The sequence below is a fragment of the Ananas comosus genome, linkage group 17, assembly GCF_001540865.1.
Source record: "Ananas comosus cultivar F153 linkage group 17, ASM154086v1, whole genome shotgun sequence".
NCBI lineage: Eukaryota > Viridiplantae > Streptophyta > Magnoliopsida > Poales > Bromeliaceae > Ananas > Ananas comosus.
In genome coordinates, this window is record NC_033637.1 from 4,318,704 (window position 1) to 4,389,406 (window position 70,703).

Consider the following 70,703-nt stretch of genomic DNA (forward strand, 5'->3'; position numbering starts at 1 on the left):
AAACACCAAAATTTTTCTATTACTTTTGAGTGGGTAAATTGCAACATAGTCCCTAAAATTTCTCCTAAACTTATTTTGATCCTCAAGCTTTCAACTTTAACATTAGAAATCTCAAATTTTTACAAAGTTTCACTTTAGTTTCTGTGCACGTTTACTATTCATCAATATATATTCCAAATATTTATCAGGTTTTATTTTTTTTATTAATCTTACTATCCATATAAAAAATGAATTATTAACTGACATTATGAGTGGACGAACGACAGATTAACAGATCTATGATATACAGATAGACGAATGAACTAGGTGTACATGATATAATTTTAAGTCGAAAATAATAATGAAAATAAAATAATTTTGAAAGTTTGGAATCTAGAACGCGTAAAAATTTGAAGATTAAAATGAAAGTTGTCTTGTAGTTCAGGAATTAGCAGTGCAATTTAACATCTCCCATCCAAAGGCTATAAATATCACGCTATCATTTTTTGGATTGGAACAGTTCATCAACTTTATTTGTAGTGATTTCTAATTTAATTTTTGTAAAATATTATAATCAAGTCTTTCAATTCAATTTAATTGACTAAATATTAATGTGTTGTTAACGTGAAAGTAAGATAACAATTAGGTTATAATGACGTGATAATAATTAAAATGTCATATTATTTTTTACATCAGCCCGATGATAGTGATCCTAAAAATTGGTTGTAATAGTTTATAAAGTGTGGTTTTATAAATTATTACCAAAATCGTAATTATTATTATTATTATTATGAGTGAGGCTACTATGCTATCGAAAGCACGGAGCCTTCCGTGCTTCCAGCTCGTTTTCGATGTTGCGACTTTCAAATCGTCGATCGACTCCGTTAAACTTGATCTAGAGTATTTGAAGTACCTAGAAAATAAATTTTATAATTTTACGATATCATTTGCCTAGTGAACGAAGGGGCTCAAAATCAACGGCTGAAAATAAAAATCTTACAAAATGTAATAATATGACATTAAAATTTTAAATCAAAGATATTGATCTTGTTTTATATAGTATAAAGAATTTTCTATCAAAATTTCACGTGATTTGGATATTTCTACACCGTTAAACTTGCAAACGGCTCACTAACGCAATTGAATTATTGATTTTGAGCCCATTTCGATCACTAGCAAATGATATCGAAAATAATAAAATTTATTTTCTATGTACTCCAAATAGTCTAAATCAAATTAACGGAGCCGATCGACGATTCGAAAGTCACAATATCGAAACGAGCTGGAAGCACGGAAGGCTCCGTGCTTTCGATAGTACATAGCCTCACTCTATATTATTATTATTATTATTATTATTTTTATTTTTTTTTTTTTTGGGTGAGATTTGATTTGGTACAAGGCGTACGTATAAATAGTGTTTGTTTACTCGGCTCCTGCTCCATCCCCTCTCCCCCACGCCCCGCGCCCTCGCCATGTGAGCTCCCCTCGGGAACAGCGAAGGATCTCCCATGGCGACTCCCCCACTTAGATCTCCTCCCCATCCCCCTCCTCGTCCCCCCTCATTCCCATCTCTCGTACGTCCCTCTCTCTCTCTCTCTCTCTCTCTCTCTCTCTCTCTCTCTAGGGCGAAATCGGATTCAAATTTGGGGGGCGATTCGATCTGATTTGGTCCCCTAATTAGGCCATTTGCGGCTGTAAAAATACCCAATCTTTCTAATCATCTTGCGGGTAGAAGAAGTGGATTTCGCGATTGCTCTTGATTTATCTGTATCTTAGGGTTTGTTTGTTTGTTTGATTTTTTTTTTTTCCCTTTTTTTGGGGTGGTATCCTTATCCTTGCCCCCAAATTTCCCGTGTTTCTTACTGAAGTTGCAAATTTTTACTACTATTCGTAATCTCTGGGTTAATCGGGCAATTTGCTAGTGCGAAAAGTTTCACCTTTTCGTTGATTTCTATTCGTTTTGTTGTTCTCATCTTTCTCACTTAGTCCCTTTTTATGTCTACATCTCATGGTGTTCTGCTAAAATTGCTAAGTTTTGCCACTTTTTTTTTTGATCCGCTGGGCTAATCGGGAAATTTGCAAACGTGAAAATTTTCACCTTTTTGTTGATTTTTATTGATTTTATTGTTCTTATCTCTTGTACCATTTTGTCCCTAAAGAGTCTTCTTTCGATGATCTTTTCGTAAATCTTGGGTTTTGTTTCTTCTCACTCTATGCAGTTGTAAAAAAAAATCAAAAATTTCGATAATTTTTACTTTATACTGTTATATACTTATACTCTCTTCTGTTGCTATCACTATGCAAATATATATATTTTTCCTTTCTGCAGTTAATAATAATAATAGAAGAATATAATCTTTCACCTCTTTCTCTTTAACTACATATATGTGTGTATCTACATGAATTTTGATGGCTCTAGCTAATATTTAGGCTTTCATTCTATTTTCCGACAATTAGGATGTTTGGCAAGAGAAATCACTGGATCATGTAGAAAGATGGGATGCGCTTCATCCATCCCGAAGCGATACAATGCAGGTAGGCGGCGGCGGAGGAAGAAACAGAGCATACTTAATGAGGTGGCCGTGTACGTGCCGGCCCTCTGGGTCCCGTTGGCCTCCGATGTCGTCCGCCCTCTCAGAGGACTTGTATCGCGGGATGTCTTAGACCGGCTCTCTGCACTCCGTGGCAGGATTGTGTCGTTGGCCGAAGAGAATTGTATGTAATGTTATGCTGTAAATGTGCTCTATTTGTTTGTCGATTCAATTTCATGTGTTTGATTTGTTATGTTTATTAAATCATGCGTCATTGATATTGTTCTTGTATACTTATTAGATCTTGCCACTGTGCCTACTGTTTCGGAGCTCCTGCATGCGCTTGAAGAGTACTTGCCTATTCTTCTTGGTTTGGCCAAAAAAGGTTTGATCTTTTTTTCACGTGCATTTTATGTACTTATTCCAAACGAGTATCTTGTAATTAGATGCATTGTTTTCATAGATAACCGTCTCGAAGCATTGGTAGAATTCAAATGGAAAAATTTAGGAGATGATCAAGTAAGAATCTGACCTCATTATTTCTTCGTCCATATGCTATTTTTTGTTCTTCATATATGTCGGATATTGTTGCACTAATAGATTGCTTCAAAAGCAGGAATGTTGTTTTTCCAGTGCTTGGTATGAAGTACTATCGGTTGTTCACATGATTGCAATGCTTTCATTGATGGAAGCAAACTTGATGCTGGTTCCAAGAAATGGTCAAGATGCATGTGAAATGAAAGTATCTGAAGGTCCGTGGTTTCCTCGTTGATGAAATTTGGGGCATTCGGTCCAAAAAATTAAGGGATCTGACTGAAATTACACATAATTTTTTCATTTTAGTTTTTTTTCCCTTGGAGGGAGCGTGTTTATAGGGGGTGGTCCATACATTTTTTACTACTAATTCTTAAAAGTTATTGGCTACTATTTTTGGGCAGATTCCAAGAAAGATGTCATTGATTTGTTGATCAAGGCATCAGGATGCTTGGATTATTGTGCTCATCACATAATTGTTCACATTCCTTCACAGATTAGGTATGCAATAGACATCTTTATGAGCTTTTTTGATGATTGATTTATCTTGGCAAATTATATGGGTTGCTGTGCTTCTGAACTGCAATATTATTAGTATGCTGGGGCCGTCTGTTTAAATGTGAGATGAATCTTCTTTCATGAATTATTAATTTCTAGGAAGAATTTACCAAACACCTTTCAAGAGGGCACGCTGGAAGCTGCTTCAATTCAGGCATTGGCACAGGTACTTCTTTCACTAAATAATTTTTGAGTGTCATTTATTGTCAACAATGAAATATTGTTTCAGTCTGGGTCGTTAGCCGTCTAGGTTGTTAATCCTAGATGGTTGTTTTTATGATGCAACATTTTTTTTTTTATAGACAACATTTTCTTCACATTACATTAAGTTGGGTACAAAGCAATGCTGTTCTCAAAAAAGTTGTTCAATTGTACAAATCTTTAAGGTGTGCCATCTAAGTTTTCACTCATGTGATTTAATGAATGCGTTAGTTAGAACATTGTGTCTAATTTCACATTACATAGTAACTTTTTCCTTTTCTATCCATCTCACAAACATTTTCGCCACTACTTTTCTTCAATATTCAATGCAGGGTGTAGAAATGCAGCTTGGGTTGGCTATTGAATCTGAAAAGGCCACCTTATCTGTAAAGAGGAGGTTGGCATGTGAGGAGGTCAGCTATTTTTCACAGGTCAGTGATTGAAAAGCCAAAGTTGAATGCTAAGGATGCTGCTATTGTGCATTTTCTTTGTTGATGAGGTTACTGTACATATTGAGTATTATTAATAAGGAATATGTATTCTTATTGCTCTTTAATTCCATAGTGGCCTTTTTTTGGTTGGTTAAAATAAGATCTGATCTATCCCTTATCTTAGTGATTAATCACTAACTATGACTGCTATTGTATATTCATACGATCACATCTTGGACTAATATCATCGTAGTTGGAAATATTAAACCTCTCAGATGCTAATTTTATCAAACTCAATCTGCATTCCCAAAAGAAATAGTAAAAAAAAAAATCTTCCCTACATGCACTCAAGAAGAAAGACAAATGGACTCTGGAGCACATTCTCAACAGATACAGCTGTTGGCCATGTTGTCAGAAAGATACACTTCTTGTTTATTGTCAATTTCCTTTTCTCTTCACCAGGCCCATTACTGCTTATCAGGATGCGACACCAGTGATGCGTACGGAAAGAAGCTTCTCTTGTTCATTAAATGGAAGTACTTAGAGGCAAAGGTGCCACAAATTACTCATGCCATGAACCAGATTTCTTGAAGCCTAGTTTGGGAACGCAATTTCTGAATGCAGAAACCCTGCTGGTTTGATGCGATAGAGCTCGAAAGAAAATCTAAAGCGCATTAGAGCTCTCCTCTTGCAATGCTATGATATAGTGCGGGAACCTGCACCATCATTTCATAGCATCGTAGGACCAAAGCTTTAAGTTTTTCCAAATTTTCTTTGGGATGGCAAGTATGAAATTGTTGTGTTTGGAGAATGGATTCCCAAACTAGGCCTGAGTCTCTTATTAAGGGTCTGTTTGGCCTGCCTGAGCTTCTGCACGAGTGCAGTTTACTTGAGCTGTTCAAGAAGCACTGGCGACTGTTTTAGTAAAATATCCTCAACTGCTTCTCGATACAGCAAAGCAGAAACTTGAAAATATTCTACTTTTTGGGTCTGCAGCAAAAGCTCCAAACTATAATTAGCCAAATCCTTGGCGACACTGACTATAATTGGTATATCTGACTATAATTGGTATATCTAATGCTCAAATATCCCATCAGGCTGCGGCATATTACTATCATGGTCTTGTTCTTGACAAGGGCAGTGAACCGAGCAATCACATCAGTGCAGTTTGCTGCCTTTGTGCTGCAGACGAACTCCTCATTGATAGCAAGAGGGCTTGCTTAAGTTTTTGCTTGGCTTCTCCGGTAACCAGGTTAGACATATTTATAGTTGGAGGCGCATACCAATTTTGATATGTGTTTACATGGTAACTCTGGAAATTTGTCACCTAATACATATGTAAATGGATGATGTTGCAGGCGTATTACGTGTAAAAATCCCTTTTTAGTTTATCAGATGTATTACACAATCTGAACCTTGGTTTTTGGGTGATTTTCTTTCTCACAGGGTACCTCCCGCATGGGGTGTTATGAAAAATTTGCATAAGAAAGTTCCTGATGTAGCACGCAAGAAGTTTCAGACATATTCATACCTTATCGAACAAGATAAGAATGCGTATGCCCCTCTATACTCTCGAGTTTCCATTACCTTTGATATTTCTCTTTCATTTCTCGAAAATAAAGAAATAGTAGAGGTATTATTTGCAACTCTCAATCTTACTCTTTTTCCCGAAAACTTCAGATACCCTTACCCTTCCTGTGTTGCATAGCGTGAATCTATTTGAAGCTTAGAATGTGACATTTAAGTACTTAACCCAACCTGAGGTTGCTGTTCTGGTTGCCAATTAGGAGTTCCCGTTAGTCATTAGAACTTAGTGCATGATAATCACACCATTTGTTAATAGTGGTATTTATAAAATGGTAAAAACATATGGAACTTATCTGAACTATGGACTATTTTCAATCGGCTAACCCAATCTTTCAAAATTTTAATTTTATTGCGGAACTCTTAATTTGTTTGATTTGAGTTAGCCAGCCAACCACACTTTTAACGTCAAAGATTAAGCTAATTACTTTATTAATATATAGCTGCGAGAATTGCATGAAGTATACTAACTAAACATGTAAAGTTAAACAATACATTCAAATTTTGAAGTGAAAATCAAAATGCTCTTGAATGCTCAAATCAAACAAATTGAAATTTTGGATAGTAAAATCAAATTTTGAAATATTGGGTTGCCAACTCAAAATGGCTCATAATTCAGATAAATTTTGTACGTCTCTACCTTACAAAATTTAACTTATTACGTGGTCACAGAATCCACTCTCTCTCTCTCTCTCTCTCTCATTTGCTGGTTTCTTTTCCTTTCTGTAGGCTACTCCATTCTTTACCCGACCTTCCAGAGTTCCCGCTGTCACTGAGATCCGACGCGTACGAGTTGCCACAAATCGATGCATCATGGGACAGTGAGGATTGCCAACCTCAGATTCAAAGCCTCAAGGAGCATCTCAAAGACGACGAAGATGAAATAGAAGCCGAACAATAATGCATAAACCTCGATACTTCATTCTAAATCCAGGCAACTTAAATATCTCCTCCTTTTAAGGCATGTTTTCGGTGTTTTGCTATTTGCCAGCGAAAGGGAATGATAAATGAACATTCAACTTTCTCATATAGTTAAAGATTTTTGAGTGGAAATTCGTAATGTCGAAGAACTACTTTTGTTTTGAACTCTTCAATGGAAAGTTTGTGGCAATTTGTTTAGATGGAAATCTCATATGGAGAAGGCTTTGTCCATGCAGATATTACATGTGCATGTAACAACATATCTTGTTTGCCAAACATTGATTGTTGCATATACAGCATGCCGGGTGTGAATTATGGCAGTACCAAACGAACCCTTGAAGGCGCAAAACTACACAAAAGCCACATATATCAGATTGTGTGTGAATTACACCACCTATTACAAATCAGATCAGTTGGGATCTTACTTATGGGCATTAAATGTAACGGGCTGAAAAATTCAGCTCGTGTAATACTGAATGCTAGCCGGCTCACAAACAATAAGTTAAAAAAATTAGAATATACATATATATATATATATATATATATATATATATATATATATATATATATATATATATATANTATATATATATATATATATATATAAGAAATAAATTCTTTAGATCTTATCTATTAGATTTTGATGTAATGGTTAAAATTTTACATACAAATGAGCCTTTTTATAATTGAATTGGACTTTATATTTAGATTAGGCTAAAAATCAAATAATAAAAATTTATATTTTATTAATATAATTATTTATTTCTATATATGAATGTAAAATATACAAATTATATAAATGTAAAATATATGTATTCGAGCTGTTATCAGAACCGAATACGAGCAAGCTGATCCTAGCTCGTATTCGGCTCGTTTATTAAATAAGCATTCAATTCCGAGTCAAGATGAGCTGGCTTGCGAACAGTGAACTGGATTGCCGCCCCTACCTACAATGCAAAAGAAACAGCAGGGTCTTTTTAAAATTTGTGTAAATTGCACTCCTAGTCCCTGATTTTTCAAATAGTTTTATTTTGGTCCTTAGAGCGCCACAGTGGAAATAAGCTGAACCGTAGGGGGCAGTTTGAAGTTTACCCTTGCTAATTTCATTAGCTTGCACGTGCATCGCACGTGTTTTAATGCTTAGTACAAATCGGGGTAACCCGGGTTGGTCCCGGACTCCCGGGGAGCCACAGAATAGTAGTCTTTTGAGATAACGTTAACGGGCCGTCGATTTTGGTGGGCCCATTTCATCGGACGGCCCAAATTTAATCCTTCCCCCTTAATTATTTTTATTCTTTTTATTGGCAAAAGTGTTCGGAGACCCCTCAACTATCGCTTTATGCTCTTGAATGCTCAACTTTAATTTTCTCTGTTTCGCAACCCTTTCAAACTTTCTTTTGAAATTTACTGATTAGTTAAATTAAAAATTTTATTCATATATATATATATATAATTTACTACAATTAGCAATAAATTTTATAAATATTTATATATATTTGGTTAAAATCACTTAATTTTTTTTAAAGACAAAACGTTAGAGCGTGTCCATCAGAAAACGAAAAAGTCAGGGGTTTTAATGCAACTTTCACTTTTTTTAACTCCGCTCGAGAAAAAGAAAAGAAAAAAGAAAAAGAAAAAGGGTACGCGCCTCTCCTTCCTCGTCGCGTGGGGGAGAAGACGACGAACGAGGTGCGAATAACTCGTCTTCGAAACCCTAACCCTAGAGATTACAAGATTCCTCGATCCCTTTCACAACTTTTTTTTTTTTTTTTTTTGATATTCTCTCCCTTCTCCTTTTGGTTCTGTTTCTGTGGTATCTGTTTGATCCGTGTACATGATAACATATATCTCTTTCGGTTTTTGATCCATAAAGTTGATCTAGTAATGGCCGCTTATAAGTGTTTGATTTGAAGCTTAAATTGGAGCTACATTTCGAGAGTAACTGTGGCCAAGAAATTTGTATGTGGTGATAATGTCGTGATCTACGAATTAGGGTTTAACGTGTCCATTTTCACTTGATTTCTCCTTATTTTGCTTACTATTTTTGTATGTATCCGTGCAAGATCTTAAATATACGTATTGCTCCTCAGAGATTGATGTTATTTATGAGCTTATTAATCCTCATAAACGTTTAAAAAGTAGTTACATCTATATCTAAATGACTATTGTATCCCTTTTAAATATGGCGCTTTTTCAAAAAAAACAATTGGGTAGAAAATTGCTCGAAGAAGGGGTGAAATATTTGAAAGGGTAAAGAGGTTTTTTTTTTTTGTTTTTTACTTTTCTTTTAAGTAGCTAATATGCAATTTAAAAGGTCAACTAGCGCCAGTAATAACAGAGGGATAAATATTTAAATTTTTAATTTTTGTGCGAATAATTATCCTCTCATTAGATAAGATTTAAAAAATAAATAAGTAAATGTACAATTTTGCGTATATGCTGCATTAGTTTTAGTTGTGTTTGGTTCTATCTGATTTATCAAACATTATTGATTTTCAAGTTGGTTTGCTACAGGTTGCATCCTATCCTCTTATTATTCCATGACTTTGTGAGATCTGAGAAGCTGTTTCAGTTTTTAAATGGGGGATTGCGCTGCTGTGCCATTATGTGCTCAGTATCAAATACAAAGGCTTACTTTCAATGATAATCGTTTCATACCCAGGAATGTGTCTATTAGACTGCTGAGAAGGTCAAAAACAGCAAACAAAGTTTTGTCTTGGTTCTTATGCAAATATCCTTCGGAAATTTTTAATCATTTGAAATTCATGGGCCATTTTATTTGTTCAGGAACTGCAATTTGAGAGAAGGTCAACTCATCTATGGGTTAAAATCATCAAAGGTACATGTGATGAAAATTCCTCTTCCTGCATCAAATGGACTTGGTTCTAGAAAAGAGCATTCCTTGAAGTGTCATTGCACTTGGTCATTCATGGACTCAGAGGGTGTAGTTCCGTTGAATTGGATGCTTGTTGATCAAACGCTTCTAACAGTTAGCATAATATTTACATACATGGCTGGTGTGATACCTCAAAGAAGGAACTTTCCAAGTTTTACAAGTAGCAGTAGAAGGAAATATAAAGATGCTGCAGATTCTACCAATTATGGTAGGTAAGAGTAGGATGCTAAAAGTTTTGCTGGTGCAAGTTTATAAATCTATTTGTCCTTCTTACTTGGCTAAAATTTGGGCTATATTCCAACGTGATTCAGTGGAAGTGATTCCTGGGGCGAAGTGAGAGCAAAACTCCTAGAAGCTTTGAAAGCACATGAACAGAATGGTGATTCAGATGATGTAGCAATCAAATTTGAGAACTGCAGCAAAAGTTATCCTTTGAATATGTTTGCTATAAATGAAGGCCCCAGGTTGCGACTCTTGTGGGCTGCTTTCCAACAACTGCAACAAGAGGCAAGCATTCTTTTCTATGTTTGTAGTGCTGGATTGTTTTTAGTTCTTTTAAATTTTCTCAGGTTTCTTCATGTAATGTAGCAAAAAAAATAACTTTGGAATGACTATGTTTTATTTTCTGACTAGTACGTAAGCGCTGGCTCCTTAGATTCTATTGCTCTTTGCTGTTGCCTTCTTCAATGTAGAGTTCCTTTTTATCCCGTTTATTTTTCACATTTTAGTTGTCTTTCATAACTGCAACTCATTCTGTGATTGCTGATACTAATAATTGAGGAATTATCTATTTCTTTGACTAGCTTAATATTCAAACCATTACCGTAGTGGTTGGTCACTATTTCTGCTAAAGTGTATTTCCAAACAAATATAGTGTAGCCTATGGAATCTTATACAAGTGACAGTAGACTGGAACGTCCACTTTTTATTGGTTTATGGACATCTCGGAAGGTTCTGTTAATTTTGGTGTAATCCCTTTCTTTAAGAACCTGTTTCCGATGAGTAGTTACTGTTGAGTTTGGTTATCAAAATCGTGTTCAAGCTGGTCAATAGAATTCATTCCGACCATCACCAAAAAACCCATAAAAGGACATTTTAGAAGGTAATCTAATTTAGTCTATACTATCTTTCTCCAGAACGACTCAGTGTTTGCTTCTTGTGCAAAATATATTATGCTGTTGTGTCTGCTCTGAAGATGCTATAACTAACTGCAGGTCATTAATATCTCACGAGCTGGAAGGGAAAATTGGATGGTAATTGTCACAGATGTTATAAAGGGGTCTATTGAGGCAATATACATAAAATGGCTTGAAGATGAGCTGAGGCTGAAAATTGGGGAGCCCAATACAGTATGGCAAAATTTCAGAATGTTCATTTTCTTTTCTCTGGTTGCTTTATTTTGTATTGAGATGTGCATTTCTGTCTCAGAAGTTACTTACTAGTACCATTGGGAAGTTGAAAGGAGATGATAGAATCTTACAGAACTTCAATAGATCAGGGAAGGGTGAACTATATTCAGACTTACTGTTCTTTCTCAGATTTGGGTCTCTCAGGTATGGTATTAAATATTTGTATATCTTACTACTATCTTTTTTTTTAATACTCCTTATTCTTTGTTTAGATAATCTGTTTTTCAGTTAGCTTAGAATTAGCTTGATACTACACTAATTTAGATTTGTAGAAATACTCATAAAAGTTGAGTTTCTTGTTTTGTGCTATAGGTGTTTTCAAGCTTTCACTCATCAGGATAACTGTTAAATATGTTGATCCTTTGATCGTTTTCATTCAAATCCGCTATACTCTTTGGACTTTTTTTTTTTCCTTGGAAGGTTCATTAAGGGGCTGTTTGGTTCGATTCTTCCGACTATATAATTATTATAAGAGGCGTAGAGAAGAATGTAGGGTCTTGTCGTACGTATGGATCCTGAACTCTACCTGTACCGTTTAAGGTTCTCATAAAATGTTTGGATATTGAAATTTATATGTACTGTTTAATTGTAATGTGCCAAATGGTCTATGTACTTTCTGGTTTGTTCTGCAGAATGGTACATAAACTTTTCCTTTTTTTTTTTTATTTGTCTCATGGCAGAAATGGTTGCTGTTATGATACTAAATTTCTGACTGAGAATGGAGTTATTATTTTGGAAGATCTGGTGATCTGGTTGGCAGATGTAACAGCCAGTTTTTATCTAGAGCTTGTCTCCATTGATGGTGACACACCTAGTGAGATAAGTGTTTTGGGCCTGTCTCTTTGTTCTCTCTCTACCAGATCGCTTCAAAGACTACGCAATGAGGTAAGTTGAGAAAGCTCAATATTTGTTCAATGGCAAACTTCACTTATCTATTCTTTCGAGCCGTCATATGGCAATTAAACTTCTTAAATATGTCTGTTTTAGTGACACTCCTATTGTGTTTCCATGGATTTCGTGGTCATATTCTACTGTACAATCAACCTGGTGCTTCCTAGTGGATGACATCTTTCATTCTTGTATACAATTATCAGGAAATGTGTGCTACTCTTCTAGAGCTGTCTGACATAGCAGTTCCAGTTGGGTAGCTTAGAATTAAGATAGGAGGTTATACCGCCTAAAATTGTTGTAAGATAGGAAGCATTTTTTAGGATTATATGCAACAATAAAAGTTTTGTTTGGCAACTTCTGCAAGAAAGGAGGGTTTATATGTGAAAAAGATTCAAAGCACTTGCCCATTTCTTTTGCTTACTGAAATTGATGGCAATTGAATTTTGGACATTTTTGCAAGGACTTGTGTCATTCTGCAATCGGTATGATGTTTTCACTAAACCTGTAAACTATGGGTATAGATACAAAATATTTTTATGCGCAGGCTGGCAATCAGGCCTTGGTAGCAGCCAATTGAATTAATCATCTCTAGAGTCTAGACTCGACTTATTTTTAATAGGTTTCTAGTCCAAGGTAATCTCCAGGCTGGTGTGGACAAGTTTAGAGGAAAATAGAGTAGATTACTTTCTCAATGACTTTATTTACAATCTATGCTAGTGTACTATGTATGGTTTCATTAAGTTGTAGCAGTATGCCAGTTCTACTGTTGATTACCTTTGATTAGGCATTTTCTGCATAGAAGAGATAGCATAACACCGGCGCGCATGAATAAACTCATGTAGGATTCATATCTAATTAAATAACTTCAGCAGGACAGTTAGGAAAAGTTTGTGGCCGGCTTTCTTGTTCTGATGCACAAGCATCTGCTCTCGAATCTTGATCTCCAGGTGGCACTGAACCGTTGGCTGCAGCAAAATTTTGAGTCAGTTGTTGCAATGTTTGACGACAGGTATGAATTGTATGTTCTCTCCAGGCAGCAAAGAGAGATGCCGGAGAATCATAAAAGGGCCATTTGGTGGAAAAGGTTTGCTTTTAGAAACTCTGAGGCGCCATCTGTTGAAAATTTTGTTCAGATCAGCCCATTTTCCTTGCCTGCTAAACGGACTAAGGAGTTGAGAGCCTTGACTGGATGGTATTGTCACACTCTTGTATAGTTTTTGCTACACATAAAAAATTGGTCTATAAGTATCTCTTTTAGCTTGTGCTATTATCTGAATACTTGCGAATTCTATATGTAAGGCTTCTATGAAAACGAAAAACAAAAAATTAGCGTTTCTTTGATCTAAAAAAAGGTTATGTTTTTAAATTAGTCAGTAACAGCAAAAACAAAGAAGTCTGCCCTAAGCGCCTTCAAGATTTTGAGGGAAACGAGATCACGATGTCAAACTCTTGACCTTTGTTTTGCTACAAGTTGTGTTTCCGGAGTTGTATCAGAAACTTTGAATATCTGCTGAACTAATTTAACCATAGTAGAATTTGTCGCTTAATCTAAAACTAATAATGGATGTCTAGAAAATCATTAAAAAAAGTGGTATTCTTGGTTGTGCTTGTAGGAGGTATTACTTCAGCTTGGTTTTGGAGTTCTCGGATATCACAATGCCTTTCCTTAGAGCTGTTTGCACCAAGATCAGCAATGCGGTGTCCTTCTTCCTTGTCTGTATGATTGGGAGATCAGTCGGACTTATTTTTACCGGAATTAGGCAATCCCTTGGCTGGAGGTAAGAAAATGTTGTTTTCTTTCTTTCTTTCTTTTGTTATTACCTTCTCTACAATTTTTCTATATCATTTGGAATAGTTCTTGAAGATGATGCACGCTTCTTTTTAACAAAGGAGTTCCTATTAATGGTTATTCCTGTTGTTCCAAGAGTTTTGAACAAGATACAAGAGGGAAATGAAAGTTTTGATGAAAATCTTTTGCTGTAAATTCTGTTTTTTTTTTCTTTGTTTTTTCATCTTCCTGATTGAGGTTCAGAGTGTTCATTGTCGCATTTGAACGCAACTGACATTTATCATTTCGACACAAAATCTGTTCTTATGATGATGCTTTTATTGTGAAATACTTCAATTCTGAATTACTAGTTCGATTGAGCATTTCATATTATCAGCCCAAAACTATGTGAGGTTTTTGCTTGGAGTAACCGTCTCTCATTATCATTCTTTCCAGTTATCTGGAGATAAAACCTGTTATATTACCTGCCTGTTAATGGCTTGGAAGAAAAATACTTGGACCTTCAGAAAACATATAGTTTTAAGGCATTTTGTATGTCCTAAATGTTTCATGAAACCGTAAATATGTGTATTAACCTTTCATACGGCGAGAAACTCCGAACCGCATCAAGCTTTTGTGTGTTTAGAAACCCCTTTTTTTTATAGTTTTATTTCAAAGTTATTTGCTCTTGTTGATGCTTTTATACAGTGGTGCTGTTTGAGTAGAGTTAGATTATAAGTATGCTTATATTGTTTAAAATAAAATCTGCCAATATTTTTGAGCATCCCGTTTGGATTGGATACAAGAGGGAAATAAGGTCGGGGATAAGGTCTTATCCCCTTTTGTACCTAAACGCGAATGCTAAGGGAACTACTTGTTCCCGCCCTTAGCGGAATGGATTCCCACTAAGGGTGGGAACAAGTAGGTGGAATAGGGATGGGAACAAGCAGTTTCCACCCCTATTTTTTAATAAATTTTAAAAATTTATAATTTGTAATTTTAAAATTAAAGTTTATAATTTTAAATTCTAAATTTTAAATTGTAAATTTTAATTTTATATTTTATATTTTTCAAAATTTAAATTTTGATATTTTATATTTTTTAAATTTAAATTTGATCTTAAATTTTAAAACTTAAAATTTTAAAATTTTGAAATTTAAAATTTAAAATTTGGGAGTTTAATTTTAAATTTTAATTTCAGATTTGAAAATTTAAAAGTTAAAATTTTAAATTTAAAGATAAAAATTTAAAATTTAAAAATTCAAATTCAAATATAATAAGAGTGATAATATTATTTTTCTATTTCTAACTACTCACTTCTTCTTATAACGCAAAATTAGTTTAGTTCTCGCTTATACCTAAACTTGTATTTATTTCTGAAATAAGTCGTTCTTATTTATATCTGAATTTCTTATTTATATCTGAACCAAACGAAGCCTAGCTTTGTTTGTCTTCCGAATATGTGCCTATAATAAAATGCTTGTTTGAAATACCTACTACTTAGGTATCATTATTATCTAGTAATTTTATTATCGTTTTCTAGGTGGAAATTTTTGCAGTTGTCAAATATTAGTTATAGTTTATTCTTTGTGGTTATTGGACTTAATTATACTATAGTGTACTATACTATATGTTAGTGTTTTTTTTGTTTTTCTAAGACACCATTAAACTTTTTTTTTCTTTCTTTTTCAGTTCCTCGACCACAAACAATGAATTTATAATTTTAGACAAACACTACCATTTCTCTTAGAAAACATAAATAGCAGAACATATATTCAACCTATTAATAAAAAATGCATAGAAATAGCTTAAAAATTAGTTGTAAATATTTTCACAGAAGCTTTTAATGAATTAATTTTCTATCTAATTAGCGTCTCTTACTAAAATGGTTAGATTCTATCTAAAATAGTAGATTTGTTGACACTAGTAAAGAGAGATTGGCGAAAAAAAAAGAAGATAAATTAGTAATATTTTTTTAAAAAAAAATAGTACAAGGTAGCAAGTGAAAACAAATCTAAAGTATTATGTATAGATCAATGAGCAAATAAAAGTTCAACTATGTTTTTGAGAACAAAAGTAAGTACAATAGTGTGGTAGAGGGTAATTAAGCCTCATTATTATACTTATTATTATTATTATTTACTTTTTTAATTCTTTACGAACTCTTGAGTATTAAGCAATAATAAGTAACTTGGTTGGGAACTTGGTTTATAGTCTCCATCCACCAATTAATGCATTGTCTATGAACAAATAAATGAATTTCGTTGAGTAAGAAGCTAATGCATCCAAAATAGTTCCCACAAAAATTTAATTTAATGCGGGAGTTAGCATTAATGAGCCGAGTTTTTTCTTCTTCTTTTTTTCCCCAAACATTTATAGAGTCCACACTACTAGTATGAAAATGGAACTAATAAGAGTAAAGAGAACTTAAATTAGAATATATATATATATATATATATATATATATATAGAGAGAGAGAGAGAGAGAGAGAGAGAGAGAGAGAGAGAGAGAGAGAGAGAGAACTAGGTTACTATACTATCGGTAGCACGGAGCGCTACGTACTACCAAGTTATTTTCGATGATGCGGCTTCCAAATCGACGATCGGCTCCGTTAGACTTGATCTACACTATTGAAAGTATTTAGAAACTAAATTTCATAATTTTTCGATATCATTTACCTATCAAACAAGTAGTCTAAAATTGAACGGCTGAAAATAAAAATCTCATGAAAAATAATGATAAAAGATTTAAATTCAAGATCAGATATACTGAACTTACTCTAAATAGTGAAAAAAAATTTCTATAAAATTTTCATCGCATTTTGATTATTTTACACCGTTAAACTCACAAACACATCACATCGGCCATTAAAATTGTCAATTTTGAGATCTTTTGATCACTAGTCAAATGATGTCGAAAGAATCTGAAATTTAGTTTCCAAATACTTTCAATAGTGTAGATCAAGTCTAACGGAGCCGATCGTCGATTTGGAAACCGCATCATCGAAAACAACTTGGTAGCACAGAGCGCTCCGTGCTACCGATAGCATAGTAGCCGGACTATATATATATATATATATATATATATATATATATATTCTACTAATTGCTGATAGAGAAATATTTGGTGCAGTTGTCCCCACAAATCAAAAACTCTCAAACAAATTACAGATTCAGTAACATGAACATGAAACTAAACATGAAAAATAAATAAATATGAATAAAACTGCAGATATTCATCGCTGTGAGTTGAGTTCCTCGGTAATGTGCAGAAAGTTTTTACCCACTAAAATAATAAAAAAGTTCTCTCTTTTATCCCCGGTGTTCAAAAAATTTGCACCTTTCTACCAATGCGATTATTTGATCATTTCAGGGTTGCATAGTTAGATGTAATTATCAATACAGTATAGTTCGAGATTTATACAGTCAAAAATACAACAATTATAATTATATAGATTTTATTTGGCTGGATGTAATAGAAAATGCGATAACTATAACGCGGTTGACAAGTACAATTATAAAATTTTATACTTTATATATGGAACGGAGAGATTATTTTTTATATAGAAAGAAAATTATTTTCTATTGGAAAGATTCTACAGAGGTAAGCTTCTTTTATTTAATGTTACTTTTATTACTGCAGCTGGAACTGTAGTCAATTTTAGCATAATTTTAATTACTGTATTTGAATCTCCTCGTACAGTTTCAACAACAAAAAATGAAGTTAAATGCATAAAATCAGATAGTAAATTTAATTTGCATACAGTTATAATTAGTTTACAATTGTAACTACATGTAATCAAATAATCTCCTAGTGCGCACTAAATTTGTGCATATCACATTACCCATTGAGTTCGATAATAAAACTTATTTATTTATTTATTTACTTATTATTGGAAAAACAGGATTGGTCAAGAACACAGTGCCCAATAAGAAGAAGACACGTACGCAGGTCGTACGAGAAATGTACAACCGTTAATGCAAAGGATCCTCTGCCACGATGGCCGGTGTGGGCTGGTGGGGGCAATTAATGAGAGCGTCAGGGGCATTTAAGGCAGTGGAGATGTGTCACTTGCAGAGGGGCATTTTCGGAAGAAAATTTACTCCTATTTTTAGAACAGATTCTCAGTTGTTGGTTCGCGTTGACCCTTTCGCTGTCCCGGGCGGGAATGGAATTACGCTTCCAGCGGGGATTCATTAAAGCCCCGAGTTCTTGTGGAAACTTCGAAATTGCCCCTCCCCTTCTTCTTCTCCTATGATCTATAATTCTTTTTATTTTATTTTTATTTTTTTGCCTGAATATTACTAAGACACTGCGTACCAAGAATTAAAGTATCCATAGACATAGACAGTATCCATCGTGTCGTATCGTGCCAGCAAAATATCGATACGATATACTTTTTGTGCTGATAGTACAACTCAAAATTATCTATTTTTAAAATTAATAAGACTTATTTTGGTATTGAAGTCTATCTAACGCGAGTTGAGAAAAAATATATAGGGATATATTTCTGCGTTCTACGATGGAACCGCAGAAAATATATCATAACCGACTAACCGCAATAAATAGAATGCAATATTACGTACAAAAATAAATAAGGTATTTTTCCGTCGTCGTTTCTCATCGCAGGTAACGTAATTTTTCTGTAATCCCAAATAAAGCCTAAGTAATTTTCACAATAAAGTTCAAAAAAATTGATAAAAATATATAATAAATAATTTACATATTTTGCATCTAAGAAAAATAAATATTTAATGTCATTACGTGTCGGCACACATATATTTTTTATATGACCGACACGCATCGGTACGGTCCGACACGTACCATGCCATACTATGCCGACAAGTTTTCGGCACGATTCCGTGTCACAACACTTAAATTCTTATTGTGTACGAAACCGAAAACTCTATATAGAGATTTATGTTATTATATTAAATTTTTTAACATGATAAATTCTTTATATGATATAGTGGTGGAACAGAGTACTACTATGAAAAGTTTATTGTATATATTTTGAACTAAAATTGTAACTCGAATAGCTAGAAATTTTTTTTTTCTTCGTAATAGTACTAAATTGAAAGCTCTTATGAAATTTTTAACTTCTAGAATATAAAATAAAACTTTTAATCATCATATTACTCTTTAATTCAAAGCATGGAGTGCTACTGGAGTATATGTAATAGGTAAAAACGTACTAAATTTATAAACGCTGTCGACGATATTGATTTGATTATTTAATTTTTTAAAATTTTAATTTTACTATCTAACATTTCAATTTATTTGATTTGAATTATTTAACGGCATATTAACTTTAATATTTAAATGTATTATTTATTTTACAGGTGTAGCTAGTATATATTTATATGATTATTGTAAATATAAATTTGTTAAAGTAAGTAATTAATCTAAATTTGGATGTCAACATAACATTGGCTGAACTCAAATCAAAAAAATAGAACGGACTGATAGTAAAAGCAAAATTTTAAAAGCCTGGGTAACCAAATTAAAATAGTTTATTATTCAGATAAGTTATTTATATTTTTACCTATAAAATATAAAAAAAAAGCTAGAACACTTTGCTTTCGAAAGTATAAAAGTTTTCGTACTTTCAAATTATTTTTGATGATGAGACTTTCAATTCAGCGATTGGTCGTGTCAGACATAATCTATAATATTGAAACTATTTAGAAACCAGATTTTATAATTTTTTTTTATTTCGTTTTCTTACTGAACGAGTAACCTCAAAATAAACAGGTGAAAATAAAAATCTTAAAAAATAATAATAAAATTCAAAATAAATTATATCTCTTTACACTAATTATATCTCTTTACAATATTTCAAAATATATTACATTAAATTTAAATTTTTAAAGCATAAGTTTAAATTCAATATCAAACACTTATATAATATTGGCTAGTATACTATCGGTAGCACGGAGGCCTTACCAAGTTGTTTTCAATGATGTGACTTTCAAATTGACAATCGGTTCCGTTAGACTTGATCTGCACTATTAAAAGTATTTGGAAACTAAATTTTATAATTTTTCGATATCATTTGGCTAGTGATCAAAATATCTCAAAATTAACAATTTTAATGGCCAATGTGATGCGTTTGTGAATTAACGGTGTAAAACAATTCAAATCTAATAATTTTTTTTTCACTATTTAAAATAAGATTAGTATATCTGATTTTAAATTTAAATTTTTTTTATCATTTTTTATGAGATTTTTATTTTCAGTCATTCATTTTTAGACTACTCGTTTGATAGGTAAATAATGTCGAAAATTATGAAATTTAGTTTCTAAATATTTTCAAAAGTGTAGATCAAGTTTAACGGAACCGATCGTCGATTTGGAAACTATTTCATTGAAAAAAACTTGGTAGCACAGAAGTCTCCGTACTACCAATAATATACCAGCCTAACTATATATATATATATATATATAGAGTGAGGCTACTATGCTATCGGAAGCACGGAGCCTTCCGTGCTTCCAGCTCGTTTTCGATGTTGCGACTTTCGAATCGTCGATCGGCACTTTCGAATCGTCGATCGGCTCCGTTAAATTTTATATATATATATATATATATATATATATATATAATTGAGCTAGAATATTTTTAGAAGCACCAACGCTTTGGTGCTTCTAAATTTCTAGCCCTTGAATCTACTCCTTAATTACTAATACTCATTGGATCAAACACTATTCCCCCTACCACTATCTACCACCATCATCTCAACTCTGCATCTCTCAATCTAATAGTTAAAAACTCGAAAGCACCACTCCGTAAGTGCTTTTGAGAGTATTCTAGCTCAACTCTGTGTGTGTAATGCAGAATAATTTTGGGTTCGGTTTGGATCGAATACAATCAAAATTTATACCCAAATTTAAATTCAAATTCGTTGAGGGATGTCTGTATGGACGGACCGACGTTGCTGTCGGCGAAGAATCCTGTGGTGCTGCTGCTGGAGCAGCAGAAAGCACAGTGGCAATTCTGCAAAAAGACGGCAACTCCGGCCCCCTTTTCCAACTCTCTGCTGTCTGCTCTCCCCGCTTACGCAACTGTCCGCCACTCGGCCGACGACGTCTCTCCCCTCTCCCAGCCAGCACCACTACACACCGAAGACGCAGGGGACACTGCACAAGTACAACTGCACGGCACTATTTTCTTTTTTCTTAAAAAAAAAAAAAACAAAAAAACAAAAAACACTTCCGAGCCCGAAAACGACGGTCGCGCGCGCGGAAGTGCGACCGGAAACTCCACTTCCGCGTAACTCGATCGATGCCGAACTGATGGGCTGCGTCCTCAGCACCGCCGCCGACCGCCGCCGCGGCCCCTCCGCCTCCGCCGCCGCCGGAGCAGCCGCCGATCGCCGGCTCAGCCCGGGGACGCTCCGGCCGTCGCCGGCCGACGCCGGCGGGTGGCCGGCGTGGCTCGTCGCCGTCGCCGGCGACGCGCTCCGCGGGTGGGCCCCGCGCCGCGCCGACTCCTTCCAGAAGCTCGCCAAGGTTCTAGAACCCTCCGCCTCTTATAATTCCTCTCTCTCTCTCTCTCCTCCTAAGTCGTCTCCTCTCTCTAATCCTCGGAAGCTTGTTTTTTGAATGCACCAACGTGCATCTTCTTCTTCTTCTTCGGTGGTTTTCTTTTTTTTTCTTTTTTTTCTTTTTTTCTTTTGATCAGAAGTTTTTGTTCCATTGTGTGAAACAATAATTCTTTCGCATTATTTGATATGATATTAAAATAAGTGGTTTCGAGTTCGAATTACGTCGTGTTCCTAACTTTATTTTACATCCTTTTATTTACTTTATATTGATATTTAGGGCTTACTTCTGAATATAAATTTGAAATATTATTTTTTAAAATATTATTTGGTTATTAGAGAACAAGTTATTTTTATTTATTTTTGAGATAGATATAACTTGTGTGATAGTTAGGAATTAATTTAATTTTGTGTTTGGACGAGAATCGAGATATTTAGAGAAATAAAAAAAAATTAAGTTTGGTTGAGTGGGTTGGAATAGTAAAAATAAGAGTAATTATGGTCGAAAATAAAAATAATTTATCTAAATAATACACATCTTAGTATTAGTAAAATAATATTTTAATAAATTAATAAATAAATAAATTAAAATTATTATATGAGATGACGAAGATTACAAAAATAACTGTATAAACTTTGATGATAACAATCTTTCATTTCATTTAACAATTTTCAGGAGCTTATTTTATATTCGGTCCTTAATCGCTTCGTTGGTAAAATACGTTTTTTATTTTAATAGATTAATCACTAAGCCTATCTTGTGATTATTAAAAAAATATCGAGTAAATTATATTTTTGGTCCTCATAGTTCTTGATGCATTTTAGTCATCGAACTTTAATTAGTTATAATAATTTTTGGCTCGAACTATAAGCCATATGATACATTAATTCTCAAAAATTCTAAATTATTGCAATCAAGTCCCACAATCCTATTTTTTAAATTAATATTGATTAATTACTAATATCGAAGTAAGGCATTGTTACATCATCAAATAGAATATTGTTATCATTAAGAAATTTTGAGAACAAAAATGCTATATATCTCATAGTTCTAGTAAATTGCAATTAATTAAAATTTGAGGACTAAAGTATCACATATTTCATAGTTCGAGTCAGAAATTATAGCGAATTAAACTTCGAGAACTAAATGTCACGCGCCTCATAGTTTGAGAACCAAAAGTGCAATTTACCCAAAAGTATTCTTACAAGTTGTAATTAACTAACAAATACCTGCACTAAGGTCTTATCTGGATGCATAAATATTTTATTTTGTATATATTTTTCTAATTTATTATAAAAGTTTATAGTATTTGCTAGATGATAAGTACGATCACATTCTAGGATGATGTAACCTATTAAATTATGAATATTTAAAAATTTTTAAAGATTAAACGAAATTTCATGTCGAATTATTAAATTATCATTGAATAACTTATTTCCCTTCCATCAGTATGCATGGCATGGTTTATCTGATTTTTATTATTCACAAAGTGTAGAGAGTTTTTACAGTGCATCGTTTCTTATTATATCGATCTTTTACGTAACAATGTCGACGTTCCGAGTGTTTGATGTTTTGCTCCTGTGAATGTGCATGCATGCATAGATTGGGACCGGGACGTACAGTAACGTGTACAAGGCGCGGGAGGTGGGGAGCGGCAGGGTGGTGGCGCTGAAGAAGGTGCGGTGCGAGGCCGCGGAGGCGGAGAGCGTGCGCTTCATGGCGCGGGAGATCGCCGCTCTCCGTCGGGTGGGCTCCCACCCGAATGTGGTGCGCCTCGAGGGGATCGTGGTGTCGCGCGTCTCGCACTCGCTCTACCTCGTCTTCGAGTACATGGAGCATGACCTCGCCGGCCTCGCCGCCACCCCCGCTGTCGCCTTCTCCGAGCCCCAGGTGATCAGTGGGTCTCACACTCTCTCTCTCTTTCAATCTACATATCACTGGGGCAAGAACACCATTGATCGAACACCTCGTGAACATTGTTAGAATTTTTTACATCCATCTTATCAACTATATGCTGTTTTGAAATAGGCCCCTCAATTTTATTATTTCGATTATGTTAACGATTTCGTTCAATTACTGATTTGCTAGCATACGTCATGCGCGAGAACTTTGATTGATTCATGCACGCACAATGTAATTTGGCAGGTGAAGTGCTACATGAGGCAGCTGCTCTCGGGGATGGCACACTGCCACGCCCGCGGAGTCCTGCACCGCGACGTCAAGTGCTCCAACCTCCTCCTCAACAACGAGGGGGTGCTCAAGATTGCCGACTTCGGCCTCGCCGCCACGTTCGACCCGCGCCGCCCGCGGCCGATGACCAGCCGGGTGGTCACGCTGTGGTACCGCGCGCCAGAGCTCCTCCTTGGCGCTACGCACTATGGTGTCGGCGTCGACCTCTGGAGTGCCGGGTGCATCCTTGCCGAGCTGCTCGCCGGCAAGCCCATCTTGCCTGGCCGCACCGAGGTGCTTCTCTCTCTCTTCATTTTTTTTTCAACTCAACTTGCATTACTAGTAGTATCTGAATTTTAAGTCTAGTTTTACTTTGAACTTAATTTTAAGATGACATTTTAAGGCGAACATTTAGTCACCGTCCTCCTAAATCGATCTTCTTGGTAACATTGTAATAAAAAAAAGGGTCCTAAGTCCCCTTTATTTCGTGCGGACACGGTTTATCTGATATATACGGAGTGTTAAGACTGATTCTGAGCTATTTCCTACCATATCAATCTTTTGGATAGCATAGGCAATAATTTTTCTCGAATATTTTGTAGCATGAACTGAAACCTTTCAAAATTTTGTGATGTTAACTATCGAGCTCAGTTTTTTTCGTGCCAAAGTGAAACAAGAATTTAAGGTCAATAATAGTACAATTTCCCCTGTTTTTCTCCATCAGTTCTTACTGAGTTGCCGATTTTCCATGCATGGTCTTTTCAATTTTGATTTCATTTACAGTTTAAACAAGCTCATTGTTCTAAAAGCTCAAACTTCTGTACAATGCGCAACTACCTTAAACTTTACTCCCTATGTGGGAGGGGATTTGAGTGCAAACTCATTTTGCGGACTCAAAATTGTATGAAAACTTAGGATCATGAAATGATCTTATGATTTCGTACTCTGATATCATATAAAATAAATCATCCAGGTTGAGCAGTTGCATAGAATCTTCAAGCTATGCGGGTCCCCGTCAGAGAAGTACTGGAAGAAGTCGAAGCTGCCGCACGCGACCATCGTCAAGCCGCAGCAGCCCTACAAATGCTGCATCGCGGAAACCTTTAAAGATTTTCCTCAGTCTTCTATTTCCCTCATCAAGAAGCTTCTCTCAATCGACCCCTCAGAGCGCGGTACAGCCGCCGATGCCCTCAACTGCGAAGTGAGCACACTCCATTTGAATCTTTTCTTCCTTATTCTTGAAGATATTAACATGGCTTTTTTGTCATAACTGTCGCTGAAGTTTTGACCTTTATTTCATCCTCGTGTTCATAGATTTAATCATAACAGTTTACTTTTTGAAGTTGTCTTAACCTTTTCCTTGTTTTATTACGAACTCTTGGGTTGTAATTGAAAGGCCGATTTGAAATCAAACGAAATTTCAGGGCCTAGTACTTTTCAATTGAAACTTTAAACACAAAATTGAAATCAAGGTCAAAACTTCAAGGATTAAATTTGTAATAGTATTATATATCCAATCAAAATTAAATGCCTCCTTTCATGTTTGATTCTCAATTCTTTTAGTTCTTTACGACAATGCCTTATGCCTGCGAGCCATCGAGCTTGCCGCGGTATCCGCCCAGCAAGGAGATGGATGCAAGACTACGGGAAGAGAAGGCGAGAAGGTAAATTTGCACCTTAGTCTCTGAACTTATAGCTAAGTTTTGCTTAAGCCATCAACAATCAACAATTGTATTTGGAATATTCGACTCCAATGCTCCTTAACAATCCTTTTGTCACCTATCTCGGCGGGACTAATGGAAATGCCAATGTGATTATCTTATATTCCACTCGGAAGCGAAGTTTTTCCTCTTGCAAAATGCGAACATGTTTTTGGGACCAATTGTTTGATTGTAAGCGAGATTATGGGTGGAACACTGCTTCCAAATATGTTGTAGATGATAGTTATATTGATTTTCCTCTTAATATGTCCCGCTAATGTAATTGACATGGACTATGGTCTATGCGTAAATCAAAAGGTTGAGGATTAGAAGGGCAAATAAGCAGTGTGCAGGAATCAACTTGTGAGTTTTACTTGTGAAATATCCATCATTTCGAGTTATGATGATTCTGAATTTGTCTGGAGTATGCAGGCAAAGAAGGATGGACGGCAAAGGAAATGTCGAAGCTGCAAAAAGGTCGCGAATGCATAATCAACGAAGCAGAGCAATCCCGGCCCCAGAAGCGAATGCCGAGCTACAAGTTAACTTGAATGTATGTGTTCTAAACCATTTATACCATTCAACTCTCATTCATACCAAACTTTTGCTATTCAATTTTAGGACTAAATAACTCTTCGCTAAATTTAAGGATCGAGGGAAGATAACCTTTGTTATCTCTTTAGTCGCGGAAACCAAATTCTGATAATGAGAAGCATGTGAAGTACTGTATACTAAATAGGCTCTGTATCAGAACAAAGGTAAAAGTTTGAAATGAGAATCATATCAAAATTTTGAAACAATGAATACCTGAGTGTTCACTGTAATCAAACTTAATTGATCATAGAATTACGGTGAAAAATAGATGAATTCCATTCAAGCAATAGAGTGTAATAAAAGCACAAAGAGTATAATTCGCGAACACGACAATGAACTTAGATGATCAATAATATATCATTATCGAATTACCGAAACACTTACATATCTTTCTACTTGTAATGTTGTTTTAAACTTAGCAGAGGCACAGGCTGATGGCTCGAGTTAGCGCGGCGAGCAAGAGCGAGAAGTTCCCGCCGCCCCACCAGGACGGTGCAGTCGGTTCCGATGATCCGTACAAAGCGCGGCTCTCTTTCATCGCCGTCGATCGGTCTTTTGCTTCGTCGATCTTTCAAACGAAGGAAGAGCCTGTCGGCTTGTCGCCAACTTCTTCAGAAAGTGCTTCTAGGAAAAGCCATGCAGCAAGGAAGAGTGCAGGTAGAGGTTGGCCTCTGTCAGCTGCTAAGCCATCTTCAATAGGGATACTTACGGAGTTTGGAGAAAATTAGCAAAATTAGTGGGAGTAAAGGGAAAGAATCTAAGATATACCAAGGGGGGGAAATGAGAAATTTCTAGTGTTTGAGATGCTTTTATGTTAATTTCCTGGTGCAAAATATGTACAGCTAAACCAGTGTTTTACCTATATACATTATAAATCTTGTGATTATCATCTTTGAGAAAGAAAAGAAGAGAGAACAAAAAGGAGAAAATTTAGTAGAATTTTTGAGTTGTCGATGAATTTTCCCCTTTGATAGTGTTAGATCAAATGCATTGACCCCCCTCGACTAAGGCTTATTTAGAAATAGAGCCCTCAGCTATTTTTATTTTGATTGAAATTTCCTCAACTTTTAATTTTTTTTATTAGTTAAGTTAAAATAAATTTAATGATTCTATTAGTTATTTACTAAAAGTGTTTAAAGTCTGAAATCACTTTGAAACTTCAAACAAATTCACAAGTCGAAGGGTCTCAATGACGATTAATTGCTGTTTGAAAAAGAAAAAAAAAAGTTGAGACGCAATTTCAGAATATTCTGTAGTTGAGGGGCTCTGTATACATTTCCATGTTTCCAATGCGAAAAGCCTCCTCTCCCCGCCGCGCGAAACCCTAATTCTCCGACACACCCTCCACCTCCTCCTCGACGCTCCTACTATTACTACTCTCATTACGCGGTGGAGATCGATCGATCGATCGATCGAGAGAGAGAGAGAGAGAGAGAGGGGGGCGAGAGAGATGAGCGGGGGGTTGTTGGGTGCGTTTTGGGGGACGCGGGCGCTGGAGGTGGTGAAGCGGAACAACTCGCCGGGGCTCCTGTGGAAGCGCATCAAGCTCACCACCACCCGAAAGAACAATGCCAAGAAGCGCCTCCGCCGCGTTTGGCAGGTTCCTTCTCCTCCCCCCCCAAATTCCCCAGCTTCTCTAGGGTTTTGATTCCGGTTACCTAAGAAATTTTGTGTGCGTGTGTGATGCTCAATCGGGTTTTATGGCGCCTCATCGGATCAAAGCCGACTCTTGATTCGCATTTCTGATGAAATGGAGGTATCCAATTTCCGATTTCCCTCTTAAATGTGCGTAAAACCCTAAACCCTAATATACCCCACGTTTCCTTCAATTCGCAAACTTTTTTGGGGTTTCGATCCAGTAGTCCGAAAGTTTGGTGTTTTCTTTGGTCTTTAGTGATGCTAAATTTGGATTTATGGCACTTCACCGATCAAAATCGGATCTTGATAACTAGTTCCGATGAAATGAACGATGCCCAATTCCATTTCCCTCTCAAATGCACATATAACTCTAAAACCCCTAAATTCTAATGTAACCCCCCCTCCCTGTTTCTCCCGATTAGCAAACACTTCAAGGGTTTTGGTCATGGTAATCCCAAATTTTGATGTTTTATTTGGTCTTTTGGTGATGCTTAATTGGTATAACTGATAAAAATCGAATCGTGATAACGAGTTTTGATGAAATGAAGAATACCCAATTTCTCCTTTCCCTCGTACATGTGCATGAAACTCTAAAACTCTAAACCCTACTGTAACCCGCCTTTTTTTTACCTATTCTCAAATTCTTACCGAGTTTCGATATGGCTATCCCAAAATTTTGATTTCTTTTTTATGGTTGTTTACCGATGCTAAACCGGTAATTGTGTCATTTCATCAATCAAAATCGAATCTTGAACTAGTTCCAATCGAAAGGAGTACCCGATTTCCTATTTCCCTTTTTGAAGTGCATAAAACCCTAAATCCTACTATAATATGAGTGAAGATTTGAGCATGGCAGGTCCTTCTCCTTCTACCACAACTCTCACCTTTTCACCCCATTCTTGGATTGTTCTAGGGGTTTGATCCATTAATCCAAAATTTTGATTTTTTTTTTCAACTATGTCAATAGTGGTTAATCGGGATTTGCAGCATTTAGCCGATCAAAACCAAACCTCGATAACAAGTTCCAGAGAAAGGCTCCTGTTAACCCTTTCCCTCTAAGAAGTGCGTAAAACCCTAGAAGCTGTAAACCCTACTATCTATCCACACTACAAGTCAAGATTCGATTTTTCTGATCAGTTCTCAGAATCATCAATTTGATGGAACTCACCATTGTCAACCCTGTGATTGATGCTGTAAAATTCCTGATACTTTTGCGTTCTGTTATTTGGCAATAAGGAAATAAAGGGAATGGTGAAGCAGAAGGGAGATGGATAATTTTTCTTCATGGTTTGAAATGTATTTGATATAGACAAGATTGACCTGGTCAAATGAGGGGAAGTTTAATACTTAGGGTTGTTTGCAACTAGAATAGATTGCTTGATGTATTGGTTGCTCACTATATGAAGTTCTTGCTTTATTGGATGGGAACTTACATTCATCATGTCTCTTTATCCCAGGCTTTTGGCTCGTTTACTGCTATAGCTGGAACATCTATTGATTATATTACAAATCAGTTCTAAATTTTGGCGATAGTGAATTTGTAATTACCAAGTCTATTTACTGAACAAAGTTTTGTTAATATCCATGTTGTTGCTTCTCTGAATTTTACTTAATACTCCATTCATTTATTGAAATTAATTAGATTTTATATCTAAATTAGATAGATTTGCAGACCATTTTGCTCTGTGGTATTTTTTACCAGAATTCACTGAGTTTCCTCTTTATCCCTTCCTGCAGTGTTGTTAGGCGTGTTGAAGCTGGATAGTAATTTCTTTATTTTTACTGTAGTAGCTCTGCCTGTCGATCATATTGACAGTTTTCTTAGTCAAGTCCTCAAATTGTAAACTGTTCTTATAATTGAAGAGTTTCTAACTGCCCATTATCTAGAACCATAGAACTATGTTGGTCTTGTGGTCACCTTGTGAGCTCTTCCATTTAAAGGTTATGTCATGAATACATTAGACAAGCACTTTGTCATTCTGATTGCTATGTCCATTCTTCATATATAATATCATCCCCAATGCTTGATTCTGGTTGTGGTTTACTGATACCATTTTAATTTTCTAACTCTTTTTTGCTTCTAGTAAAATGATTTGTTGCGTAACTTTTACTGAAGCTGCATTTAATCAGTTGTAATGGAACTACTAAGCTTCCACGAGTGATAACTCCAGAGCTCTACAAATGGACGCTCTTTCCATTTTGCAAAGGGAGAGGAAATGATTTAGTTGAAGCCAGTACACTTATTGTCAGCTGGAGGAGCCTTATTATCTCCACCAACTATTTGTTACATGTTAATTAGTACAGTATACAGGTTGGTGGCAAGTACTAGAAAAGAGGTCAAGAAACCAAGCCATATAATCATCACGTTACTTAATAAGTCACAAATTAACAATCGCTGATGCCCATTTACTTTGGGTAGGTATGCGACTAAAGTTAGGTGCAAGACATTAAGGAATAGAATAGAATATCACCAATTGAATTTGACAACCTCGTAACCAACTACAAATTGCCTACTAACAGAGCTGCCTCCTACTTTTTTTCTCTCTGTTCCTTTTACATTTTTTGACCACTTTTCGTTGTGCAGCAGTGATTTCATGATGTGTAATTTTGGAAAATTGTCTTCAAATTATAATAATCTATGAACTTAAATGTGCAACAAACTATTGCAGAATGAGGCGGTATTGAGGGCTTGCGCTGAATCAGAAGCACCAAAAACATCGGCGACGACTGCTTCTGCAGTTGAAGGTGAGCAGTAGCCTGGGAACTGACAATTATGCGCTTTAACAACTTCGACAAGCCTTTGGAAGGTCTAATTTTTATTACCTCTTCTTTAATGTGGGCGAAAATATCGTTCTTTGTTAATTCCCCGAAATGAAAAACAACGTGTTATGTTCTCGTTTCGAACGACGGAATACAGAATGATTGTTCATCATGCCGGATTTGACTCTTTGCTTCTCTAACCTCTGTTGTTTCGTCAGCATCATGCGGTTCTCACGTATAAATTTTTGCATGACAATTCGTGGAGAACTTCACTTCAGTTCTCACTGTATGTACTCAAGTGATCTAGTCTCTGAACTTGTAGAAAGTTTTCATTTCAGCCATTTGTTCCAACTTAGTTTGTTTTCGTGTCGAAGCTCCATTTTTAAGGCAGGTTAAGATTAGGATCTCAGCAGACTTGAGCACGAGCTAGTTGGGCTACTTGGCTCAGCCCACTCTGGTCCGGTTCGTCGGGCCGTTTGATACTAAGAATCTGTTGTTGTCCCTGTATAGAATCTGCTGAAACTTGTGGTTTTTAGGTGTATTTTTCGTCGAAATGTATTTAGTGTTACTTCAGAAATTATTTATACATTCATTTTGCCTTTTTTTTTTTAGTGAGCTGGCAATGTGGGCCAAACGTTTTTCCGAGTGAAAAATAGAGAGAAAATGAATGGTAGCATACTACCACTTCGTTTATCTTTTTTAATAATTAATTTAGCTGAAAATATAAAGCAATTAAGTTTTGGATTTGGAACTTCGAGTGTCAATCACCAAATACGTTGTCATTTGCACTAGAGACGATCCGTGCGATAACGCTGTTAAAAAAAAAAAAAAATTGAAGTCGTAGAAAGTGCCGTGTTTAAGAATACCTGCATTCGTGCTTTGAATGATTCTGAAAAATCTTAAAGCATTTTGGATCCCTTCTCCTTCAATGCTATTGTTTCCTATCACTTTCTTATAGCATTAGAGGACTCGAGCTTCGAAACACTTAAATTTTTTCTTATTGTTTGCAGTATGAAAGCAAATCTTTTTGGCAAAGTAGAATCTCAAAGTAGGCCTTAGTCGTACCAAGCAAGTACAGGAACAAACTATTTTTTAATAATTTTATTTTCAATTATATTTTAATAATTTTATTTTCAACACTTCTTCTTACGTTTGGACTTTAGAACAGACGTGTGATAGAATTAAATGCGAATATATTAAACAAAAGTCAGACCCAAAACCTTCTGTTCTAATATTATTTATATATATATTTTTAAAATAATAATTTATCAGAGAATAATATTTTTAAGAAGAATATATTTTGGCGGAGCATTTTTAAATTAAGCCTCTCTGGTACCAAGTACGAACCAGGTCTGAAGAGATATGGCTGGAATATTGAGTCATGCTGACCAATTTTTTAATAATTATTAGGGAATATATATCTTGTTTTAAGACTCCAAAAAATAAATTCCCCCCCTTTTATTCTCCCTTCGCTTGTTCACACACTGCACAAACCCTAGTAACTGTCCTTTTAAAACTGAACCCAAACCAACCATCCATTATTATTATTATTATCATCATCAATCCTTATTATTATTATTATTATTATTATCATTACGCTTACTTATATAAATAGAAAAAAAAAATTAGATACCCTTTTGTAATTTACCTTTTCTTTTTTCTTCATGTACTCTTTGATTTTAACTGTCATCTTTTTCATGGATGTCAGCATGTGCATCGTAGATTGTCATTTTTTTTTACGTTCAAATATAATTTATAAGAGACTAAAATAAAATAATAATTTTTATAATAATAATAATGATAAATATTATTTTATTGTTGTTACATGATGATAGATAGATCATAGATGATGTACTTGTTTCTTGTTCCTCTCAAACTCTATGGCATGGTGGTTAGTGGGGAAGTGTCCCGAAGCTTTTATTAGCTTCTATGCAATTTTAGGGTTGAGTGGTCGCCCACGCCGGCCGTGGGGCCCACGTGATCGCGGGTGACGACGACCGCCACGTCAGCAATCCAACACCACACTCTTGTCGGGTGATCTCGGGTCGGGTCGGATCCCTCCCGACCGTTGTTTCTTATTGGTTAGGATCCGCTACTACTACTACACTAGAAATAAATAGAGTATATGATGAATAAGAAGATAACAAAAAATCAAAAACTTCTGCTGCTGCGCAGCTGTAAGCAGAAGCAAGAGCAAGTTAACATTAGACAGCACTATGTATTACAATAACATACCAAAAAGTTATAGTGCTTGCGTGATTTCGCTGTAGTTTTTTTAACTGAAAGACTGTTTACGGTAAAAATTATTTAAAAAAATATTTGTTAACTTTTTTTTTTCTAAGAAATTATAAGCTTAATTAGTTTGTCTTTCTAAATAAAATTTAATTTGATTATTATTATTTTAATTACTATGTGTGTAATGTACCATATCGATTCTTTTTAAAATATAATAATTATTTCAGAAGACAAATCAAGCAAAAAAAAAAAAACTTACTTGGTATATATTTCTCTTTTCACTTTTCTATTATATTAAATTATTTTAGATATTCAAACTACTGCTTCTCGTAACGGAGAAGTTGTTGTAAAAGTCAAATCAAACAGGTTCTTCTATACGGGTCTCGGATTACCGGGTTATCGGGTGTGCGCGAGGCACGTGAACAACCCGGAAAAGGACATTAAGGGTGGTCAAAGAGGAGAGAAAATGGCGCTTTCATTGAATTTATAGAGGGGGACTATTAATTAAAATATATTAAAAACTTTTTTTTAAAAAAAAGGGCGAAAAAAAGGAAACATAAAAACGGTGTCGTGAACGAAGTTCCCAAGCTTTATTTAGTTGGGTGATGATCCGAAACCCACACTCACAAGAAACATCGGTCGGCTCCTCACCTTTTTCTCTTATTTTTTAATTAATTTAATTTATGTCACGGCTCGCACGTAACGCTCCCACCATTTGATCTCATCAAACTCTCCCATTTTCATTTTTTAATAAGATAATAATTAATTTCAAGTGCTTCTTCCGTTCCATGCTCTACTAAATTTTCACAACTTATTATAGAGAATATATATTAATTTACTACGCTATCTTTTTCTGTGCTCTGTTCCAATCTCACGCGCTACGAGTTTTTTTATTCGCATATGTGTACTAAAGCCTACGTTGATTGACTCTGCAGGAGATAGTATATAATTGCTGTTTGAATATAACTATTTGTTTCGAGGCTATAATTTAGGACGTGTTTTGCCCTACCTATTAATTCTTCTACTTTTCTGCTTGTAATTTTTAATACTATTACCCAAATAATACTTCGTCGATCAGTACCGCACCCTACAGTATGTAGTACAAAAATTTCACACAATAAATATTTTGAACATTTTTATTTGTCAAACAGCTGAACACCGCCGCTTTTTCGAGCAGAAAAATTAACTTACTCTTGAGAAAAACAAAGACCATGGAATAGATACAACAAAATACATAGAGTAGAGTAATAAGCTACACAAAACACAAGGCAACCACAACTTCACCATCCAAAGTATAAAATTTGGGTTTAGAGGCAAAGGAAACTAATTAATTAATTAATTAATTGATATAATAAATGCTTGACGATGTGTTAACGATGGCCAAAAAGGCATAAACCTAACCTGATGTTTCATAGTGCCGTCCACAAGTAAAATAACTCTTTTATTAAACATTACATAATAGGATTCATTTTTATTTATGCACATTAAATGAACCCATCATTGTCATAGTTAATTTTTTTTCGCATTTATGTATAACTTCTTGGGGTGGTGAACTTATTTGAGCCGTTACCTATTTTTATTGGGAGATTATACTTTTCTTCAACTTGTAACACATAAACAGTCTCCAATTATTTAATTGTTTTTTTTTTTNGGTGGCCACTTCATATTGCATAAATAAAAGTGATATATGAAGTGTCAACTTGTAAGTAACACATGGAAATAGTCAGTTTCTTGTAGTTAATTGAAGGGCTAATGTAGATTTGGTCCTAAGTTTTGATGCATATTTTTCAATTTTAGTTTTATGAGTTTTTATTTATATATGCAATAGTTAGATCTTTCTGTTAGTTTGTTGTCTGAAAATAATAATAATAATAATAAAATACTATATGAGCGCTATTATTAGTGTTGGCGGAGGTTAAGTTGGACCAAATCACAGTCGATATCTATAGGGACTTTGTTTATACGATTTCAGTAAATTCGCAGTTCAAGTTTTTCAAATTATGGTTAGCACCGATAATCCAACGAGTAATATCAGAACAGGTCATGAGCTCGATGCTGAGAGGAAGGGGATTGTTGGAATTGATTGTCTCCTCCTTTCTCACAGCTCGAGCTTTTAGTATTACGGTTAACGCATTTTGTTAAAATTGAAATAAGAGGACAGTAAACTCACCAAACTTTAGATTGAGATGGAAATTTTGCGGGTCCGAGTCAGATACAAAATTGTTATGATTGAAACTCCGCAGATGAAATCGAAACCTTTATTAAGGAAAAAAAAAATAGAAAGGAAAGAAAAGTTTAGAAAGGAATGGTGGAAAATCTCCCAACTTTTTTTTTTTTCACTTTGAACTTTTGCTTTCCAATATTAAGATGCCCTTTGCCTAAACACACTTCAACTTTTATGAAAACCCTCTTTAACCCTGAGTAGTTCCCATGTGCACCCACCATTCAAATGCAACTTTGGAACCTTTGTTATTATTTATATAATAATAATAATAATTAATTTCTCACTACCCCACACATGTTTGTTAGGTTGTACTCTATCAGAGAAACCCTATTAATTAGTGATTCCTACAGTGTATATAACACATTGTTGAACCCATTTTATGTCATTAGGTTCAACAAATACTCCTCCCCCTATTAAATTTTTCTCAAAATTTGGTAGCTCATCCCTCCTATAATTAGGAGCTCTTTACAACCTGTCCTGTAAATACAAAATTGCTTTTTTTTAATTGTGAGTCCTTTCAAAGTTGATCACCTACTTTGCCTTTAATACAACAAGTGCTTCTTCTTTATCTCTCTCTTGTTTAATTAGATTCCAAAAAGTGGACATACATTTGTTATTCTTAAGCTAATGATGCTTTGTGTGCTCTTATGAAGCTTCTGCTTGAAGCAACCTAGTTTCTTCTAACTTGTACAAGTTAGTTAAATTCTAATTAACAAGTCTTATCCAACATGTGAATGTACTATTGCCTATCAAATATTTCTCCCCTTTTTTTCAAAGATTCATTAATGTGACGAAATTAAGGTATCCGGTAACAGGCGTGTCCTAGCGTGATTAACATGTCGTATCTGGTTAATTTACCACTATTTAGAGTCTTTAGACTAGCCAGCGTAGCTCAAAAGAAATCGTCGTAAAATGTAACAGTTATTGTGTATCAACATTAATCGCGACCGATACCTAATTAAAAAAGGCTTAGTATGCTGTTTCTTTAAAACCTAAACTAAGGCAAGACCTAAAGTCATACTAAAATTGATTGATACATGTAGAATTTGGCATAAAGTGGGAGTTATTTTTGCCCGTTAAGTTTGGATTATCCTTGAAGGTTACATCATTGCTAAGTTATCGTCTGCATCGAACGATAAATATTCGATCCAAATCATCTCCGCACCGCCCAAATTGTCGCCCATTTGTTATGCTAATGTAGTTTTCAATGTCCTAATCATGGGGACTATTCCTAGCTTTTCTTTCATCAAATAAGCAAATTTAGAGGGGACAATTTTCACCCAAGAATCAGATCATAAAATAAGTAGAATCTTATTAAGAAAAGAAAAGTCAAAGTACACACAACATCATGAACTTGTCCTCTATGAAATGAAATATTGCCTACTCAATTAATTGGAGAATGGAACTTAAAGCATGAGTACATGTAATCTCTCAAAGCTTTTACATTTGGCATGTTAATTGTGGATGAGTAAGCAGGGGGGGGGGGGGACGCAAACTTCGCTTCAAGGGTTTTGGGCCATTCACAAGGGATTCTTTTATTTGACTAAGTCAAAAACCCTAACTCAACAATAAAACACATCAAAATCACAGGTCCTAATCAGATGTGATGCCCCTCTCTCCCCTTGTCAAAGCAAAATCTATGCAATATATTCTTGACCAAGATGGGCATAAATTTAAGGGACCCATTTGCCTTTGACCATTCTCTCTCAATGACCCTCATACCTTTAGCTACCCCTTTTCTTCTTTTTTTTTTTTTTTTTTTTTTTTAAACAAAGAAAGAAGGAAACGTTAAAACAAAAGGGTTTGTAAGCATCTCTATCACAAGCCATATATTTTTACAATTATATCTACGCCTTTAATTATATTCACCCATTAGATTATACTATTTAACCAACTAATCACTCAACCTTAGGGGGTCAACATCATTCTAACCGTATATCCTTTAATCCAAAGGCCAAAAACTTATAAGTATCAATGACTTGGTACTTTTAAAAGTATAGAAGCTCAATTTTATATATATATATATATATATCGTAGGATTATTGTGCTATTAGGAGTACAGCAGCTCTTGTGCTCCTAATTTTTTAATCACCTATTGAGTTTGATAGGTGGTTAGAATGAGAGAAAAAAGATATATTGGAGAGAAATTCAAAAAGAAGAGAAATCGAGACATCCAATTTCTCCCCAATATCTCTTCTCTCTCTCACTCTAATCACCCATCAAAATTGATGGGTGATTAAAAAGTTATGAGCACAAAGACGGTTGTACTCCTAATAGTATAGTAATCTTGCTCTCTCTCTCTCTCTCTCTCTCTCTATATATATATATATATATATATATATATGCTTTAAGCCACTGCCCCCTTTTATGCCCTTTTTTTCACAGCATTGGATTCTCCTTTGTGCTTACAAAAGCCACACCTTTGTAATTTGATTCCCAGTTATGGGGGGTGAGGATTCTGAGTTGCTGCTAAGCTACAAGAGGACTAAATTTCTCAAAGAAGAAAAAAAGGAAGAAGAAAGCACACACATTAGTGATGTGATAGAAATCTTAGAAGATAAAAAGTATAATTGATAAGTCAATTTTAAAATATCAAATTTATAAGTTATTTGAATAATAAATTGTAACGTGTAGAATACTGATTTATCAATTGTCTTTTGTTCAGTATATTTCAAATACAGCTCTATGCCATTGTGTGAGCACTTATATTGCATCTAATTATATTTTGAACTTTTTAACTCGGACAATAACAAATATTACTTTGGCAATATGAGTTCTCATATAAAAACATTCCCAAAGAAGTGACAAAGCTTTACACTAATGCTTAATACTTAAATTGGCATTTATTCTCTAAAAACTAGTTTAGATATGGAAATAGTCCACAAAAGAGAAAAAGACTCAAAAAAGTTAAATTTTTTTTCACTCTTCACTTCCCTACTTCCTATGAGTTGTTTACATTAGTCTTTTGTGCAGAATATGCCAAGAAGATAAATATTTTTTTTTTTAAAAAAGACAACAATGTAATTGAGAACATTGGCTTTCATTAAGAAAAAAAACATCTTTGCAAGATTAGCCATCAAATTCAGCTTGCAGCATAGGGCTCTCTTGTACCTAACATGTAAGTAAAAAAGAACTTGTACAAGAAGATTAAAAGAGGTTACAGTTCCTAAAGCTCAGAGTTATTTATGTTGGATTTTCCGAAAGATCAAAGGCGGGGCGGGGAGGCTCAACCGCGACGGGTACAGTAAAGCAGAAGGTCCAGCTTTCTCTCCTCCTCACGGAGCTGAACGATTACAACTGCTACTCGTCTCCTCTCCGTTGGCAGATTCATCAGAAAGATCCGTGACGCAGCTCGAGTCCGACGAGGATGATGAAGGCGAGGGCGGATTCGAAGGGTGTTCTCGCCGCCTCATTAAACCTATGAAGACCGCTGGGTTAACTGGAGTCTGCTGCTCTTCGATCTCGACTTCCGTCGTGGTGGCTCTCTTCTTCTTAAAAATGCGACAGAGCACCCATCCGTTGGTCGACACCGCGGGATTCTGCATTACAAAGAAGTACAACTTCAGTAAGATATTTGTGATATTCATGATTGTTCTCTATCCTCTTCATCCACAACGATCGATATGTAACAGCAAGCCTACAATGATGAGAGCTAGTCGATATATCCAATCTTAGATCAAAAGGAATCCATTCGAACAGCAAAGAAGCTAAGAGGATTACAGATACAAGATCCAATTATGTCGAAAGAGTCCGTTACTGGGCATCATCTGTAGAACCTCTAAACTCTTCCTGAATGAGCATCTTTTTCTTCTTTAAATGAATAAATGCGACAAAATCGATGCAAAAAAGTTTCTAACTTTTATTACCAAAAAACAAGAAGCCGATATATAGATTGCAAACAATTCACCATCCAGCAGCCCATTGAATCACATAGATACATACACAAGTTGAAAGAAATATAAGTACATGAAATCATAACCAAGTGGAGGGCCAAAGAGCGCGGCTAAATTTGTTCTTCTTAACCTGATTTATCAAGCTAGGGCATAAGAAACAGCAGTAATTGAGCTCCTGAGATGTCGAAGAACACTAAAAATGGAAATTAGCTCACATGGGATTCGGGTCCGGAGAGGCGATACTCGTGCATGATCCAATCGGTTTTCGTACCCCTCGGGGGCCTTCCTTGGTAGAACACAAGGAACTTCTTCATCCCCACTACTTGGTTGAACCTACCACCAACTATTTGCCTATCTTTCCCTGTCGCCTTCCAATACCCGGACACCGTCGCCCTGTTCGATCGAATACCGTTTGGGTATTTCGCCTCTACTCGGTTGAAGAAGTATCTCTCATCTTCGCCCCCACCTTTAACACAAAAGTAGGAAATTTTGGTTCAATTTTCTGTAAGAGGTATTGATACTTTTGCATAACTTTTGTTCCACATGTATGTAATAAAAGAATCAATCTTGCTATATACTGTTTAGTAGTTCATGTTCGTAATCTCCATCAAAATTTTTACTAGGCACAATTTTTCTCAATTAAATGCTACATGGGTATTAACAGGATTCAAATCACATAGCATGCTAAACAACCAATTTCCCCAAAAGCTAAAGAAAATCCTTAACTTTTACTAAAATCATTTTTTTTAGTTCAAAAAAAATATCCCTAAAAGCTAAAGTTTACTTTAAAAACACTTTGACCCTAAACTCAAACAATCATATTGCATGCACCATGATGTTCAAAAATTGCTCCTTTTTTTTCTCTTTTTTTTTTTTTCTTTTTGTTGCTGAGAAAGAGATAAACAGCAAACAAGAACCAATTTTTATGCAGTAAAATCGAAAATTTGTTCAAATTAATCTAAAAAAAAAAAGAGGCTAAAATTACTAACCAGGTAACACCCAAGGATCGAACTTGGAGAGATCGACCTCGGGTATGATGGCGGCGGGTAATGGCCACGAAAGAACCTTCCTTTTTAGGTACTGCAACACCAACTCCTCGTCCGTGGGGTGGAATCGAAACCCTGGGGGGAGCCTCACCACCCCTCCTCCCCCATGCCGCACCACGCTCTGCTTCTCCATTAACGGCCCCCCAACACACACAGAAGAAGAAGCTCCTCAAACCCTAGCTGGCCCCTCAAATCTCTGCGCCGAGGGAGATGCGGGAGCAGGGTTTACACCGGTTACGGGTCGAAATGGGTGGGAGTGTGGGACTAAAAGAACCCATATGCCATTTTCCGAGGTGGAGCGAGGAGAGAGAGGCGTAAGAGAGAGAGAAAGGGAAGAGAGAGAGAGAGAGAGAGAAGGGGGGTTATGAGAGGGAAGGGGAAAAGGTGAGGGGCTTTTTATAGGAAAAGGTTGCGGGAGCAACGCGACGACCCCTCTCTCTCTCTCTCTCTCTCTCTCTCTTCGTTGTGGCGTGAACAAGACTCAAGCTTTTGCCTTATACACTCTCTCTCTCTCTCTCTCTCTCTCTCTCTCCTCATATGTTTCTCTCTTTGACGCATTTAAACAAATGGGTGGTGATGGGGATTAGGAATTCCCTTGTTGGAAGGAACAGCCACAAACTTAATTTTTTCTTTTTTTTAAAAAAAAGAAAAACAAACGAGTGGGGGGTGAGGGTCATCACTAAATATGGACATGCTGGAGGGGGTGTATTGTAAAAAAAAAAGAGCAATGCTACATATACATCCTAAAGTGGGGTTTATATCTTACACCCACTTCATCCTATGGTTATTTTTGGTACATCTTTTTTGTAAATTTTACAAAAAAATAATTCAGTTTTTATCAACTCTAAGATTACGGATGTAAGATCTACACCCCTTTTTGGGGTGTACAAGAAGCATTTTCTAAAAAAATATATAACTTGTTTCATTCGTAATAATACCATCTTTGTAAAAATATTTATACAGTTCTTGTAAATATAAATTTATAAAAATAAATAATTTGGCTAAATTTTGAAATTAGAGTAACCCTGACCTACTCAAATCAAATATATTAAAAGATTAGATTGTAAAAATTAGAATTTTATAAGATTAAATAGTCAATTCAAAATAATTCATGGTTAAAATAAATTTTGTATGATTTTATCTTTTTTTTTATTTTAATGGAAAGGAGTTGTAAGGTCAAAATGCTTAGATTAGATAGGGATCGTAACGAGGACGGCAGATGTGGACCGTCAGATCTTAAAACAAGTTACATGTAACTAAGATTTTTAGGATCCAAAACGTGTTCTTTTATGAACATTTGCGCTCTCTTCTTCGTACTGGGGATGTCAATGAATACAGATATCTGAAATTTTATTTGAATCCAAACTCAAATGAAGCGGATTTATTTGATACTAAATGGATATTAATTTTTAGATATGGAATTTTTATTGTACCCAAATGAATCCGAACCCGACCCGAACTTGTAAATAATTTATATTATATAATATATATNTATATATATATATATATATATATATATATATATAAATATTTGATGTTATATTTGAATTTATATTTTAAATATTTAGATTTAATGTAATATGTTTTGAAATTGTAAAGAGAAATAATTATTTTGTATTCGAATTTTCGGGTTCGGATTTCGAATTTTTAGTCGGGCTCGGATTTGAATATGGATTTTTAAAATCCGTCTGATTCAGATTTGGGTTCGAATTTTGGGTTTCGGATTTAGTAGTTAGATTCGAATTTTTAAAAATTTACCCCGAATCCGACGCATTAACATCCCCACTTTTTATTGGTACTGTACTCTGATATAGTTTTGTTTCGTAAAAAGATCATTTGCATGTTGTTGATATATTAGTAAATTTATGCATTAGTTTAGACTCAGTGCATGAATTTTTTATAATTTTACATATTATGGGCGCTAATTTATTAACAACTTAGAAGGTTAATATGCGCAATAATCCGTATACTTGATGATATTGTAACTTGATTATTTTAAATTTTTTTTACTTTTATATTTTAATTATTGAATTTTTAGGTACTGTGATATTAGCAGTTTTGAAATTTATATTGACAGATATATTCACTGAATTTAGTCATTAATAGATTCATTAAATATCATATGCACATCGCAAATTTAATATTTTATTATACTATATTATATATTATAATTTTTGACTTTTTAGAAAATTTTACTTTTAATTTGAAATATTTTGCTATCTTGTTTAACAAATGTGTCATTTTAATAGTACACAGTACGATCATTACGAAGAAAATTTAACTTTTTAATTTTTTTTTGGTACTTGAAAATCAAGAATTCGAACAGTAGTCATTAATATATGAAAATTTAAAAATTATTCTATAAAGTACAAAAAAAAAAGAAAAAGAAGAAGGGTTGAGGTACAATATTGGGATAGGTCAAGGACTATTCATGCATTTTAAATCGTAAAATATCAATGTAAAAAGAGGGGAGGGGGAAACGTGGTTTATATACGGGGGAATCGTTTCCCTTGGGGATTACTTTTCTTAGGACAAAAATACCCTTCAACTTCGGTGGTATTTACGAGAATGTATACGGAGGGGACATGGGCTCGGAGGGGTAGGTCGGGTCATTGGGCGGGACGATGGCGTCATGCTTACAGCTGGTGAGCATCAACGCCTCCGTAGGAGCAGTGAAATGACGGGTTTGCCCTTACGGCTTTACCGATATTACGTGCATGCCCTTATTCAGGTACCATTGTACCATTGCCCTTTCCATTGTGTTATCATTTATTAAAAGAAAGGGACGGATCGGGTAAAATTTAAAAATAAATTTAAGAGTAAAAACTATAAAATACTTTTTTAAAAAATTTGAGGCTCATAATTATTGTATTAGATTTTTTAGGAAAAACTTCAGATACCACCCTGCCATTTCGCACTTTCTTACTGTAGTATCCTGTGGTTTAAAGTGTTTCAAGTTAGTATCCTGTAGTTTTGCATTTTCTCACTTTAGTACCTTATGGTTTAAAGTGTATTAAGCTAGTGCTCTGTGATTTTATTTTTATTTTTTGTATCAAGTTAGTATCCTGTGGTTTCATTTTTATCTTTTTATTATTCATTTCAGAGTTTTTTTTTCGTTAAATCAGTGACAAAGTTAAAACTAAAGGGCACTAAAATGAATATTCGATAAACCTAGATAGAATATATGAAGTTTTTTATATATAATTTATCGAAATATTAAACCACATGATACTAAAGTGAGAAAGTGCGAAATTACAAAGTACTAACTTGATACACTTAAACCGCATGATATTAAAGTGAGAAAGTGCGAAACCACATAGTACTAATTTGATACATTTTAAACTATAGGATATTAAAGTGAGAAAGTGCGAAACCACGGGTAGTATTTTAAGTTTTACTAATTTTTTAAAATATAACTTTTTTTGATAAAATTTTGCATTGTCCAACAATAAAGGCTTAATTCAGAAATGTATTCTTCAAAACGTGCGTGTTGCATTGTCTCCTTTTTAAAAAAAAAATCAAATTGACGATTTAGTATATTTTAAATAATTAAAATTAAAATATATAATTTTTTTAAATTATATTAAAATTTATAAAACAAATGCAAAATAAATGGTTAAAATCAAAAAGCCAGAGCTATTGATTGCTCTTGATCTAAATAGTGAGCTTATACACAGTTAAACTAAGAAGCACAATATTGTTTATTGTTAAAATTATCAATTTTGAAGCTTTTTTATTGCACCGTATATGCGGTCAAAAATTACAAAATTTAATTTTTAAAATATTTAAATGCTCTCAAGTAGGGTAAATTTATGTTTAATAAAAAAAATTAAATATTTTAAATTTTGTTCAAAACATTGTATGCCGTCGATTCGAAAGCTTTATAATTAAAAAAGACTGATAAATATAAAGACGATCGTATTGATAATATAAACTAATTATGATTTTATATAATCAATTGGTGTCCGCTGCACGGGAGCGAGGAGCAAAGTTGAGAATGCAATTGCAAATTGTAGAAAAATTAAAAGACTAAAATGCTTAAGGCTTCATTTGGTATTGAGTTCTATCTGATATTATTAGATAAAATGAAGTTAAGATAAAAGTATATAGAAATATACTTCTACGTTCTTCGATAGGATCGTAAAAAATATATCATAACTGACTCATCGCGAAATGCGAAACGTAATATTATGTACGTAAATAAATATAATATTTTTTTCATCATACTTTTTTACTGCACGTAACACAATCTCTTCGCAATTTCAAATGAAATCTAAGTAAAAGGTTTAAAAAGCTAATTTGGATTGCATAAAAATTTATGGATTTATTCATGCACTTCACTAAAACTCATTTTCGCTTTTTTTTAAAATTATTATTGCAATGGTCATTGGAATTGAATGGTTACAGGAGAAGTTCGAACAATAAATTTTGATTACATACAATTCGGTCGCTTAAAGCATACACATACAATGTTCAATAACTATTATTGTGACTAAGGTCAATCTGATTTTTGTCACCTGATATCATTTTGTGAATCATTAATGCTAATTATTACTCCAAATACATAAGCTAATAACATATACAAGTGTAATTCTCACATGTTTTATAATCCTATCCAACAAGTAATATGAAAAAAAATAATAATAACATTTTATTTTCTCTCCATATATTATATTATATTATATATGTGTCGCATGTCATTTGTGTTTTATTCCGACACAGTTTGGGAAGAAGATGCCAAAATTGCCGCCCCCGAATTGATTTCCAATAGTTTTTTCTTTTTCTTTTTTTCTTGAGCACAAGCCAAGTAGCTACAATCTAAAATAAACTTTAAAATTAGAGCATTTTTGTTTTTTCATTCAATGTTGTAAACATCAAAATAAACTTTTGAATTCCAAAATTCCATATTTTTGAAATTTAAGGCAATTAAAAAAATCTGAAAAAAAAAGTTGTTTTTTTTTTAGAATACTGAAAAAAAAAAGTTGTTGGAGCTGTTATGAACGGATCTAGACTATATGCGCGCTTTATTTTCTCTCCATATATTATATTATATTATATTATATGAATTGAGCTCCTATGCTTTTAAAAGTATCAAATTGTTGATGCTTGTAGATTTTTAGCGATTGGATTAAGAGATATGCGGTTAGGATGATGTGGATTCCCTAGGGTTGAGTGGGTGATTGGTTGAATAGTATAATCTAATGGTTAAAAATGATCCGAGGAGTAGATCTAACAGTAAAAACTTACAAGCACTAAGTGCTTGGTGCTTTTACAAACACTATAGCTGGACTCTATATTATGTATGTGTCGCATGTCATTTGTGTTTTAGGAGGTGTTTGGCCTAATTTTTAAAAAGCACTTTTGGGTTGAAAAGTAATTTGGTAAGAATATGCCAAAATTGCCGCCTCTGAATTGATTTCCAGTAGTTTCTTTTTTTTTTTTTTTTAATTTGAACACAAGCCAAGTAGCTACAATCTAAAATAAACTTCAAAATTAGAGCATTTTTGTTTTTTCATTCAATGTTGTAAACATCAAAATAAACTTTTGAATTCCAAAATTTCATATTTTTGAAATTTAAGGCAATTAAAAAAATCTGAAAAAAAAAAAGTTGTTGGAGCTGTTATGAATGGATCTAGACTTTATGCGCGCTTTAAATATATTTTGATCCGTGACGACAAAATAGAGCGACACGCATTTGTGCGCGTGTGCGAGTGCGCACGTGTCTGAGAGAGCTCTAAAATCCAACTTTAGCACTTTTTTTCTTTTTTCGCCTACTGGCTGAATTTTAGCAGCATTTCAACTTATAGAATGTTTAATACAATTTAAATTTGAGTGCGTCCAGTATGCTTCGGTAGTACAGAGCGCTCCGTGCTTTCAAGTTATTTTTAATATTTAGACTTTCGAATCGACGATCGGCTCTGTTAGACTTGATCTAGAGTATTTAAAATATCTAGAAAATAAATTTTACGATTTTTTGATATCATTTGCTTAGTGATCGAAGTGGCTCAAAATCAACGGCTGAAAATAAAAATCTTATAAAATATGTTGATATGACATTAAAATTTTAGATCAAAGTTATTGATCTTATTTTATATGATATAAAAAATTTTCTATCAAAATTTCATATGATTTGGATATTTCTACACCGTTAAACTTGCAAACGGCTCACCACGGCCATTAAAATTATTGATTTTGAGCCCCTTCGATCACTAGGCAAATAATATCGAAAAATCACAAAATTTATTTTCTAGGTACTTCAAATACTCTAGATCAACTCTAACGGAGCCGATCATCGATTCGAAAGTCCGAATATCGAAAATAATTTAGAAGTATGGAGGGCTCCGTACTTCCATAAGCATATCAGCCCATTCTTTAAATTTTGCCCCTTATGATCTGCTGACACCTCACATCACCTTTTGGTTTCGGAGAGCTCATTAAATCTTAATATTTTAGAGGTTTAATTCATATTTTTCTATTAAGTAATTACGAAAAGAGTAATCTTTTGAGTAAACAAAAAAAAAATTCTTCAAAATTGTTAATTTTTTTTTTTTTCTATATGGCACTTAAATTTGATATCATCAAATTTTAAAATTCAATTGCTACTCAACTCTATAAGAAGGATTTTTTGAGTTAGCCAAAAAAAAAAAAAAAAAAGCTCTTAATTCAAAATACATTAAAAAACCATTTTTTTCATTAAAAAGAAAGGGAGTATTGGATTTTTTTTTTTTTTTTGATGAACCGCAACGGAGCCCCCAAGGGCAAAAATGTAAAATCAAAATGATGTCCCATGAATAACGTGATGAGCTTTTTTGGCCACTGACGTTTAAAAAAGAAAAAAAAAACTTTTGGTTTCCGTAGGGGGCAGGGAAACCCTTTTTTAATTTTTTTTTTTTTTTTTTACAAAGTAAAAGATGAAATAATAAATTAGGAAAAATCTACGGGGCAAAAAGCAAAAGAGATCTCTTACACAAGTTACTCAATTTTGCTTTCCCATGCAAGTTACGTATGAAGAGATATTTAATATTTTTTCAGTTGCGGCTGAATTTTTTAGAATTTTTTTCTAATTATTTTCTAATGTAAAACATAAGATAATTAGAAGTTAGGGATGTTAATACTTATGGATATTCGAAATTTTATCCGAATCCGAATCGAAACGGAATGGATTTATTCGATGCTAATTAAACAAATATAGTTTCAGATATAGATATCAAAAATAAAAATCCGATGAAAATAAATTCGAATATGAATTTTGACTGTACCTAACCCGATCCGAACCTAACCCAAATTCGACCCGAACCCGAATTTATTTTACATTATATATAATATGTATATAAAAATTTGATGTTATATTTGAATTTATATTTTAAAATTTTAGATTTAATATAATATATTTTGAAATATTGAAAAGAAAAATAATTATTTTGAGTTTCAAATTTTTGGTCGGGTTCAGGTTTGGATAGGAATTTTTAAAATCCGATAGATTCGGATTTGGATTCGGATTTTGGATTTGAATTCAGGTTCAGGTTCGGGTTTGAATCCGACCCGTTTGACATTTCTATTAGAAGCTTCTAATTATAGCTTTATTTTAAAGTTTTAGAAACCAAATTTAACTCTAAAACTCGGTTACTTTTTCTCTTCCCTTTTTATTCATTCTTTATTTTTTATAAACACAAATTTCATGCTCTGATGAAGTAAAGTGGCCAAATTTCATTATTTACAAATTTTATTACGCATTTTTTTATTTATTAATAAGAAGAGGTCAATACTTTTGTGTAATTATTATATAAAATATACAATTAAAAATTAGAAAATAATAATGATGATAACAATGTCAAATAAGACTTAGTTTTTTTTTTTTTTTTCCTTTGTTAATGAAATAATTGTTCTACTTCTCACTCTAAAACACTCTCTCTCTCTCTCTCTCTCTTTTTTGAGAGATAGGTAGCAACTCTCTCTCTCTTTTAAACCTTATAAAACAAGGTGATTTTTATGTGGTTATTTATGTTATCTAATTTCTCCCTTTTTTTTTTATTTTTTCTGGTCAAAGAGGTTTGCGTGTGGGAGTTGAGGAAGGTTTTGTACTTTGTAGGAGAGTGAGAGAAAGAGAGGAGAGAGAGATAGAGAGAGAGAGAGAGAGAGAGAGAGGATATGTCGAAAGGTACAATAATTGTGCTTTTGATGAGTAGGTCTCTTTTATTTTTGGTAAAAATGTATGGAGATCCTCTCACCTATAAGTAGCTATGAAAGAGACCTCCCAAAATAAAATTTTCTTTCATAAACAAAAATAAAAAATAATACTTTAAATATCACTAATGTAGTTCATACTTTTTTTACTTTAGTATTCTATAATTTAAAGTGTACCATATTGAAGCATCAAATCAAACCACATTGAGCCAGTTCAACCAACTTATTAAATCAAAATCAATTCGGAATCAAGAGGACAACCGAACCACACCAAATGATCCAACTGCACCAATCACAACTTGATAGTTTTCGAATTTATAAATTTGTATTCTTGAGAGTGTATGGTTGTAACCTCCTCCGCAATATAGGAGTAACCTCCTCCACAATAAGTGTGAGAAGTTCTCCTTTATGTGTATAAGTTTCTCAATCGGACATTAATGAAGTGTGTAAGCTTCCAATTTTTTTATGGTATCAGAGCCACGCTAAGGCACCAAAGATCTTAAAAAAAAAAATTGGCATCCTTAGCTAACCCGAAATTTTCCTTTCCCTCCACCATTAATGTGGCAAATTTCGTCACATTGAAGCTCAATGACAACAACTATCTGCTCTGGGAAACACAAGTAGTGTCACTGATCGAAAGTCAGGACTTACTTGGTTTCCTCATGGGGGAGACTATCGCACCACCTAAGATGTCGACTTCAGAAAGTGGAGCCACCGTCAACAACCCAGACTACACATCTTGGGTACGGACCGATCGCCTTGTGAAATCATGGATCGTGGGCACTCTCTCCGAAGAGGTTCTCGGCCATGCCGTCGGTCTTCAAACTGCAGCTGAAGTGTGGACAGCATTAACCAACCACTTCAAGCAGAGCTCGATCGCCCGTGAATTCGACCTACTCGCACAGCTGCAACACATCAGGAAATGAAATAATCCTTTACCTACTTACCTTCGTAATTTTAAATCAATTTGTGATCAACTGCATGCTATTGGCAAACCTGTTTCGGATTCTACCAAAGTTTTCAGGTTATTAGAAGGGCTCGATGAAAGCTATGAGCCATTCAAGACGACTATGTTCCGACCTCCTATTCCGCTATATACAGAGGTGGTTCCCCAACTCCAAAGCTATGAATTACGAATCAAGCGACACTCAAGCCCAGCTCCTGATGTGTCTATGGCTTTTGTGTCACAACGGGGACGCGGAAGCAACCGGCACAGAGGCCGAGGTAGAGGCCATAACTTCAACTCTCGAGGCCGGGGTTTTCCTCAGACGACCCAAGGTGGCAGATCAGAGGGCTATCAATCTACTCCGCCGCCTGGGGCTGATCGTGCAGCCTTGACTTCCTCTACTGGCAACAATCCTCTCACTTGTCAAATTTGTAAAAAGCGAGGCCATGATGCTCTGCGATGCTGGTTTCGATTCGATAACAGCTATCAAAGTGACGACATTCCCCGTGGTCTAGCTGCTCTCTATATCACTGATGTGCATGATGATGAATGGCATCCCGACACTGGTGCCAATGCTCATATCACAGATAAGCCAGGTAACCTTACTAACTTGGTTCCTTATTCTGGATCTGATAGTGTGATGGTAGGAGATGGAACTTCCCTACCGATTACTCATGTGGGTACGGGCTCTTTTGGTAATGGTATTCATCGCTTTTCGCTTTCTAATGTCCTGGTTGTCCCGCAAATGAAGAAAAATCTTCTCTCTGTTTCCAAATTGACCACAGATCATCCCTGTTATTTTAAATTTGATGCATCTGGTTTTTCTATTAAGGATTCCAAGACACACCAAGTACTAATGACGGGAAATAATCATCAAGGGTTGTACACCAATAAAGATCCGCAGCTTGCAGCTTTCTTCTCTCAGCGAAATAAGGCGACCGATGAACTCACTTGGCATCGTCGATTGGGCCATCCGAATAGCCAAATCTTGCAGCATTTGCGGAGTAATAATTTAATTTCAGTAGCTAAGTCTTCTGGCACTTTGTGTACAAGCTGTCAGATCAGCAAAAGTTCAAAATTACCATTCTATATATCTAATTCTCGATGTTCTTTTCCTTTGAATAAATTACATTGTGATATTTGGGGACCAGCGCCGGTATCTTCAATGCAACAGTTTCGATATTACGTAGTATTTATTGATGATTTTTCTCGTTACTGTTGGTTATATCCATTGAAGCGCAAATCAGATTTTTTGGATATTTTTCTCACCTTTCAAAAATTGGTTGAAAATCAATTTGAAAGAAAAATTAAAATTTTTCAATCGGATGGCGGGGGTGAATTCATTAGTAATGCCTTTCTTTCTCATCTTCGCAATTGCGGCATCCAACACCAACTTTCATGTCCGAGCACACCAGAACAGAATGGTGTTGCAGAAAGGAAGCATCGCCACATTGTGGAACTTGGACTCGCTGCACTATTTGAGGCCTCAATGCCCTACTGCTACTGGGTGGAGGCATTCACCACTATTAATTATTTGATCAATCGGCTTCCGTCTGCAGCACTAGGCAAGAAAAGTCCATATTCAGTTCTTTTCAAAAAGGATCCCGACTATTCACATCTTCGTACTTTTGGATCTTGTTGCTTTCCATATCTTCGCAGTTATATGGTGAATAAATTCGACAAACGATCATTGCCTTGTGTCTTTTTAGGCTACAGTGAGAAACACAAGGGTTATCGCTGTCTTCATCGATCTACCGGTCGTATCTATATTTCTCGACATGTTATTTTTGATGAACATTACTTTCCATTTGCTACTTCCTCTCAGATCGCTGCTACTTCTATCGGGGATCTCTTGCATTGGGGCTCCACTCTCGGCTCTACTGACTCTACTCAATCTAGCCGAACTTCTCTATTTGATTCAACTGACTCAAGAGAAGTTGCTCGATTATTCTCCGATGAGGTTGCAACTACTACTTCAACAAACTTGCAACCTACTGATCCTCCCAGCTCTTCGTCTATGCCTCCAGTCGATGCCGCACCACCTGCGACAGAAGTGGCCACTCCCTCTATGCATCCTATGGTGACCCGCTCCAAGATCGGAATTTTCAAGCCTAACCCACGGTATGCTAATCTTGCCCTATCATCAATTCCTCTCGAACCGCACACTGTCCAATCGGCTCTTAAGCACTCTGGGTGGACAGCAGTGATGCGTGAGGAATTGGACGCTCTTGCAACAAATAGAACATGGCAGCTTGTTCCACGGTGTCCCTCGATGAATGTCATCGGATGTAAATGGGTCTTCAAGACAAAACTCCATGCGGATGGGTCACTAGATCGACTTAAAGCCCGCCTTGTGGCCAAGGGCTTCCATCAGGAGGAGGGGGTCGACTTTCTTGAGACATTCAGTCCGGTCGTAAAGCCGGGTACTATTCGTATCGTACTCACTATAGCTACTGTTCGACATTGGCCGATTCGTCAATTGGACGTTAAAAACGCTTTCTTACATGGCGACCTCGTAGTACCGGTTTATATGGAGCAACCACCTGGTTTTCGTGACCCGACTTATCCCGATCATGTGTGTTTACTTCGGCGCGCACTGTATGGGCTCAAGCAAGCTCCTCGGGCATGGTTCGACAAATTCAGTGACTTTCTGATTGGTTATGGGTTCGTTTGTAGTATCTTCGATCCATCATTATTTATCTATCGTCATGACAATCATACTATTATTCTACTTCTCTATGTGGATGATATTGTTCTCACAGGTGACTCGCACCAACTTTTAGATCGACTTATTTTTGCTCTTGGTCAGGTTTTTCCTATGAAAGATTTGGGTCCTCTACATTTCTTCTTGGGGATTGAAGTACACCGCTCTTCAAATGGTTTATTTCTCTCACAACAAAAATACGCTTCTGATATCTTAACTCGGGCTTCTATGGAGCAATGCAAGCCCATTGCCACCCCTATGACCTCTAAACCACCTCCACTTAAGGAAGGAGACAAACTATATAGTGACCCCTCGCACTATCGAAGCGTTGTCGGTGCTCTTCAATATCTCACCATTACTCGCCCGGATCTCTCACTCGCGGTCAATGTCGCCTGTCAGCATATGCATGCTCCTACTAATGCCAATTACCAATTAGTAAAGCGTATACTCCGATATTTACGGGGAAGTCTACATCTAGGGCTTCGCATCCTAGCTCGTAGCTTGCTGGACTTATTCGCCTTTGCTGATGCGGACTGGGCAGGATGCAAACTTACGCGTCGATCTACTACAGGTTATTGTTCTTTTCTTGATTCTAATTGTATTTCTTGGTGCGCAAAGAAGCAGCCTACTGTGTCTCGATCCACGGCCGAGGCCGAATACCGGGCCCTCGCCTCAGCAGCTGCTGAACTCACGTGGATCTCGCATATTTTACGTGATATTGGCATTTCTCAACCTCGGCCTTCCCTACTTTTTTCCGACAACATATCTGCTTTGCATCTCACAACTAATCCAGTCTTTCATGCTCGAACCAAGCATATTGAGATCGACTATCACTTTGTGCGGGAAAAGGTTGCCCTCGGTTCTATTATCACTCGTTACGTTCCATCCTCTTTACAACTTGCTGATATTTTTACCAAACCATTGACTCGGGACAGCTTTGTTGGTCTTAGATCCAAACTCGGTCTCTGGTTATCACCAATGCCCAGTTTGCGAGGGAGTATTGAAGCATCAAATCAAACCACATTGAGCCAGTTCAACCAACTTACTAAATCAAAATCAATTCGGAATCAAGAGGACAACCGAACCACACCAAATGATCCAACTGCACCAATCACAACTTGATAGTTTTCGAATTTATAAATTTGTATTCTTGAGAGTGTATGGTTGTAACCTCCTCCACAATATAGGAGTAACCTCCTCCACAATAAGTGTGAGAAGTTCTCCTTTATGTGTATAAGTTTCTCAATCGGACATTAATGAAGTGTGTAAGCTTCCAATTTCTTTATACCAATTTAGTATCCTGTAGTTTCGCACTTTTTTACTTTACTTTCTTATGATTTAAAGTGCATCAATTTAGTACCATGTGGTTTCAATTTTTCTCTTTCGTTGGTTTGTCTGTTAATATTTTGTTAAATTATATACAAAAAATTCAGATACACTATCTAGGTTTATCAAATAGTTACTTTAGTACCCTATAGTTTTAACTTTGTTACTATTTTTTTTCCCTCCGTTAATATTTCGTTAAATTACATACAAAAAACTTCAGATACTCTACCTATATTTATTGAATATTCACTTTCATATTCTTTAGTATTAACTTTGTCACTAATTTAACAAAAAAAATTAGTGAAATGGATAATAAAAAAAGTAAAATGAAACCACATGATACTAATTTGATACACTTTAAATCACAGAGTACAAAAGTGAGAACGTGCGAAACCACAGGGCTAACTTTATACACTTTAAATCACAGAGTACTAAAGTGAGGAAGTGTGAAATTATAAGGGGTTATTTGATTGAATTTTATCCTAATAAAAAACTTATTTGTTCCTGCATTATTTACTATATTTTTTTAACTTTACCGCTTCATCTTATAAAATATTCAAAATGATAAGATAATAACTCACAGTAGTATAGTTTGTAAAAATATATATCTATTGACTAGTTTATCTAATTACAATTTCTCACGGAAAACAAACCATAGGTTAAATTGAACTTTACTTTTTCTTTTATTGCGATCACTCAAATTGATTGCAAAGAAATTACGAGTTAAAGGCCGTGAATTTAAGGGGTGTGAATCAAAACAAAAATTAAAATTTATGGGTCAATTTCAGAGTCGTCTATAGTGGAAAGCTCTCTACAAACTTTTACTTTTCTTTGCTTCATCTTATACAATACACATATACAATTCCCTTGCTTGTTTTGTTTGGTGTTTCTTTCTTTTATATATATATATATATATATATATATATAGTCGGCTGGTATGCTTATGAAAGCACGGAGCCCTCCGTACTTTCAAGTTGTTTTCGATGTTCGGACTTTCGAATTGACGATCGGCTCTGTTAGAGTTGATCTAAAGTATTTGAAGTACCTAGAAAATAAATTTTATGATTTTTCGATATCATTTGCCTAGTCATCGAAGGGACTCAAAATCAATAATTTTAATGACCGTGGTGAGCCGGTTGTAAGTTTAACGGTGTACAAATATCCAAATCACATAAAATTTTGATACAAAATTCTTTATACCATATAAAATAAGATCAATAACTTTGATATAAAATTTTAATGTCATATCATCATATTTTGTAAGATTTTTATTTTCAGTCGTTGATTTTGAGCCACTTCGATCACTAGGCAAATGATATCGAAAAATCGCAAAATTTATTTTCTAGATACTTCAAATAGCTCTTTAATCAAGTCAAATGAGCTTCTGGGGATTTGTTCTCTCGTATTCGAAGTCATCAAACAATCGAAAACAAAGTGGGCACGGAGCCTCTTGTGCTTCCGATACGAATCCTAGGTCGCGAGCACTCTCTCCTCTCTCTCTCTCTCTCTCTCTCTCTCTCTCTCTCTCTCTTCTATTATATATATATACGTATATAATAGAGTTGGACGGCTACTATGTAGTTGCAAATCATTGTTCCTACAATTGTTTAGCCTTTGAATCAACACTTTCATTTATTTCTCAAACCATTGGGATTACTACTATAAAACCCGAGTAGCGCACCACTCAACCTGGGGGGACCACCTAACTCTAACGAATATCATCCCTGACTCTACAATTATTATTCAAGTTAAAAACTTGATAGCAACAAAAACGTTTTTACTTATTAATAGTATTCCGCATTCTATAATATTATATATTAGTATATATACTATATATATATATATATATACCATGATACTATCATTAGTTATATTATATAAAACTAGCTACATACTTATCGATAGCCGGGAGCGGCTCCGCTGCTACCAAGTTGTTCGATGGAATGCGGTTCACAAATCGGTGACGATCAAGCTCGTGACGGTTGACTCTACACTATTGAAAGTATTTAGAAACTAAATTTCATAATTTTTCGATATCATTTACCTATCAAACAAGTAGTCTAAAATTGAACGGCTGAAAATAAAAATCTCATAAAAAATGATGATAAAAGATTTAAATTCAAGATCAGATATACTGATCTTACTCTAAATAGTAAAAAAAATTTTCTATAAAATTTTCATCGCATTTGGATTGTTTTACACCGTTAAACTCACAAACACACCACATCGGCCATGAAAATTATTAATTTTAAGATCTTTTGATCACTAGTCAAATGATGTCGAAAAAATCTGAAATTTAGTTTCCAAATACTTTCAATAGTGTAGATCAAGTCTAACGGAGCCGATCGTCGATTTGGAAGCCGCATCATCGAAAACAACTTGGTAGCACGGAGCGCTCCGTGCTACCGATAGCATAGTAGTCGGACTCTATATATATATAAATATATATGAGTGAGGCTAGAGATGTCAACAGATCGGATTCGGGGTAGATTTTTAAAAACCCGAACCTGAGTCCAAACCTGAGACTCGAACCCGAACCCGACGGATTTTAAAAATCCATATCCAAACCTGAACCCGACCAAAAATCAGAAATCCGAACCCGAACCCGAACCCGAAAATTTGAATCCGAAACAATTATTTCTTTTTTCAATATTTCAAAATATATAATATTAAATCTAAATTTTTAAAATACAAATTCAAATATAACATCAAATTTTTATATATATATATATTATATATAATGCAAAATAAATTCGGGTTCGGATCTGGTTCGGGTTCGGGTCGGGTACAATCAAAATCCATACCCGAATCCATATCCGTTGGGTTTCTATTTTCGATATCCATATCCGAATCCATATCTATATCCATCGGATATATCCATTTTATTTGGGTTCGGGTTCGGATAAAATTTCGGGTATTCATACCCATTGACATCCTAAGTGAGATTACTATGCTTTTGGAAGTACAGAGCCTTTCGTACTTTCAAGTCGTTTTTGATGTTGCGACTTTCGAATCGTCGATCGGCTCTATTAAACTTGATCTAGAGTATTTGAAGTACTTAGAAAATAAATTTTGCGATTTTTCGATATCATTTGCCTAGTGATCGAAGGGGCTCAAAATCAATAATTTTAAAGGCCGTTGTGAGCCGTTTGCAAGTTTAACGGCGTAGAAATATCCAAATCACGTGAAATTTTGATAGAAAATTCTTTATACTATATAAAACAAGATCAATATCTTTGATCTAAAATTTTAATGTCATATTATCATGTTTTGTAAGATTTTTATTTTCAGCCGTTGATTTTGAGCCCCTTAGTTCACTAGGCAAATGATATCGAAAAATTGCAAAATTTATTTTCTAGATACTTCGAATACTCTATATCAAGTTTAACGGAGTCAATCGATGATTCGAAAGTCGCAACATTGAAAACGACCTGGAAGCACGGAAGGCTCCGTGTTTCGAGAAGCATAGTAGCCTTTCTCTCTCTCTCTCTCTCTCTCTCTCTCTCTATCTCTCTCTCTCTCTCTCTATATATATATATATAGTGTGGAGTTACTGTGTTATCGGAAGTATAAAATAGTTGGTGCTTCCGATTTTTTAGTTCTTGGATTAAAAATTCTACGGTTGGAATGATGGCGGTCCTCTTAGGATTGAGTGGTCCCCACTGGTTAATAATATTAATCCAATTGTTAGAAATGATCAATGAGGTTGATCTAGGGGCTAAAAAATCGGAAGCACCAACCACTTTATGCCTCCGACAGTATAGTAACCCTATTCTATATATATATATATATATAGAGTCCGGCTACTATACTTTTATGAGCATTGGCTCCCTTATACTCATAAGTTTTCAGCCCTTAGATTTATTCCATTGATCATTTCCACCGGTTAGATCATACTATTTAACCAACTACCCACTCAACCCTAGGGGACCACTATTATTCTAAGTGGGGACCACCATCATCTTAACCACACATCTTATCAATCAACGGTTAAAAATTTATGAGTACCAGGAGGTCTATACTCATAAAAGTATAGTAGCCCCAGCCTATATATATATATATTATTTTTATTATTATTTATTTTAGATATTTATTTTTTTTATATATATTATATATTATATACTAATAAAGGGGGATTTAAACGAGTAGTGTGGAAAGAAGCAAAGGGGAAAAAGCAACTCTTATAAGCATGTGTGGTGGAATGTTAGTTGGCTCCCCATTTCCTTCTCTTGCCTTACGGGGGGAAGCAATTGGGAGGTGGAGTGCACGTGGGTGTGGTGTTTGGGGTTTGGACCACTTCCATTTTAGGATCTTTTCAGGATTTTCTTTCTTCTTTTTAACTTTTTTTTAAGTTGGTATCTGATTATAATTTAACTGTGCGGAATTCGAATTTGAAATACTGCATATTTTATCGAGTTTCAGTATCTAGGGGTGAGACATTATAATTGCGGGAGTTAAAGTCGACTATTCGTAAGATTTGCTTGTTTGGACTTGATCTTGTTGATTTTACAAGTTATGATAGTGAATAAGTCAGCTTAAACTGAGAACGATTCGATTTGATTGGAAGTTTATGCCAATCCTAATCTCACCACTTTTAAGTGGCCTGATTGTACATCTGAAAACCGTTTTAAGAATTTAGTTTTTCAACTTTTTAAGTTATTTGGTCATTATTTAACTGTTTCGAATTCTTAAACCTATAAAAAATCTCAAAAAAAAAAAAAAACAAGGGGTGAGACATTATAATTGGGCTAGTTAAAGACAATGATTCATAAAGATTGATTACATGGCTTTCATTTGGTTGATTTTATAAATTATGATAAAGAATAAGCCAACTTAAATCCAGAATGATTCAATTTGGTCGGAAGTTGATGCCAGTCCTAATCTGGCCACTTTCGAGTGACCTGATTGTCCATTTGAAAACCCAGCTCGATCCTATTAGTTACCCTATAAGTTACTCAGATCTCGACTCATGCCTCGACTCCATTAACTCGAAATGGCTCATTTATTCCACTTCAATTCCCTTAACACATTAGTTTTATCCGACCAGACCGAAAAATATAGATATCGTAAACGAAGTTGGGTTTCAAATCAGATGACCAGAATCCGATTGAAAAATCCTAACTTTTTAAATTGTTTTTTTGTTAGTTTGAACTCAACAAACTATCACTAAAGCTGTTAGTATCATCTTCTAGTTGACAATTTGATCCTAAAGCTATGTTCCAATCCTAGTTAATTCACATTTCTAGCTAAATTTATTTCTAAATGAAATAAACGAAGCAGATAGTGTGCTACTTATCTCTCAAAAAAACAGAAAAAAAAGAAGCTATGTTACTAGTGAGAGTACATTGTATTTGTTGTTTGAGTACTTCTAGTACCATACCAAATATATATAGTAAGTTGGTTGGAGCGGCTAGACTCTGGTGTTGCTATGTTGCTTGCCCAACATTAAACAGCTAAACAGCCAAACAGTTCGTACCAATAATCAAGCATTAATTATTGAGTGTCCAACAAAAGATTCTCTTAAATATTGCTAATATATTAGCAGTTTTCTATGTCAGCAGATTCGTCACTCGGCCTACTGTTTTGAAATTGCGATGTGATGATCTCTTTGCTTATGACTTACACTTTAATTTTTGATCTCTCACATATATTGCAGATTAACCTCTGTACGTCAAAACAAAATATTTTATTCTTTAGTAAAACAATAATTTTATTAATCTATTATTTTAAATCAGATCAAATAGGATTATAAAGCCACTATACAATAAAAGTTAGAGTTTTTTTTTTTTTCAATGGTTAGGGATTATGGTGTAATCATATGTAAAAATTTAGAGACGGAAGTATTTAAGTCGAAAGTATAGAGACCGAATCGCAATATGGGAATAGAACAGGGGCTACTTATACATTATGCCTTTAAAGGTTGATTGTCCTTCACTCCTAGTACTAACCCACATTACAACCAAATGAGTCCTAAACTAAATAGTCCTTGAGCCACATCATTTGTCAATGCAAATCCCTTGGAGTGTCCTTTCACAAAGAGAGAGAGAGAGAGAGAGAGAGAGAGGATACTTTGGTTTTCAACTTTGAGGCTTATTATGGTGGGGACATGCTAGAGAAATAAAGGACAATTGTCTCTTTGGTTGGTTTAACTATTCTATGGTTGAATCAACCAAGCAATGTTTCATGTAGTTGATGCAGCTAAGCAAAGTTTGGTAGTAACAGGATCTTCAAACCATTGGAAGAAAAAGGTCTAGAAAAATATATGAAGAGGCCAAATGATGCTTTGTTAGGCCTCTTTGGTGTCTTTTTAATTAGACTTCTCGAATAGCTTCTATGTTCAAAAAACAATGGATAGACAGTTGGCTGAAAGCTAAGTTCACCTTCACATTTTGCGAAAATTATTGTTAATGTGTTTTTTTTCCATTGGAAAAAAAAAAAAAAAACAACCACTACTATAAGATATCATACTTACAGTAGCCCTAGCAGAAAAACTTGTCAAATCATTGTACTGTTGTCTTATAGTCTCCTAGATCTGCGATAGCATTCTAAATTTTTGATTGAACGTCGTGTCAGAATTTCTACGCTTAATCATCGTGAAAGGCTGATAGAGTCTCCACAATCATTCACCTTCAAAACTTCAAAAACGTAGGTGAAAGACTGATAGAGTCTCCATAATCATTCACCTTCAAAATTCCAAAAATATAGGTGGAAATCTCAGAGAGAACATAAAGAGAGAAGAAAGAGAAATTCCCAACATCGAGATAAAGGGGTTCATATATACAGATTGTCAAGACCCCATAAAATATCTTGATTCTTACATAGAGATAATAATAAAAATATTTATTAAGATATTTATTAAGATATTTATTAAGAGGTATATTTTTTAACTAATAAAAATTACATTATTTATCTAAAACCTATTAAGATAAATTCTAATCCACATCAACTACAATAAAAATAATGTAAAACGACACTTTTAAATACCGATATATGTCAAAAAAGTGCCGCTGGCTAAATTACTGACACTTTTTAAAAGTGTTGCTATATATGGGGTCGCTATATGTGGGGCCGTCTCGATATTTGGTACTCACTCCTCCAGCGACTTATGGCGGAGGGATATGTGGCGATCGTAATCCTCTACAAGCCCTACGAGATCCTTACAGCCGAACTTCAACCATCGGAACCCTATCTTGTCGGCTGTGGTGGTGAAGGAGGAGAATGGGAAATGGTGATCAATTTTTTCTTTTTTATTTGTAATCGATCGAGTGGGCTGGGTAGAGTTTGTTGATTAGAGTAACTTTTTTTTTTTTTGTTGGATTGAGCTGTTGTAGTGATCTCATGTGGATTCGATTAAATTAGGATGGCCAATGTGGATGTACCACACGATAACATTTTCAGGAATGAACATATTCAAACAGAACTTACAAGTATGCGCCCGTAGGTCTCTCTATTCTTAAAATTTTAGTAATTCTCTTTTAAAGATAGCTCACAACTTATATATTATACTCGCTATCTAATAGCGGTGTTGAGATTTAAATAGAAACCATATTTGGACAGAATTTTAAGATTCGAGGCTGAAATGCATGACATAGATTACTAAATTGTCTCAATAAGACCTCGCTAAGGGGTTCCTCTACAAAATCACACTCATTTTATGGCCCTTCTTGCTAACCTTTGTTGAAGCATCTTTAATAGCAAGATGAGTCACACTCCAACATGAAGCATCTTTTTCACAAGCGTTTGGATTCTCTTTTGTGTGACTCATATTATATGATTTACAAGTTTGGAAGAATCCTTAAACCTTATCCTTGGAAGGTAACATTTTTTGGACATTCCTTTTCTTTTTCACTAATAAAAAGAATTTAAAAGAGAGAGAGAGAGAATATGCAATGAACTTTTTATAGTGATGGTCATTGCAAATTAGGAACATTTGTTCCCTCCATTACCTAGTTTACCTAATTTTTCTTCAGTAAAAATATATAAAATTTATATAAGCTATGCCTCAATTTGATCCAATTCTAACTTCTTAAATTATTTTTTTTCAATTAGTTAATAACTTTTTCAACTCATAATTCCAATGTACCATTTATTTTATCAAGTACAATTAGCGCATCTCATGTTATTCTTATATCTGTATTTTCATTAAGAGTGTGTGTTTGGTTATTAGAAGTCACAACCACAAAAGTCTCTGAGATTTGTTCATACGCATGAAGTCCATGTTGTCCCCTCTCTACGCGATGTGGCGCGTTAGGACGGGTCCCAACAAGGTGAAGCCTCGTTACCTTTTCCAAACATATGTGCCATTTACTTTAATGAACCATGAGAGTTCAGCCGCTCACTTTCATGTTATCAAACATACTTTGAAGCAAACAACGCACCAAAATTTTAAAATCGAAGAATCATCGAATGACTCCAATCAAAGAAATAAAAAAATTAGTTACCAAATTCAAAACTTGTGGAGGTTCGAATTTTGGATCAAATTAAGCATACTAAATTCAAATAAGTTGTATTTAAAAAAAAAAGGGCTATACCAATATAGGGTCCCATTTTGTAAAGGCCCAAATTTTACATTTTTTGGGCCTACCAATTTCACAAAATGTTGGGCTTAGCCCAGGGCTCAATATTTTGGGCCGTAATTGGTCCTGAACTTTTGTTAAGCCCAAACCTTTGATACTTGCTTGGTATTTAGGTACAATAAATTGCAAATTAGATAAGTTGATAATTTTGGTAATGGTTATATTTCTATAATCTTTTGCAAAATTTGTGGTCATAATTTCTTTTTATTTTTGAATGGTAAAACTCATAGTGGTTCGCTGTGAGGTATTAAAGGGATTGAAAAGATATATATATATATATATATATATATATATTGGTGCTTGTAAATTTTTTACCGTTAGATCTACCATTTTGATCATTTCCACATGTTAGATCATACTATTCAACCAACCACTCACTCAATCCTAGAAGTCCCACATCATCCTAACCACATCTCTTAATTCAATGGTAAAAAATTTACGAGCACCAACAACTTTGTACTTTTAAAAGTATAGGAACTCAATTTTATATATATATATATATATACTATGAACTCGTATCCCCACATAACCACTATCTGAATGATCAATGATCAACACAAAGGATGAATTTTATCCGAATTTTACCCGTGGATCACCTCCCTCTCAAGCGGTCCTCATGGACCGCGTGCAATCATTGTCTCCCAAAGCTGCGCTATTTTTACTGTTCCACTTCCACATGATTTCCGCGGACGGCGTCGGGCGAGACGGGATCTGCCGCCGCGGCCCTCTTGCTCCCGGCGCCGGCTTAGGCAGCAGAGGAGGAGGACGACGGACGAGTTCGGCGATGACGCGACCCGCGAGTCCGCGACCGCGAGCGCCAGCGACATTTTTTTGGGCGAATAGTTCGCGAATCGCGAATAATTCGCGAATAATTTTTTTTGACGAAAAAAATAAGTTTTTGTTTAAATTTTTTAAAAAAATACAAAAACGGCCGTTTAATTCGCATTTTCAAAAATCCGCGAATAATTCGCGAATTGTTCGCGAATTAACTAACTAGGCATGAGAGCGAGTATGCATGTTTGTCACGTAGGGGTGGCAATTCAGCTCGCTGTTCGCGAACCAGCTCATGTTCGGCTCAAAATGAGCTCGAGATCGATTGCTCTTTTAGTAAACAAGCCGAGCACGAGCTGGGGTCAACTTACTTGTGTTCGTTCAACTCTATAATTAAATAAATAATTATATATAATATATATTTTTATTATTTAAATTTTAGCAAAATAATAAAATATAAATGCGAGCTTAATTATAAAAGACTGATTTATATGTAAAGTTTCAACTATTAGATAAAAGTCTAATAGTTAAGGATTTATAAATTTATTTTATATATATTTAATCTAATTTTTTTTTAATTATTGTTCGTTAGCCAGCTCGTAAGTCAGCTCCGTGTTCGGTCGGTAATAAACGAGCCGAACCGGAGCCTGAATTTTTCAGCTCGATACTTTAACGAGCCAGCTCGTGTTCGGCTCGTTTAATAAACGAGCTGAACACGAGCCGACCCTAGCTCGCTCTTGTTCGGCTCGTTTACACCCTATTGTCACGTGAGAATTGCTAGTTTCACATACTACTTGCATGTTGCAGCTTAATTAATTACTCCCACTATTTGTACTCCGTAACAAATACACAACACTAATTAAAAACCACTTAACACGTGTATATACTAATCCTAAACCATTGCAATTATTAGTTTTTTTATTCTTTTTGTAGTTTTCTAAAATCTTTTTGATGTTCTTTCATAACTTTGAGCTTTAAATGCAAAGTTATGTATTGTTATAATTGTGTTAATGTGTTATAAAACCCATGCTTTTCTATAATATGGCCACTAGACTCCACCCTCCCCTTCTCAAGCATGCTTGAGGAGCCAAATTTGCTTCTATAGAGAGAGAGAGAGAGAGAGAGAGAGAGAGAGAGAGAGAGAGAGAGAGAGAGAGATGGGTGTGCTCTCCTTGCACCATCCATGGGCCTTCTCCTTTGGTATCCTAGGTATACATACCAAGCATAGATCTTCTTTTCTTTTTTCTTTTTTCTTTTTTAAGTTCTTGTGTACTTAGTAGAATTTGTTTCTTGGTCTTTGTTTTGAACTTAATAGCTCATGTTTTCTCCTTCCTGAAACTTCTTTCTTTGTTGTAATACTTTTTTAGGAGAATTACCTCTTATTAGTATGCAAATAATTAATGGAGGAGGGTGCATTTTGAATGCAAGGAGAATATTGGTGCACAGCTTGATGTTGAATTAAGTGGCCACCTATACTAACTAAGCACATATATAATCATACAAAACTTTCCTAATTTGGATATTTTTAGGTTCTTAATTATGGTCTATGAGGATACTTTTCCCCCTACCTTGGATAAGTTCATTTCAAACTTTTCCTTGTGTGAGTATAATCATTATAATATATATATTCATGAGTGTCCTTGTTGGCCATTTAGTGGTTGTCTCAAAAATCAATACTAAGCCAATTAATTAATTAAATGTTGGCTCAAAAGATTCGCCTTTTCATTAAGAATCTAAAGGTTACTTTGTATGATGCGTTCAATAAAACCATATTAATCTAACACAAGAAATTGCAGAGTGTACATATGATTCATTTAGTCTTTATATGCGACTATCTAATTATAATTACTAATTAATTACTTCTTATGAATTGTAGGCAATATCATCTCATTCATGGTGTATCTTGCCCCAGTGTAAGGACTCTCTCTCTCTCTCTCCATTTTGTTTTTGAATGTTATGTTTACTACATAAATAATCGATCGATCATTCTCCATTATTATATATCACTACAACAAAATTGCCTTTTAGCGGCAATTATCTCATAAATTAGCAGCAATTATCTCATAATTTTGTTGTAGTGTTAGCTTAAGCTTTCAAAGTAATCAATTGCTTGGCATGTTAACATAATGAGAGAACTTGCTTTAAATGCAAATGGCAGGCCGACATTTTACCGTATTTACGAGAGGAAATCAACTGAAGGATTTCAATCTGTGCCTTACGTGGTTGCGCTCTTCAGTGCTATGTTATGGATATATTACGCATTCCTTAAAGCAAATGCTTATCTCCTTATCACCATTAACTCAATCGGATGCCTCATCGAGACCGTATACATAGTCATGTATCTCATTTATGCACCCAAGAGTGCAAAGGTAAGAGCATTAATATGGCTCATTATTTTCATTTTTATGTTATTTATTCATAAATTTTCTTATTGAAGATAATATATATATTGTATATTGCAGATTTTTACTGCCAAAATTCTTCTACTTATGAACGTCGGAATTTTCGGTTCGATTCTTCTTCTCACTCTTCTACTATGTAAAGGCGCGAACCGAGTTATTATTCTTGGATGGGTTTGTGTTGGCTTCTCGATAAGCGTCTTTGTCGCACCCCTAAGTATCATTGTGAGTACAACAAATAATTTTAGTTAGGACATGCAACCAAAACGTTTTGCTTTCTAAAATTTTAACTTAACAAGAATTAATTTCAATTTAACTAATTTAATTTTTGTGTTTACTATATATTTCTTATTAATAGAGGCTCGTTATTCGGACGAAAAGCGTGGAGTTCATGCCTTTGTCACTCTCATTCTTCCTCACATTGGCCGCGGTTGTTTGGTTCGCTTATGGCCTACTAATAAAGGACAAATTTGTTGCGGTAATTACGTAATTTCCATCCACTTAGCTCATTTTACTCAATTTTGTCCTTGCTAACAATTTTATTTATTTTTTTTTATTATTCATTGTGTTATTTCTTGCTCTTCTTGCTCATGTACATAGCTTCCAAATGTGCTGGGCTTTCTCTTTGGTATGATCCAAATGGTGCTCTACATAACCTACAAGGATGTGAAACCGGTCGCGAAACCGATCACGCAAGAGCACAAGTTGCCCGAGCACATTGTGGCGATCGTGAAGGTAGATGCGACGAGGGGGAGGGGGTCGTCGAAACCGCCACATGCCGACAAGGAAGAGAAAGGGAACAAAATAAGAGGATGATAAGGCAGGCATGAAAGGTGGCCAAGAGGGAGTTGAAATGGGACCATGTTGAGGTTTGATAGCTCATGCAACTCTCATGGGAATGAGACTCACTTGGACATGTGGTTAGTTAATTAACTATATCATAATGATTTAAATAAAACCCTAACCTTAATTGGTTGGACTTATGCATGCATGTAAAATAAGTGAGTGTATGAGAGAGAGAGAGAGAGAGAGAGAGAGAGAGAGGGAAAATCCTTTTTTTCCCCTCATTTTATGCTTATGTCCAAAGTGCTTGTGGAGGGGAAGGATTAATTATGGGCTGTGCCCTTAGGGGCTGTTTGGTTGTACGTATTTGCAACTGCAGTGCAGTTGCAAATGCGTGCAGCCATAATTCTTTTGTTTGGTTTAGTGTAGTTGAGTTCAACTGCTGCAGTTCCAACTGCACAAGAAGGCCCAAATGCTGCAGTTGGAACTACATCCAAATTGATCGTAGTTCCAACTGCAGCAGTTAGTGAGGGATAGGATCACCCACAAATTATTAATAATAAATAAATAAATAAATAGCTAAATAAATAAATAATATATGTATATAGGTAAATAAAAATACTTATAAATAAACTCATACTAATAAAATTTTTTAGACAATACAAGCTTTGTGCAAAAAATTAATTTTTTTAAATTTATTTTATTTAAAATATAAATATAGNACGTCAACGTTTACGACGTCAATATTGATGTGGATCAGACAAACCAAAATGCGTCAACGTTGACGACGTCAATGTAAAGAAGACAAACCATTATACTTCGACTATCAACATAAATACTTAAAACAGTGGAGAAGTCTATCTCACCACTCCAATGGAAGTGATTTGTATTTTATTAACATATTTAAATAATTAATAAATTTAAATGATAAATATTTATTTATTCATCTATATATATTATAAAAATATAAAAAGTTATTAAGAAGTTGAATAATTAGCTGTGTAAATTTTAAAAATTAAATAAATGGATATATGTATATAATAAATAAATAAATCGATAAATAAATGTATTTCCAACTACACTGTTTCTGCAACTACATCCAACCAAACGGCCCCTTAGTTTGATCCTTAATTTGCATGCATAATTCATGGATTTAATAAAGCAAGAGCACTTGAGAGCTTTTGTACAACATTTAATCTCGAGCGGTGCTAAATCTACAACCAACTATTGATTGTAATTAATCTTACAGTTTGTCCATTCATGCAAAAACCAATTAATTCTCACTAGTTATATCATTTTTCCTTTTTTGAATTACAATCGAAGAAATTAAAGGTTGTATAATTTACGGGAGTAGGATTACAACCCTTAGATTAAGAGTTAAAATTCTACAATCTATTTTGAATTGTAGACTCAACATTTCTCTATTTACATAGAGCGCTCGACGCAGATCCTCTAAGAAAATTGGTGTGCACAATATTTCAACGCACCAGTTGATCTAACCATTTCTCAAATGGAAGAATAAATCTCAACTACTTAATTACGAACTTTAATCTCGAGCGGCTTAAAAATATAGATATTTTTCATTATAAAATTACTAAGTCATCTTTTCTCTTATAAAATAACTAATTAATTTGAGTTTAGTAAAACATTTAGAAATTTTTTCAGGGTCGAAAACTATAGATACATAAAAGTTTAGATTAAAAAGTATTTAAGTAAGAACCTATGCAGGCCGATCCCATTACATGAATATTGGGTTTGTTTTTGATCCTAATCTAATCCGAATTAAAGGGGTTGTTTGGTTGCATGTAGATGTAATTGTGCTGCAGTTGTAATTACATATAGATTTAAATTTGGTGTTTGATTTAATGCATTTAGATTCAAGTGTTGTAGTTAATTAGAACCGTATGAGTAGGTCCAATTGCAGTAGTTGAAACTGCACCGAAATTAATTGCACTTTCAACTAGAGCATGTGGGGAGAGTAGCTTTAAACAAATTAAAGATGAATTTACCTCTCTAATTACTTTTTAAACAGATTTTTTTTTTCTTTTCTCCATGTGGGGAAGTTTCACTACCGCATATATAAATTAGAATATTAAAAATGCACTTCTCAACTGCTTGTGACTAATTAAATAAAGAGTAGAGCTACTATGCTATCGGAAGCATAAAGTAGTTGGTGCTTCCGATTTTTTAGCGCTTAGATCAACCCCATTGATCATTTCTAACCATTTGATTAATATTATTAACCAATGGAGACCACTCAAACTTAGGGGGACCACTCAACCCTAAGGGGACTGCGATCATCCCAACCGTAGAATTTTTGATCCAAGAGCTAAAAAATCGGAAGCACAAATTACTTTATGCTTCCGATAGCATAGTAGCTCTACACTTAAAATAAATTATTTTTACTTGCAATACTTTATATACATCAACCAAATAAGATACATGTAGTTATAACTGCAATATTTTTAACTGTATATATATATATCTCAACCTACACTGTATTTCTAGTTTCATCTCCATATAGTTTTAGCAATAATTTATTAGTATACACTAAAGCAACTCATTGTCACATTTTATAGCATATGCTTCTTCGTTCAATGTTGAGATCTATCTAACTCTATTAGGCACAACAGAGTTAAGGCAAAAAAGCATGTAGTAATATACTTCTTCATTTTCCACTAGGGCCACAAAAAATATAGATAGAGAATATAATTTCTCATTTTTTTGATGGAATTACAGAAGATATATCATAACGAACTCTGTGTCATATGCACAAGATAATGTTATGTGCAAAAATAAATTAAATATTTTTTCCTCATATTTTTTTCACTGTAGATTATGCAAAAGTACCATTCCAATTCTGATTTTCGGATAAAATAGAAATTTCCAATCACCCCTCTTTTTTATTCCGGCTTAAGAGGTCGGGATAGGAGTTGAATCCGGACAGAATAAATATATTATAGTACGATAAGTACAGTACTGCCGAGGGGTTGTTTTATTTTTTGGTTCCTTTTTCTGTTAATTAAGATCCGGTTTGGTCCAAATCCGTAAAGACCAATTCATTCGAACCCAAGTTACCCAACACCGAAAAGCCAACGGAATACGGATCGGATGGACTAATTAGTACTTTAGCGGGTTCGAATCCACATCGTATATTGACCCGAATTTGAGCCAGGCCCAACTGGGCCGCTTCATTTGATAATCTCACCCCGCTCACCTCTCTCTCTCTCTCTCTCTCAAGGGTATGAAGCTCACCGGGCCCCCGACGCGGCGGCGGAGGCGGCGCCGCCTCCCTCTCACCCTATTCCTCATCCTCCTCCTCCTCGTCAGCGCCGCCTCCCTCGCGCTCCTCCTCCTCCTCCGGATCTCCGGCGATGCCTCAGGCGACGCCGCCGAGAAGCCGATCGACCGCGCCGAGCCCCGGCTCACCCGCCGATACGATCTCTCCGCAGCTCCAAAGGTGGCGGAGGAGGAGGAGGGAGAGGACGACGATGGCGGCGGAGGAGCAGGAGAGGAGGCGGAGGAGGAGGTGAAGGAGGAGGAGGAGGGAGGGGGAGGGAGGCGATCGTGCGCGACCGTGGAGGAGATGGGGGAGGCGTTCGCAGGGGGATCAGAGAAGGAGAGCTTGCGGATCAGGGAGCTCATCAGGCGCCACTTCGATCTCCACGGTGCGTTAAATTATGATACTAATCAATACGCGCGTAACGAATCAATTGTAGTTTTAGTTCAATTTTTGATCGGTTTGATGCTTAGCTATAGTATGCAAGAGCGATCTACAGGAGATTAAGGTATATAGCAGTAGGAATCGAATGTTGGCTCTAGGGTTGCATGAAAAGATGAAAGTAAGGGACTCATGGTGAATTTAGCCGGGAACATAGCCATTAAATGATTGCTTGGTATGAGTATCGAATCCATCTCTTACTTATAGGGATGTTGACTGAGTCAGGGTTTTGAGGTGGCAAAGATAAACATGTGAATTCATACAAGGCAACTTGCCATGTCTCTTTGAGATGTGGAAAATATTGTTTAATAATTTGTCGAAAAACAACACAACAGTTAATTTCTTTTTTCTGAAAGATTAATGGTAATTTTATCAAATCCGCTCACTGAAGATTCACGAATTCATGCACTCATTTTTCATTCCTTAATCCGAAAGTGGTTGACAATGAAATGTCCCGGAGGTCTGATATTGATAAGTTACATGTGAATTCACAGACTGCTGCAAGTTGTCATTGGCATTAGTTGGTTTATTACTTCCTTCATCCCCTGAATTTTGAATTATATTACATTACTAGGTAAATTTCTGCATTGGAAAACTCGTAATTGTCAAATGCTTCTTCCGTTATACTTCTATTTCATGCTAGTCTATTCGTTGTATCTGTTATTACCGTAAGATAGACAAAAGCCATAAACTTCAAGCCGAGTTGTCCTGCCAAGATAGAACGTAATATAACTTTGGCAAACAAATCGAGTCCCAAGCCTACAGCTCAGATGCTTGACATGAGTTTTGCCACCAATTTCATGGAAGTTCAGGCTTTCTTTGACTTTAAAAGGGTGGAAGTTTTCGATATGTCTATCACATGAAACAATGGTCTACTTTTGAGTAGAGTAAAATGTCATTCGTGAAGAAGGTGCCGTGGTTCGACGTTTACTTGTTTAATTAAATTGCCAGGAACTGCCAGAGTTCGAGAGCTTCCACCTCACCAGTTTTGCAAACAAGGCTTTGTGATAGGGAAAGCATCAGAAGCGGGATTTGGAAATGAAATGTACAAGATTTTATCGGCAGCAGCCTTGAGTGTTATTTTAAATCGGTCCTTAATCATCGGCCAAACCAGGCATATCACTTCTCTCTCATGCTGCATTTGTTCTCTGGATATGGATGTCTCAATATTAGTGCTTCTGGGGCGCTGAAAATTTTTAAGGACTGAATTACTTTCTTGTTTTTGTGAAGCGCTCGTGTGGTTAGCAGTCAATACAAAAAGACTTGGCAGTAATACTTTTTGTTAGAATGTATTCTCATAACGAAACATGTTTGACGCTGATGATTGAATTTTGTTTCCAAAAAGTTACAATATACTGGGAAAAATAATATCTTCTTGAAGCAAATTTTCTCTTCTTTTCCTTCTGCAGGGGATTATATCCTTTCGGGGAGTACATTTCATACAGCAACCTGTCATTTACCCTGAGTGAAGTCAAGCATTTATGGAGAAAGAATGACTGTGCTGGTAAGTTTGGCAGAAATTTGAAAATGAGAGTGGACAATTTTGAAAATCCAGCGAAAACCAATGTTCTCTGCAGTGATTGGAATTCTTGGAAGCAGCCCATCATCTGGTAAGTCTGATTACATAATGCATATATTTGTGAATAGAAAGCTTGAATAATTAATAATGGACATTTATACATTTGTAAACAGTTTCTAATTTTTATTAAGAAATGTAGCTTCTGCTGTAATGGAGAAATTTGGGAAAGATAGCTGGCTCGATATTTTGTTGAATTGCACAAATCATCT

General features: G+C 35.0%; 8 protein-coding genes across 15 annotated transcripts in view; 7 read left to right on the top strand and 1 right to left on the bottom strand.

The window, feature by feature from the left end:
* On the top strand, nt 1,428-6,976 carry LOC109722764. Of its 3 annotated transcripts, none has more exons than XM_020250893.1 (12): nt 1,428-1,553; nt 2,437-2,694; nt 2,812-2,895; nt 2,974-3,029; nt 3,127-3,262; nt 3,449-3,545; nt 3,702-3,768; nt 4,136-4,234; nt 4,697-4,786; nt 5,332-5,486; nt 5,681-5,788; nt 6,548-6,976. In XM_020250893.1, the coding sequence occupies exons 2-12, from the start codon at nt 2,475-2,477 to the stop codon at nt 6,717-6,719; spliced, it is 1,284 nt and encodes a 427-aa protein (XP_020106482.1). In that variant the 5' UTR covers nt 1,428-1,553; nt 2,437-2,474; the 3' UTR covers nt 6,720-6,976. The 3 variants fall into 3 exon arrangements, with proteins under 3 accessions (XP_020106482.1, XP_020106484.1, XP_020106483.1); XM_020250894.1 differs by lacking the exon at nt 1,428-1,553 and adding an exon at nt 2,045-2,063; XM_020250895.1 differs by lacking the exon at nt 4,697-4,786.
* On the top strand, nt 8,320-17,999 carry LOC109723468. Of its 6 annotated transcripts, none has more exons than XM_020251837.1 (10): nt 8,320-8,428; nt 9,254-9,428; nt 9,527-9,847; nt 9,947-10,142; nt 10,850-10,984; nt 11,064-11,188; nt 11,725-11,929; nt 12,883-13,127; nt 13,549-13,713; nt 17,609-17,999. In XM_020251837.1, exons 2-10 carry the CDS (start codon nt 9,319-9,321, stop codon nt 17,634-17,636), a joined length of 1,530 nt encoding a protein of 509 aa, XP_020107426.1. In that variant the 5' UTR covers nt 8,320-8,428; nt 9,254-9,318; the 3' UTR covers nt 17,637-17,999. The 6 variants fall into 6 exon arrangements, with proteins under 6 accessions (XP_020107426.1, XP_020107428.1, XP_020107429.1 ...); XM_020251839.1 differs by having other exon boundaries at nt 11,067-11,188; XM_020251840.1 differs by lacking the exon at nt 17,609-17,999 and adding an exon at nt 13,791-14,086.
* LOC109723527 (probable serine/threonine-protein kinase At1g54610) lies at nt 20,604-26,648 on the top strand. The gene is made up of 7 exons (XM_020251939.1): nt 20,604-21,213; nt 22,849-23,136; nt 23,392-23,709; nt 24,389-24,616; nt 24,979-25,079; nt 25,548-25,668; nt 26,132-26,648. Exons 1-7 carry the CDS (start codon nt 20,614-20,616, stop codon nt 26,435-26,437), a joined length of 1,962 nt encoding a protein of 653 aa, XP_020107528.1. The 5' UTR covers nt 20,604-20,613; the 3' UTR covers nt 26,438-26,648.
* Nucleotides 26,938-30,693, top strand: LOC109723528. The gene is made up of 2 exons (XM_020251940.1): nt 26,938-27,309; nt 30,017-30,693. The coding sequence occupies exons 1-2, from the start codon at nt 27,160-27,162 to the stop codon at nt 30,101-30,103; spliced, it is 237 nt and encodes a 78-aa protein (XP_020107529.1). The 5' UTR covers nt 26,938-27,159; the 3' UTR covers nt 30,104-30,693.
* LOC109723394 (NAC domain-containing protein 83-like) lies at nt 37,588-40,020 on the bottom strand. The gene is made up of 3 exons (XM_020251738.1): nt 39,449-40,020; nt 38,675-38,925; nt 37,588-38,105 (listed from the first exon to the last, which is right to left on the bottom strand). Exons 1-3 carry the CDS (start codon nt 39,636-39,638, stop codon nt 37,842-37,844), a joined length of 705 nt encoding a protein of 234 aa, XP_020107327.1. The 5' UTR covers nt 39,639-40,020; the 3' UTR covers nt 37,588-37,841.
* Nucleotides 48,649-49,615, top strand: LOC109722703. The gene is made up of 2 exons (XM_020250815.1): nt 48,649-49,231; nt 49,468-49,615. The coding sequence occupies exons 1-2, from the start codon at nt 48,760-48,762 to the stop codon at nt 49,503-49,505; spliced, it is 510 nt and encodes a 169-aa protein (XP_020106404.1). The 5' UTR covers nt 48,649-48,759; the 3' UTR covers nt 49,506-49,615.
* On the top strand, nt 63,170-65,227 carry LOC109723368 (bidirectional sugar transporter SWEET14-like). Its single transcript, XM_020251705.1, has 6 exons — nt 63,170-63,221; nt 63,889-63,925; nt 64,171-64,381; nt 64,475-64,636; nt 64,770-64,889; nt 65,012-65,227. Exons 1-6 carry the CDS (start codon nt 63,170-63,172, stop codon nt 65,225-65,227), a joined length of 798 nt encoding a protein of 265 aa, XP_020107294.1.
* LOC109723619 overlaps nt 68,390-70,703 on the top strand; it is a 4,982-nt gene continuing 2,668 nt past the window's right edge. The window contains exons 1-3 of the mRNA XM_020252062.1: nt 68,390-68,862; nt 69,867-70,029; nt 70,325-70,525. Coding sequence (XP_020107651.1) covers nt 68,439-68,862; nt 69,867-70,029; nt 70,325-70,525 — 788 coding nt within the window. The 5' untranslated portion in view covers nt 68,390-68,438. The remainder of the gene's footprint in view (nt 68,863-69,866; nt 70,030-70,324; nt 70,526-70,703) is intronic.

Bases quoted from the DNA above. Each gene is read 5' to 3' on its own strand.
- LOC109722764 (XM_020250893.1), top strand. From the start codon at position 2,475: ATGGGATGCGCTTCATCCATCCCGAAGCGATACAATGCAGGTAGGCGG. The intron at 2,896-2,973 runs GTTTGATCTTTT...TTGTTTTCATAG, and splicing joins TCTTGGTTTGGCCAAAAAAG to ATAACCGTCTCGAAGCATTG. The intron at 3,769-4,135 runs GTACTTCTTTCA...TATTCAATGCAG, and splicing joins CAATTCAGGCATTGGCACAG to GGTGTAGAAATGCAGCTTGG.
- LOC109723468 (XM_020251837.1), top strand. From the start codon at position 9,319: ATGGGGGATTGCGCTGCTGTGCCATTATGTGCTCAGTATCAAATACAA. The intron at 11,930-12,882 runs GTAAGTTGAGAA...CTTGATCTCCAG, and splicing joins TTCAAAGACTACGCAATGAG to GTGGCACTGAACCGTTGGCT. The intron at 13,714-17,608 runs GTAAGAAAATGT...TTGGAAAAACAG, and splicing joins AGGCAATCCCTTGGCTGGAG to GATTGGTCAAGAACACAGTG.
- LOC109723527 (XM_020251939.1), top strand. From the start codon at position 20,614: ATGTCTGTATGGACGGACCGACGTTGCTGTCGGCGAAGAATCCTGTGG. The intron at 23,710-24,388 runs GTGCTTCTCTCT...TAAATCATCCAG, and splicing joins TCTTGCCTGGCCGCACCGAG to GTTGAGCAGTTGCATAGAAT. The intron at 24,617-24,978 runs GTGAGCACACTC...CAATTCTTTTAG, and splicing joins CCGATGCCCTCAACTGCGAA to TTCTTTACGACAATGCCTTA.
- LOC109723528 (XM_020251940.1), top strand. From the start codon at position 27,160: ATGAGCGGGGGGTTGTTGGGTGCGTTTTGGGGGACGCGGGCGCTGGAG. The intron at 27,310-30,016 runs GTTCCTTCTCCT...AAACTATTGCAG, and splicing joins GCCTCCGCCGCGTTTGGCAG to AATGAGGCGGTATTGAGGGC.
- LOC109723394 (XM_020251738.1), bottom strand. From the start codon at position 39,638: ATGGAGAAGCAGAGCGTGGTGCGGCATGGGGGAGGAGGGGTGGTGAGG. The intron at 38,926-39,448 runs GTTAGTAATTTT...TTTGTGTTAAAG, and splicing joins CGATCCTTGGGTGTTACCTG to GTGGGGGCGAAGATGAGAGA. The intron at 38,106-38,674 runs GTGAGCTAATTT...TTTGTAATGCAG, and splicing joins TCTCCGGACCCGAATCCCAT to AATCCCGCGGTGTCGACCAA.
- LOC109722703 (XM_020250815.1), top strand. From the start codon at position 48,760: ATGTTCCGACCTCCTATTCCGCTATATACAGAGGTGGTTCCCCAACTC. The intron at 49,232-49,467 runs GTAACCTTACTA...TTTTCTATTAAG, and splicing joins TCATATCACAGATAAGCCAG to GATTCCAAGACACACCAAGT.
- LOC109723368 (XM_020251705.1), top strand. From the start codon at position 63,170: ATGGGTGTGCTCTCCTTGCACCATCCATGGGCCTTCTCCTTTGGTATC. The intron at 64,382-64,474 runs GTAAGAGCATTA...TGTATATTGCAG, and splicing joins ATGCACCCAAGAGTGCAAAG to ATTTTTACTGCCAAAATTCT. The intron at 64,890-65,011 runs GTAATTACGTAA...TCATGTACATAG, and splicing joins TAAAGGACAAATTTGTTGCG to CTTCCAAATGTGCTGGGCTT.